General features: G+C 40.2%; 3 protein-coding genes and 2 pseudogenes across 8 annotated transcripts in view; 2 read left to right on the top strand and 3 right to left on the bottom strand.

Moving 5' to 3' along the window:
* Positions 1 to 18,545, top strand: part of LOC137205616 (putative ALMS1-like protein) — a 22,234-nt gene extending 3,689 nt beyond the window's left edge. The window contains exons 2-7 of the mRNA XM_067703895.1: positions 6,729 to 6,932; positions 7,378 to 7,607; positions 8,662 to 8,845; positions 10,999 to 11,062; positions 17,055 to 17,154; positions 18,401 to 18,545. Coding sequence (XP_067559996.1) covers positions 6,729 to 6,932; positions 7,378 to 7,607; positions 8,662 to 8,845; positions 10,999 to 11,062; positions 17,055 to 17,154; positions 18,401 to 18,445 — 827 coding nt within the window. The 3' untranslated portion in view covers positions 18,446 to 18,545. The remainder of the gene's footprint in view (positions 1 to 6,728; positions 6,933 to 7,377; positions 7,608 to 8,661; positions 8,846 to 10,998; positions 11,063 to 17,054; positions 17,155 to 18,400) is intronic.
* Positions 18,546 to 19,700: 1,155 nt separating this feature from the next.
* On the bottom strand, positions 19,701 to 20,307 carry LOC137205800 (putative N-acetyltransferase 8B; annotated as a pseudogene).
* An 8,795-nt stretch (positions 20,308 to 29,102) lies between these two features.
* Positions 29,103 to 35,367, bottom strand: TPRKB (TP53RK binding protein). 5 transcript variants are annotated; one of them, XM_067704668.1, is made up of 6 exons: positions 34,936 to 35,200; positions 33,247 to 33,344; positions 32,883 to 33,042; positions 31,853 to 31,975; positions 30,335 to 30,511; positions 29,103 to 29,430 (listed from the first exon to the last, which is right to left on the bottom strand). In XM_067704668.1, the coding sequence occupies exons 3-6, from the start codon at positions 33,021 to 33,023 to the stop codon at positions 29,344 to 29,346; spliced, it is 528 nt and encodes a 175-aa protein (XP_067560769.1). In that variant the 5' UTR covers positions 33,024 to 33,042; positions 33,247 to 33,344; positions 34,936 to 35,200; the 3' UTR covers positions 29,103 to 29,343. The 5 variants fall into 5 exon arrangements, with proteins under 5 accessions (XP_067560769.1, XP_067560770.1, XP_067560766.1 ...); XM_067704669.1 differs by lacking the exons at positions 33,247 to 33,344; positions 34,936 to 35,200 and adding an exon at positions 35,207 to 35,367 and having other exon boundaries at positions 31,853 to 31,957; XM_067704665.1 differs by lacking the exons at positions 33,247 to 33,344; positions 34,936 to 35,200 and adding an exon at positions 35,207 to 35,366.
* Positions 35,368 to 43,964: 8,597 nt separating this feature from the next.
* On the bottom strand, positions 43,965 to 71,163 carry LOC137206079 (RNA/RNP complex-1-interacting phosphatase-like). 2 transcript variants are annotated; one of them, XM_067704674.1, is made up of 9 exons: positions 70,913 to 71,163; positions 69,443 to 69,518; positions 68,350 to 68,481; positions 65,238 to 65,361; positions 61,780 to 61,840; positions 55,529 to 55,575; positions 54,838 to 54,913; positions 54,427 to 54,615; positions 43,965 to 44,441 (listed from the first exon to the last, which is right to left on the bottom strand). In XM_067704674.1, the coding sequence occupies exons 1-9, from the start codon at positions 71,011 to 71,013 to the stop codon at positions 44,246 to 44,248; spliced, it is 1,002 nt and encodes a 333-aa protein (XP_067560775.1). In that variant the 5' UTR covers positions 71,014 to 71,163; the 3' UTR covers positions 43,965 to 44,245. The 2 variants fall into 2 exon arrangements, with proteins under 2 accessions (XP_067560775.1, XP_067560776.1); XM_067704675.1 differs by having other exon boundaries at positions 54,427 to 54,609.
* LOC137206083 (RING finger protein 11-like) lies at positions 58,117 to 59,376 on the top strand (annotated as a pseudogene).
* Positions 71,164 to 72,089: the final 926 nt, after the last annotated feature.

The raw sequence follows: 72,089 nt of genomic DNA, 5'->3' as shown, positions 1-72,089 counted from the left end.
TGTCTGAGCGAAGAACAGACGCCCTCCAGCGACTTACACGCAGAGGCGGGGCCAGATCCAAAGCTGAGCCCCTGTGAGCTGTGAGAACAAAGAAGAGAAAGGGAAATCTCTCCCAACAGCCTCAGAAGCAGCGGATTAAAGCTCCACAATCAACGTGATGTACCCTCCATCTGTGGAATACATGAATAGACAACGAATCATCCCAAATTGAGGAGGTGGACTTTGAGAGCAAGATTTATGATTTCTTCCCCTTTTCCTCTTTTTGTGAGTGTGTATGTGTATGCTTCTGTGTGAGATTGTGTCTGTATAGCTTTGCTTACACCATTTGTCCTTGGGTTCTATCCATACTTTTTTTTCTTAATAATTATTTTTTATTTTAATAACTTCATTATATTTTATCTTACTTGATTTTATTTTACATTATCTTCTTTCTTTCTTTCTCTTTTCCTTCCCTCGCTCCTTCTTTCTTTCCTCTCTGCCTCCCTCCCTCCCTCTTTTCTTTCTTTCTCTCTTTCTTTCTTTCTTTCATTCTTTCTTTCTTTCTTTCTACTTCTACTAATTCTTTCTTTCCACTTTTTCTCACTTTTATTCTGAGCTATGTGGATGAAAGACTCTTGGTGCTGCAGCCAGGAGTCAGTGCTGTGCCTCTGAGGTGGGAGAGCCAACTTCAGGACACTGGTCCACAAGAGACCCTCCAGCTCCTCATAGTATCAAACGGCAAAAATCTCCCAGACATCTCCATCTCAACACCAGCACCCAGCTTCACTCAATGACCAGCAAGCTACAGTGCTGGACACTCTATGCAAAACAACTAGCAAGACAGAAACACAACATCACCCATTAGCAGAGAGGCTGCCTAAAATCATAATAAGTCCACAAACACCCCAAAACACACCAACAGACATGGACCTGCCCCCCAGAAAGGCAAGATCCAGGCTTATCCACCAGAACACAGGCACTAGTCCCCTCCGCCAGGAAGCCTACACAACCCACTGAACCAACCTTAGCCACTAGGGACAGACACCAAAAACAACGGGAACTACGAACCTGCTGCCTGCAAAAAGGAGACCCAAACACAGTAAGATAAGAAAAATGAGAAGACAGAAAAACACACAGCAGATGAAGGAGCAAGATAAAAACGCACCAGAACTAACAAATGAAGAGGAAATAGGCAGTTTACATGAAAAAGAATTCAGAATAATGATAGTAAAGATGATCCAAAATCTTGGAAATAGAATAAACAAAATGCAAAAAACATTTAACAAGGACCTAGAAGGACTAAAGATGAAACAAACACTGATGAACAACACAATAAATGAAATGAAAAATACTCAAGATGGGATCAATAGCAGAATAACTGAGGCAGAAGAACGGATAAGTGACCTGGAAGATAAAATAGTGGAAATAACTACTGCAGAGCAGAATAAAGAAAAAAGAATGAAAAGAATTGAGGACAGTCTCAGAGACCTCTGGGACAACATTAAATGCACCAACATTCAAATTATAGGGGTTCCAGAAGAAGAAGAGAAAAAGAAAGGGACTGAAAAATATTTGAAGAGATTATAGTTGAAAACTTCCCTAATATGGGAAAGGAAATAGTTAATCAAGTCCAGGAAGCACAGAGAGTCCCATACAGGATAAATCCAAGGAGAAATATGCCATGACACATATTAATCAAACTGTCAAAAATTAAATACAAAGAAAACATATTAAAAGCAGCAAGGGAAAAACAATAAATAACACACAAGGGAATCCCCATAAGGTTAACAGCTGATCTCTCAGCAGAAACTCTGCAAGCCAGAAGGGAGTGGCAAGACATATTTAAAGTGATGAAGGAGAAAAACCTGCAACCATGATTACTCTACCCAGGAAGGATCTCATTCAGATTGGATGGAGAAATTAAAACCTTTACAGACAAGCAAAAGCTGAGAGAGTTCAGCACCACCAAACCAGCTTTACTACAAATACTAAAGGAACTTCTCTAGGCAAGAAACACAAGAGAAGGAAAAGACCTACAATTAGGAACCCAAAACAATTAAGAAAATGGGAATGGGAACATACATATCGATAATTACCTTAAATGTAAATGGACTAAATGCTCCCACCAAAAGACACAGATTGCCTGAATGGATACAAAAACAAGACCCATATATATGCTGTCTACAAGAGAACAATTTCAGACCTAGAGACACATACAGACTGAAAGCGAGGGAATGGAAGAAGATATTCCATGCAAATGGAAACGAAAAGAAAGCTGGAGAAGCAATTCTCGTATCAGACAAAATAGACTTTAAAATAAAGACTATTACAAGAGACAAAGAGGGACACTACATAATGATCAAGGGATCGATCCAAGAAGAAGATATAACAATTGTAAATATTTATGCACCCAACATAGGAGCACCTCAATACATAAGGCAAATACTAACAGCCATAAAAGGGGAAATCAATAGTAACACACTCATAGTAGGGGACTTTAACACCCCATTTTCACCCATGGACAGATCATCCAAAATGAAAATAAATAAGGAAACACAAGCTTTAAATGATACATTAAACAAGATGGACTTAATTGATATTTATAGGACATTCCATCCAAAAACAACAGAATACACATTTTTCTCAAGTGCTCATGGAACATACTCCAGATATATCATATCTTGGGTCAAAAATAAAGCATTGGTAAATTTAAGAAATTTGATATTGTATCAAGTATCTTTTCTGACCACAACACTATGAGACTAGATATCAATTACAGGAAAAGAGCTGTACAAAATACAAACACATGGAGGCTAAACAATACACTACTTAATAACGAAGTGATCACTGAAGAAATCAAAGAGGAAATTAAAAAATACCTAGAAACAAATGACAATGGAGACACGATGACCCAAAATCTATGGGATGCAGGAAAAGCAGTTCTAAGAGGGAAGTTTATCGCAACACAATCGTACCTTAAGAAACAGGAAAACATCTCAAATAAACAACCTAATCTTGCACCTAAAGCAATTAGACAAAGAAGAACAAGAAGAACCCCAAAGTTAGCAGAAGGAAAGAAATCATAAAGATCAGATCAGAAATAAATGAAAAAAAAATGAAGGAGATGGTTGCAAAGATCAATAAAACTAAAAGCTGGTTCTTTGAGAAGATAAACCAAATTGATAAACCATTAGCCAGATTCATCAAGAAAAAAATGGGAGAAGACTCAAATCAATAGAATTAGAAATGAAAAAGGAGAAGTAACAACTGACACTGCAGAAATACAAAAGATCATGAGAGATTACTACAAGCAACTCTAGGCCAATAAAATGGACAACCTGGAAGAAATGGACAAATTCTTAGAAATGCACAACCTGCCAAGACTGAATTAGGAAGAAATAGAAAATATGAACAGACCAATCACAAGCACTGAAAAAATATGAACAGACCAATCACAAGCACTGAAACTGTGATTAAAAATCTTCCAACAAACAAAAGCCCAGAGCCAGATGGCTTCACAGGTGAATTCTATCAAACATTTAGAGAAGAGCTAATACCTATCCTTCCCAAACTCTTCCACAATATAGCAGAGGGAGGAACACTCCCAAACTCATTCTCTGAGGCCACCATCACCTTGATACCAAAACCAGACAAGGATGTCACAAAGAAAGAAAACTACAGGCCAATATCACTAATGAACATAGATGCAAAAACCTCAACAAAATGCTGGCAAACAGAATCCAACAGCTCATTAAAAGGATCATTAAAAGGATCAGCTCATTAAAAGAATCAAATGGGGTTTATTCCAGGAATGCAAGCATTCTTCAATATATGCAAATCAAACAACGTGATACACCATATTAACAAATTGAAGGAGAAAAACCATATGATCATCTCAAGAGATGCAGAGAAAGCTTTTGAAAAAATTCAACACCGATTTATGATAAAAACCCTGCAGAAAGTAGTCATAGAGGGAACTTTCCTCAACATAATAAAGGCCATATGTAACCAAACCCACAGCCAACATCATCCTCAGTGGTGAAAAACTGAAAGCATTTTCATTAAGATCAGAAACGAGACAAGGTTTCCCACTCTCACCACTCTTTTTCAACATAGTTTTGGAAGTTTTAGCCAGAGCAATCAGAGAAGAAAAGGAAATAAAAGGAATCCAACTCAGAAAAGAAGAAGTAAAGCTGTCACTGTTTGCAGATGATATGATACTATACATAGAGAATCCTAAAGATGCTACCAGAAAAATACTAGAGTTAATCAAAGAATTTGGTAAAGTAGCAGGGTACAAAATCAATTCACAGAAATCTCTGGCATTCCTATATACTAATGATGAAAAATCTGAAAGTGAAATCAAGAAAACACTCCCATTTACCATTGCAACAAAAAGAATAAAATATCTAGGAATTAACCTACCTAAGGAGACAAAAGGCCTGTATGCAGAAAATTATAAGACGCTGATGAAAGAAATTAAAGATGATACAAATAGTTGGAGAGATATACCATGTTCTTGGGTTGGAAGAATCAACATTGTGAAAATGACTCTACTACCCAAAGCAATCTACAGATTCAGTACAATCCCTATCAAACTACCACTGGCATTTTTCACAGAACTAGAACAAAAAATTTCACAATTTGTATGGAAACACAAAAGACTCCGAATGGTCAAAGCAATCTTGAGAACAAAAAACAGAGCTGGAGGAATCAGGCTCCCTGACTTCAGACTATACTACAAAGCTACAGTAATCAAGACAGTATGGTACTGGCACAAAAAGAGAAAGATAGAGCAATGGAACAGGATAGAAAGCCCAGACATAAACCCACATACATATGGTCACCTTATCTTTGATAAAGGAGGCAGGAATGTACAGTGGAGAAAGGACAGCCTCTTCAATAAGTGGTGCTTGGAAAACTGGACAGGTACATGTCAAAGTAAGAGATTAGATCACTCCCTAACACCATACACAAAAATAAGCTCAAAATGGATTAAAGACCTAAATGTAAGGCCACAAACTATCAAACTCTTAGAGCAAAACATAGGCAGAACACTCTATGACATAAATCACAGCAAGATCTTTTTTGACCCACTTCCTAGAGAATTGGAAATAAAAGCAAAAATAAACAAATGGGACCTAATGAAACTTCAAAGCTTTTGCACAGCAAAGGAAACCATAAACAAGACCAAAAGACAAACCTCAGAATGGGAGAAAATATTTGCAAATGAAGCAACTGACAAAGGATTAATCTCCAAAATTTATAAGCAGCTCATGCAGCTCAATAACAAAAAAACAAACAATCCAATCCAAAAATGGGCAGAAGACCTAAATAGACATTTCTCCAAAGAGATACACAGACTGCCAACAAACACATGATAGAAAGCTCAAGATCATTAATCATTAGAGAAATGCAAATCAAAACTACAATGAGATATCATCTCACACCAGTCAGAATGACCATCATCAAAAAATCTAGAAACAATAAATGCTGGAGAGGGTGTGGAGAAAAGGGAACACTCTTGCACTGCTGGTGGGAATGTGAATTGGTACAGCCACTACGGAGAACAGTATGGAGGTTCCTTAAAAAACTACAAATAGAACTACCATATGACCCAGCAATACCACTACTGGGCATATACCCTGAGAACACCATAATTCAAAAAGAGTCATGTACCAAAATGTTCATTGCAGCTCTATTTACAGTAGTCCGGAGATGGAAACAACCTAAGTGTCCATCATCGGATGAATGCATAAAGAATATGTGGCACATATATACAATGGAATATTACTCAGCCATAAAAAGAAGCGAAATTGAGCTATTTGTAATGAGGTGGATAGACCTAGAGTCTGTCATACGGAGTGAAGTAAGTCAGACAGAGAAAGACAAATACTGTATGCTAATACATATATATGGAATTTAAGAAAAAAAACGTCATGAAGAACCTAGGGGTAAGACAAGAATAAAGACACAGACCTACTAGAGAATGGACTTGAGGATATGGGGAGGGGGAGGGGTAAGCTGTGACAAAGCGAGAGAGAGGCATGGACATATATACACTACCAAACGTAAGGTAGATAGCTAGTGGGAAGCAGCCGCATAGCACAGGGAGATCAGCTCGGTGCTTTGTGACCGCCTGGGGGGGTGGGATAGGGAGGGTGGGAGGGAGGGAGACGCAAGAGGGAAGAGATATGGGAACATATGTATATGTATAACTGATTCACTTTGTTATAAAGCAGAAACTAACACACCATTGTAAAGCAATTATACTCCAATAAAGATGTAAAAATAAATCATAATATGATTCCAAAACAGTTTATATCACCTTTCATCTCTGCTTGCGTTGTCTTTTGCATTCATTCAGAGCACTATCTTCAACAAATATTTTTACATAACGATACTTGTTAAAAATGTGTCTCAATGATTGTTTTGAATATTTTACCAGATTTATTCATTTATTTATTTATTTTGCCACACTGCGCGGCACGTGGGATCTTCGTTCCCCGACCAGGGATCGAACCTGTGACCCCTGAAGTGGAAGTGTGGAATCCTAACCACAGGACCACCAGGAATTCCCTATTTTACCAGATATAGATATGAAAATTATAGATCTTCTCAATTCGTTTTCTTTGCAGAATAGAAAATAAATGATTAATTTTTTTTAAGTTTTCATTTACTGACTTGAATATACCTGTCAATCGAGTCTCAAGGCTCTTCCCAGAGATAGTTGTGATCGTTTCCCTTAGGTATCTTGGAGATTGTGAATGGTGTCAGAAAACACACTCGAGATGTTGGAATGACTTTCCCAACTCCAAGTTCTAGCGAGGCTACAGTAGAAGAGGACAGTGATGTGACTTCTTGGTCAGAAGAAAAGATAGAAGAGAAAAGGCTCCTTACCAGTTATCCTGGGGAGAGAAAGTTAAGGAAGAATAAGCAGAGCTGCTGGGAAGGTCAGTTTCTAATTCTGCTTTCTTAGTAGAAAAACTAGTGAATTTCAAGTCTTTTGCAAAGCTAAGATTCTTTGTTTCTAAATGATTTAATGTTGACCCTATCTTTCCCCAGCACCACCTTGGCAAATTTTGAAAGTGCAGTCATCTCTCCGTATCTGCAGGGGATTGGTTCCGGGACCACTCATGGATACCAGAATCCATGGATGCTCAAGTCCTTTATATAAGATGGCATAGTACTGCCCCCTGAACCCAAGGATTCTGTGTACATGGATACAGAGGGCTGACTGCATCCAACACTACAATTCCTGAGTCACACCTGCAGTTAAGCAGACTCCAGGGCCTCCTGGTGGCCGCTGACAGCTGAGTCCCTGAGAGCCTATATTATGCACGTCTCTGATGAAAAAAGTGAAAAATCTTCTTTTTTTCTTAAAAATAATTCCTATAGGAGTTTCATGGTTTGTTCCTGTGGAAAATGTGAATTCTGGTCCTAAGAAGGAAAACCTGCCCAAGTTTCATGACGCTTGTGTCTCCTGGTTTGTACCAGTAACCAACACCACACCTTGGAGGGAGCCACTACAGGAAAAGAACTGGCAAGGACAGCACATGGACAGCCACAGTTCACTAGCAGGCCCAGGCAGAGATCCACTGAAGCCATTTGTGAGAGCAACCCTACAGGTACAATGACATTGAGTTAATTTTAGCCATATGTTTAAGAAGGAAGAAGGGGCAAGATACAAAAGAGTTAAACCTGTGACTGGCTTTCTGAAGTATAGTCAACTGATCCTCGTTTCTAGCACCTCCACAGTTCATCTGTTCTCACACTCATTAATCAAAGGCTGCCTTACTGTTAGCCGTTATAAATTGTGCATCACCCTCAGTATCTGGGGCAAGGCACTAGAAGGGAGGATGTTGTGTAGCTGCTCATTGGGTTTGTAGATACATACCAGCACGTGGAGTGCAGTAGAGGCCTGATGTTTGCGTCAGCCTTATATTTGTTCCTGCATTTACATAACTCCTATTTCTGCTTAACACAGGGTTTTAAAGGCACCAGCTCTCTTCTTTATAAATACCTGGGGAGCTAAAGGAAATGTTTTTGTTTTGTTTTTAAATTTCATTTATTTATTTATTTTATTTTTGGCCGCATTGGTTCTTCACTGCTGTGCGCAGGCTTCCTCTAGTTACGGCGAGTGGGGGCTACTCTTCCTTGCTGTACACAGGCTTCTCATTACGGTGGCTTCTCTTGTTGCAGAGCACAGGCTCTAGGCACGCGGGCTTCAGTAGTTGTGGCACAAGGGCTTAGTTGCTCCGCAGCCTGTAGGATCTTCCCGGACCAGGGATCGAACCTGTGTCCCCTGCATTGGCAGGGGGATTCTTAACCACTGCATCACCAGGGAAGTCCAGAAAATGTTTTTTTTTAATGACGTATTTCTTTGAAGGGAAATTAAAAATAGCACAACGGGCCAAGCTTTATCCCATCAACACTGGGGAGAGTTGTCATTGCCACAGTCTTAGTTCTTGGCTTATTCCAAAGGCATTTCTCTGATCCCTCTGATTTTCCTACTGGAGCTTTCCCGCACAGGGAGTTGTTAGATAATTCTTCAACTCTAGATATTTTCTATAAGTTACAAACAGGCTTTCCAAACCTGTTAGGCAGGTACTGTTTTTTCTAGGCCCTTGGAGAAAAGCCTATATCATTAATGTGAGGTTGGGGGCTTTTTCTCCTCCTCAGGAATCACTGCAACTTCACAGACCTGACTTCATCTCCCGCTCTGGGGAACGGATAAAGCGCCTGAAGTTAATAGTCCAGGAGAGGAAGCTGCAGAACATGTTACAGAGTGAACGGGAGGCACTGTTCAACACTGTGCAAGAATGGCAGGGCCACCGGGACGTCATGCACCTGCTCCCTAAGAGAGGTATACTCTTCCTGTTCACTTTCCTATGACTTGGTAGAGAGGGCAAGGTCTGCTTCATGCAAGGCAGCACTGCTCAGTGCCAGGCTAGTTACAGATCAAAAAGTGACCTTTTGCTTGTTGAGACTCAAATCTCCTTAGGTAGCAGAACCTACCCAATTTAGCTCTCAGCATTTTCACAATCCAAATAAGCCCAGTTACTCTTGCTCTGTCATTACACTTTAAAAGTGAGAGTGTGCAGTGAGAATGGTGTTTGGGTTTGTTGTTGTTTTGGGGGCGCCACATGGCTTGTGGAATCTTAGTTCCCTGACCAGGGATTGAACCCGGGCCCTCAGCAGTGAAAGCACAGCGTCCTAACCACTATACCGCCAGGGAATTGCCAAGAATGGTGTTTTTAAAAACCAGCTCTGTCACCATGAGCAAGTTAGTTCCAAACGTATAATGTTTTGAGGGGCTTGGGGCTGATTCCAGGCTTGCCTTCCTCATAGGGTAGCAATAATAATAATAATAAATACTTATATAGCCCTTATGTTTTGTCCAGACATTGTTCTTGTTTAATGCTTCCAGATCCTCTCTGAGGTGACACTATGAATATCCCTATTTCACAGATGAGAAAACTGGGCCAAAGAGAGATTAAGTACCTTGCCCAAGATTTACACACCTGTTAAACTGGGATTTGAACCCTGGTGGGCTGGTGCTAGAGTCTATTCTCTTAACAATTATGCTAGATGTAAGATCTCAATAAAATAATATGTGAAATCCATGAAAACTATAAAGTACTACCTAATGCTTTCATCACAGACTTACCTGTAAACTGGTCAGTGTTTCAATGCACACTGTCTAGTCTGTGCCACAGTGTTGTGTCTTCAGAAGCCTCAGGCTGCTATCATAGTCATCATAGTCTAACCCTGGCCTTGGCCTTGGCCATTACTCACCACCCAGCACTGCCAGCTCAGGGTAGGGGTGCAAAGTCCCAGCAGCTCCCTCTCACAGTTCTTGAGCAACACAGCCTTCCTTATTAAGGCACAATCCCCTGTTACTGATCCCCTAAGTGTCGGGGACCCCTCAATGGGTCCTCTGCCTAGAGTCACAAATGTCAATTGAATAAGACCAGGTTCGACATAGCAGAGCATAGACTTTATTCATTGATCAAGGAATGGAGAAAGGAGAGCTCATGTTCTAAATATACTTTCTCCCTGAAGGGAGCAGAGTAAGGGATTTTAAGGGTTAGGAGGCAGATAGGTCATTAGGACTTGAGGAAAGGGGTGGAGATTTTCAGGGGCAGCCGGGGCCAGCCAGGGCATGCACAGTCTTCCATGGTCCTTTGCACATGGCACAGATTGTGCCTAGCAGAGTACAAATGCCCCCTTTGAGCAGAGATCATAGCATGGTAACGAAGCAAAGGTAACTTTTGGACACTTCCAGGTTTCATCCGCGCACGCTTATTGTTATGGTCAAGTCAGAACTGGTTTGGGGGAGTTCACCACTATATATCTCTCAAAGCATGTGTCTTTCAAAGTACAGCTGCAAAACACCTCTGCCAAATGCCAGGTACTTTTGAAACGAACACAAAGATAAATCAGGGCAAGTGTCCTTCAGCTCTCAGGGGCTGGTATGGAAACAGAGAGATAAATCAAGTCACAGGTCCTTCAGTTTTTAGGGGCTGGTATGGGTGACACCACCACTGCTACTCAGCCATAAAAAAGAATGAAATTTTGCCACTTGCAACAGCATGGATTAACCTGGAGGGTATTATGCTTAGTGAAATAAGTCAGAGAGAGAAAGACAAATACTGTATTACATCACTTATATGTGGAATCTAAAAAATACAACAAACCAGTAAATATAACAAAAAGAAATAGACTCACAGATATTGAGAACAAACTAGTGGTTACCAGTGGGGAAAGGGAAGGGGGGAGGGCCAAGATAGGGGTAGGGGATTCAGAGATAAAATAAATAAGCTACAAGGACATATTGTACAGCATAGGGAGTATAACTAATATTTTACAATAACTATAAATGGAGTATAACCTTTAAAATTGTGAATCACTATGTTGTACACCTGAAACTTATGTAATATTGTAAATCAACTATACCTCAATTAAAAAAAAAAAGACACAGTCCATTAAAAAAAACCCTCTTCTTCTTTTGCTTAGACTTCCTGGCTGCCCAAAAGAAAAGGCCTGTTGGAAAGAAGGAAATGATTCAGCGGTCTAAATGGTATGGCCAAAAGAATAAGTAACTATAAAAGTATAAATCAGGCCACCAAATGGTCAGGAGCTATAGCTTGGCCCCAGAATAAAGGCATTATGCTCTAGGTAAAACATTATGAGAGATAAAAAAAACAACAAACAATACATTATGAGAAAATTAGTTATAAAAATAGTTTCTCACTTATGGCACTAAAAAAGAAATGAAAAATAGGAGATCATGGTATGGATGCCTCATATATAAAAAAGACAAAGAATCGCCACTAATTTGTTTGCCTTAATCAGGCTTGTGTTTGTTAGAAACAAATATAAATAAAAAATATTTTTAAATAAAAGTAAATATCTGGGGCCTTACATCTAGGCAATCCTTTTACTAGGAATTGTATCCAGTACAATGAGAGATAGGGGAATAGTTTCCAAGACACAGTAAATTAGGCTTAAAAAAAATCAAGTTTCAGAAGCATGTGTACACTGCCACCATTTGTATAGTCTTTAATAAAAAAGTATTTGTGCTTACATAGATGCATATACTTGTATATGCATAGACTATCTCTGGAAGGATACCCAAAAAATTGGTAATAGTTGTTGCCTTTGGGACAAGGAACTGAGTGACTGGGGTACAGAGGTTGGAGAAAGACTAATTTTTTACTTTTTTAAATTTTGTGCCTTTGCATTTATTAGCAATTAATTAATTAGAGATATGCATATATTGCTCATGAGACTGCCATAGAATAACTAAGTTAATGGTTGGTTACCTCTTAGGGGATCATTGGAGACTTCCTTTAATAAGAACAGTTTTATAGTTGGCATAGTGCTTGAAAACAATTTATCTTAGGTAATTAAAGCATTCCTCTTGAAGTCTTTTTACTCTCCATTTAGTAAACCATTTCCTTATAGGTATTTCAAAGGGATGCTTTAATCAAGTGGTTCTCAAAGTGTGGTCCATGGGCCTCTGGAAGTTGCTGAGGCCCTTTCAGGGAATTTGCCAGGTCAAAACAAATTTCAAAATACTACTAGGATATTATGTGTCTTTTTAACTGTATTGACATTTGTACAGATGATGCAAAAGTAATGAAGGGAGGACTAAAACTGCTGATGCCTTAGCACTATTTGGGACAGTGGACCAAACTGCTAGTCTAGTTGGCATTTTATTCTTCACAGCCACATGGCAGCAGTGTAATGGAAGTACACATAAAGCACTTCTGCTGCATACCAAGATACGATGATTGGTTCAAGGAAAAGCCTTGGTTTGTGTACTGAGCTGAACTAGCTGCCTTTTTCATGGAACATAGGTTTTACTTGAAAGAATGACTGATAAACTAATTATTCCAAATTTGGTATATGACAGATATTTTCTTGAAAATGAGGAAGTGAATCTGTCACTTCTCCAGGAAAACAGCTGACAGTATTTATTGCCAAAGAGAAAATCTGAGCTTTCAAGCAAAGAATAGAATTCTAGAAAACTTGTGTCTACTAATATGAGATTGACTATCTCCCAGTACTTAGACTTTTCTGATGAGATCAGCAGTGACATAAATAATTGTAATATTTTTCATATTATATAAGTAAATATGTCAACATTTAAACTACCACTTGTCAAGATTTGGTATAGTATCAAGAAAATCAGGGAATTCCCTGGTGGTCCAGTGGTTAAGATGACGCTTTCACTGCTGAGGGCGCAGTTTCAGTCCCTGGTCGGGAAACTAAGATCCTGCATCCCGAAAGCTGAGTGGCCAAAAAAAAAGAAAATCAGCAATTATCTGAAAAGAATATTAAAATACTCTTTTCTTTTCCAATTACATATGTGTGTAAACTGGATTTTTTTAATGTACACTTTAACCAGAACAACATATAACAGCAAACTTAATACAGAAGCAAATATAAGAATTCAGCTGTCTTCTGTTAAACCAGACATTAAAGAGATTTACAAAATATGTATAACATGCCACTCTTCTTATTTTTGTTTTGAAAAGTATATTTATTTTATATGTTAGCATGTAACAGGCTTATTTTTTAATAAATTAAGAAAAAAGTTTTTTATTGAAGTATAGTTGACTTACAATATTAGTTTCAGGCATAAAACATAGTGATTCAATATTTTTATAGGTTATACTCCATTTAAAATTATTACAAATAGTGGCTATGTTTCCGCATGCTATACAATATATCTTTGTTGCTTATTTATTTTATACATAGTTTGTATCTCCTAATCCTATACCCCTATTTTGCCCCTCCCTCCTTCCTTCTCCCCACTAGTAACCAGTGGTTTGTTCTCTGTATTTGTGAGTCTGTTTCTGTTTTGTTATATACATTCATTTGTTTTATTTTCTGGACTCCACACATCAGTGATGTAATACAGTATTTGTCTTTGTCTGACTTGTTTCACTAAGCATAATACCTTCTAGGTCCATCCATGTTGTTGCAAATGGCAGAATTTCATTCTTTTTATGGCTGAGTAGTATTCCATTGTATATACATACCACACCTTTATCCATTCATCTGTTGATGGACACTTAGGTTGTGAAATAAGTATTTTTTAAATTCTTTTTAAATGTTTTAATTTCTAATACAGTAAGTATCAATAGATAAAGTCCACATTCACCAAAATTGCCCTCAATTTTTAGGAGTATAAAAGTGTCAAAAGTCCAAAAACTTTGAGAATTATTGCTTCATTCTGAATGTCACAAAATTTAATTAATGGACATTACATAGTGTTCATTGTGTGGCAGCTAATAACACTCTCACCTCAGCAAGAGGAGTCCTTGCTATATGGGACTATGAAGCTTGCCTGCAAGAAGGTAGGGCATCTTCTGAAAGGTATCTGTGCTTTAAAATATAAGTATAGTTGTAGGGGTGGATTAAGTACCCATCTTCTAGGAAGAGACATGTTTTAAATTGATACATTTTCATTAGAGTACTTCTGTTCCATTTTATTTCTGATATGGCCCCCTTTCAAAGACGCCATCTACTTCCATGTGAGAATCATAGAATTGAATGGGATCTTAAAGGTCATCTAGTCTACCTTTAACTTTTAGGAAACTGTAACCCAGAGAGAGGTTGCCAGGAAGTCAGGGCCAGAGCTGGGGTTAGAGTCCGGCAGCAGGCTCCCCACCCAGTACTCCTGCAACTGTATCATGTGGCGGACTTGGAGCTCTGGAGCTCTGTGTTACTCATCATCTTTTCCCAGCACCTACCTCTACCAAAGATGTTTAAATGTTTCTGATAAGAGAAAAGATTTGGAGAAGAGAGAACCTGACTCTCTTAACTTGAAGCATTTCTTCCAGTGTGTCCTTTAAGAGAAGTGTTTTCACTAACTTATTAATGCGTATATTTGGGTATGCGCCAGGCACTGGACTAGGTACTACAAATGAAAGATAGTTGACTCCAGACCATGAGCAGACAGACAGTCCCAATAGTATGTAGTAATTGCTTTCAAGGATCCATTTACAAAATGCAATTTCTGGCTACTCTGATTAGCCCGACTCCCAGCTTTCCAGCCCTAGAATACAACCTTTACTGGCCCAAGCGGATTTTCTCTTCACATCACATGTTCTCCTTGGGATAACTTGTCTTTTTCCAATGGACTTTGTTATCCCTTCTCTCACCGTGACTTTTTTTCCAGCTTTACTGTGATATAATTGATATTTAACATTGTATAAGCTTAAGCTATGTAATGTGATGATTTGACATACATGTGTATTGCAAAATGTTTACCACAATAAAGTTAGTTAACACATCCTTCACCTCACATAATTACCATTTTATTTTTCTTGTTGTTGTTATAGTGAGAACATTAAAGCTCTACTGTCATAGCAACTTTCAAGTATACAGTGCAGTGTTGTTAACTACAGTCACTGTGCTGCATATTTGCTCCCCAGAACTTATTCATCATAAAACTGGAAGTTTGTACTCTTTGACCAGTATCTCTCCATTCCCCCATCCCTCAGGTCCTGGCAACCACCATTCTGTTCTCTGTTTCTGTGAGTTTGATGCTTTTAGATTCCACATATAAGTGAGATCATACAGTTTTGTCTTTCTCTGTCTGACTTATTTCATTTAGCACATTGCCTTCACGGTCCATATATGTTGTTGCAAATGGCAGGATCTTTTTCTTTTCTTATGGCTATTCCATTATATGTATATATATCACATTTTCCATTATATATATTCCATTATATGTATGTTCCATTATATGTAGATATATATATATCACATTTTCTTTATCCATTCATCCGTCGATGGACACGTACGTTTCCATGCCTTCACTATCGTAAATAGTGCTGCAATGAACATGGGGGTGCAGATATCTTTTTGAGATCATGATTTCATCTCCTTCAGCTATGTACCCACAAGTGGGATTGCTGGATCATACGGCAGTTCTATTTTTAATGTTTTGAGGAACCTCCACACTGTTTTCCATAGTGGCTGCACCAGTTTACATTCCCACCAACGGAGCACAGTCTCACCTCCTCACCAGCATTTGTTATCTCTTATTTTTTTGATAATAGCCATTCTAACAGATGTGATGTGCTATCTCATTGTGGTTTTCATCAACAGTGACTTTTTAAAATATATGTTTGTTCTTCTTTGATCTCTTTCCTGACCTCCACTTTTGTGTTTTCATTTAGTGATTATCCTCACTGTGTCCAAAGTGGAACTGCCCATTTTCCTCTCCCACACTTACTTGGGCCACCCACTCACCCACTGGAAAAGCTGGGGAGCTATTGCCTCCAGCTCCGTGACCCCGCACTGTACGTGCAGTCGGCTAGTGCGTCCTGGAGACTCGCCTTCATGATCGCTCTGGAACCCATTCTCCTCACTGCCTTGATGCGGGCTTAGCCTCCTCTCTTGGAGGACTGCTCTTCTCCCCCTTCTGCTCTTTATCTTCTCTAATCTCTTTTCCACAGAGCCGCTACATCATTATCAATGATTTCTTTTTCAGATTATAGAAAACTTTGGAAAATATAGAAAAAATCAGAAAGAAGAAAATAAATGTCACTCATAATTCTTCCATCTAAACATAACTAACACTAGTCCTGTTTCTATGGGGATTTTGCAGAGACCTGTGTTAACACACTTCTTTCTCCCCAGATTGTTTATCATACTATATATACAGGTTTGTAGCCTGCTTTATTTTGCTTAACATTGTATTGTGAACGTTTTCCCATAGCATAAAAACTATTTGAAACATTTTATGCTTTGTAATAATTTTATTATAGCCCATAATTTGTTTAACTGTTCTTTTGTTGGAGATTTACATTATTTCCAGTTACAGTGTATTTATCAAATGAATGTTTGATCATGTTCCTCCCTACTTAAAATCAGTGGCATCCAGTCCCTGATAGGACAAAGCCCAAGGTTTTCACATGGCTATGAGACCTTCACCCCATCTGCTTCCCTCCTGTTCCCCTACACTATCTCCGTGAAGCCTTGACTCCATTCTTACCAACACTCCCTTCTCCCCACCTCCCCTTTCTGTTCCTAACTATTCTTCAAGACCTACCTCAAGCTTAGTCTCTTCTCTGGTCTTCCTTGACCTCCTTCAATCAGAATAAGTTCTGTTTCTTTTCCTATAACTCTATGTAGCATTTTGTAGATATGATGATATTGTATTTTCTTTTCCATTATTTTTCATGCTTAAAAATATGGTAGTAATACGAAGTCATTATCTTATATTGAAACCATACATTTTTCCATATAGAGTGAAAAGAAGTTCATCTCCACCCCTCATTCCACTTCTTTCCCATAAGTAACCACTATTAGCAGGATTTTATTATGTTTTTATCTGTATCCCTTTTCAGATCATGAGCACTCCAGGCCAGGGTTCTTTGTGTCCAATTGTCTAACAAGAAGCAGGGCACACAACAGGCCCACAGCCTGTCTGAGGGACTGAGTGCCTGGAGAGCAGTAGAGCTTAGGGAGATGTGGGGAGGAGTGATCGTGTGCCTCTGTGGTCAGGTGGCCTCACTGCTTTCTGTCTTTCCATCGGTGCCATTTCTAAGGATTTATGAACAGCTTCCAGAAGTACAGAACAAGAGAGAAGAGGAAAAGTGGAGATTGGAATATAAGCCATACTGGCTGCAAGCCCAGCTATATAAAAAGGTCAGTCAGTCCTAGAGCAGGATTGATGAGATTTATCAGGGGAAAGAGAAATTGAGAAAAACACATCTGACCTGTTTGAATTAACCACATTTGGAGAGTGAACTTAAGCTCATAACGCATTGTACCACTACTAAAATTTAGAAGATAAAAGCACCTGTAACTAGAGTTCAAATCCAAAAATCTAGAAAGGCAAATCTGAAAAAGGCATCTTCCAGGGACTTCCGTGGTAGTCCAGTGGTTAAGACTCAATGCTTCCACTGCAGGGGGCACAGGTTTGATCCCTGGCCAGAGAACTAAGAGCCCACATGCCGCATGGCACGGCCCCCCAAAAAATTGTTTTAATGTTTTAAAATTGTTTAATAAATAAATAAATAAGGCACCTTCCAGGCATACATTTGGAATGAAACCAAATTTCATACTTGGGTGTCAGTTTAGACGCCATGCTGGAAATGCCCATACCTTTCAGAACTAATGAGTTTTCATCCAGAGTCCCAAATGATAGTTTTATGCCCCTTATGGGTGAATCATACACCACTAGAACTTTTTAAATAAATTGGAAAATGTCCAAGTGTAGCATACAAGTTGGCAGTTTGGGTACTCAGAGCCTTGAAGCCACTACCATTTCCTGCCCACAGCCCCAGTAGAATCAGTGGTACTGTAAGTTTTAGAACCTCACAGGCCAGGGGACTTGATACCAATTAATTCCTTGAGAAAGCAGATGGGCCACTATGCCTGAAGGTCCAGATCCTTCAGTGTTCTCATTTCTTTCCCAGCCCCCTCACTTCACCCCCAGAGGACTCTGAAAGTCAGAAACCAAGAGACGAGCTCATACCAGACTGATGTGGGATTGGAGAGCTGCTTCTGGAGCACATACTGCAGCTCAGGCTGGGCTCCCTCAAGTGGGGACGCCCCAGGCACTACATGGCCTGTCTGGTGTGTCAGCATCACAAGGCCAGGCCTCTTATTGTGCTTGTGTGTTTGTGAACTGATGGATGGATTAGTCTATTAGGATTATATTAATATTATATTTCTGTATAGACTATAATAGACTACAGATCATCTTCCCTAAACACTTCAGGAAGTATTTTTTGTATAATTACCATAGTTTCTGTAGCTGGGAAAGAGAAACAAGATTTGGGGAGAACGACACTGGTCTCTTCAGCAACATGTCTGGGGTGAGGAGTGGCTGTCTGCCTCTAGTGGCAAGAGTATCTAACCTCTTTCCTGCCTTTCTTTTCTTCCACAGAAAGTGACCAATCAATTCTTGGGGAGAAAAGTTCCTTGGAACTGACATAAGTATTTTCCTCAGAGCCTTGGTATTATATTTTATCAGCCTGGAGGAGCACAATCCTTACTTTTATGAGTCTGGTTTAATAAAACTTACCTTGTTGTCCATGTGTAATTTAGAAGTAGTAACCTTCTAAAGAGTCTTGGGTAGAATGATGACTAAGATTATTAATGGTTTAGGAGCAATACTTTCTCCACAGTGGCCTTGCCCACAGGGATGTTTGTTACAATGGTATTATCTTAATTCTAGGCAAGAGTAAGTCTCTTTTTGTTTGTGTTTTTATAGAAAATAACTTCTGATTGACTCATAGTAAAGCAAGCAGCAGAGGGTTATTTATTTCCCATCTGTAGAGGTGCAGGGAGCTATGCAGTGTCTCCCTGAGGTGTGTGGGGAACTTCAATCTAAAAGCACCAGTCAAGGAAAAGAAATACAGCATAACACGGTGAGAGCCCTTTTGTTGACTTGGTGTCAGGCAGTGTCTGGTTAGGGTAGCCATCAGTTGGGCCCAGAGACTCTCAGCAGACACAGGTGCCTTGGGTCCAGAGATACCTCCTAGCCTCATTTCAGCTTCCTTCGGGAACATTAGCCTTTAGTAGACACAACTCAAGAGGCAACAGAAGCTTGACTTAAATCATGGCCTGGCCCTGGCCAGTGGGATGTGGGTTGTGCCACTTCTAGGCCTAGTCCATGTCAAATCCCAAACTCTGTCCCTGGCTGCCTTCTTGCCCTTCAGCAGCGACCTTGGGGCCATAGCAGACTGATGGCATCATTGGCCCTGATCCTTCTCACGTGGATTCTTCTCACACTCCTTCTCCACGCCCTTTCCACATGACTTCGCATTTCCTCTCACTGAAGAGGCAGGGCATGACACCTGGAGATCTAAGGGGCGGCCCAGCTGAGCTCAGCCTAAGCTGCTGACCCACAGACTCATGAGCTAAAAAAATGTTTATCATTATTTTGTGGTGGTTTTTTATGCAACATTCTCGTGGCACTAGATAAATGAAACAGTAGCAACCCCAAAAACTGAATGGAGCAGAGCCACCCCACCACCAAGGCCATCGGGTTCCAATGTGAACAAGCAGTAAGCTTTTACTGTGTCGTCGCAGTGAGACTTCAGGGTTTGCTTATTACTGCAGCAGAGCCGATCCCTCCTAACTAATCCACAACGACACAGATCATAGGCCCCCTTCTTGCTCCAGTGCCTGAGAGACCTGAGCAGAGGGGAGACGGTAGATAAATTGAATTGCAGGGACAGCAACTAGCCTATAGCTTGTGGAGAAGAAAAACTAGCCCATCTTCCAGAAGCCGAGGCGCTGGTAAAGGGCCAGGGCAGAGTACTGCAGTGTGCTGGTGCTGTAGCCCTGGTGCCACACAGACTCAGACAGTCCTGACCAGGGCTTTTACTTATCACCTGACCACGGTGCTCCAGGGCCACACGTAGGTGAAGCAGCTGCAACTGCTCATTCCACAGGGTGGCCTTCTGAATGGGCAGCACTCCCACCATGCCCACCACCTGCCCCCCAGACTCAACCACCCAGAAGCAGGAGCCACTCTCACTGAAGTAGGATTTGGTGATGTCAGACATGTCTGTGTGCAAAGACATGACCTCAAACTGGATCCAGGGGTGTTCGGCAAGAAACCTCAGGGCAACAAGGAGGGCGGGGCTGGCCACGAAGTCCAGGACCCAGGAGCGAGAGACCAGGAATAGGGCAAGGGGCCCCCGCAAGCAAGAGCACAAGGGTTCGGGGCAGCTTTAGGATGTTGTGGAAGGTGGTGGGAAGGTGCTCGGTCATCACCTTGGAGAACAAACCCACGACCCATTTGCGATAATTTTCCTGGTATTTGTGGATTTTATAAGGAGCCATGGAAGACTTCTGTGTCTGGATCTCAAAGTTCAAGAGAGAGGTAGGAGTCCCTGTATGACTTCCTGGCAGCCCTGGGGGAGAGAGAAGAAGCCATGTGAGTGGCTTATCCTCCCACCCCCCAGAACCGGGGATGACCCTGCTCAAGGATGTGTCTTTCTGCTTCTACCCAAGAGGAAATAGGCCACAACCACTGGGAGAAGGTGTAGAGTCAGCAGAAAGGTCTGCATTTGGTCCTGCCTCCATGCATGACCTTGGGCATGTTCCATAATCTTCTCCAAGAACCTGCCTTCTGAAGTTGTTTAGAGGATTTAATAAAATAACATATACAAATCTCTGGTTATGAAGTACCCTCCCCTCTCCCTCGTTCCCCTTTCCCTGGCTCTCAGCTTCTCCATACATTGGGGTGGCACCATGCAGCAGCCAAGCATGTGTCCCTCTCCCAGGGACCGTACACTGCAGTAGTCCTGTGTTTCCAAGTACAAGTTTCAACAAAGGCTTCTTCCCACTTGTTTGCAAATTTTCAGGCTGCTGAGGTAGCATAAGAGCCAAACACCAAAAATAGACCAGCCTTGAGAACCAGAGGAGGGTCCAGAGCTCCAGGCCACACCTAAGAACACTGTCCTTCCACCCATAGCCTCTCACCTGCTACCACAAGAGCCTTGAGTGTCCAGGGCAGCCACTGCCCCCAGCCTCCAGCTGGCATCCAGGAGAGACTGCAAGGGCACGCTCCACGTCCAGGCCCTGGATGGTACCTCATTGGCCAGCTCCTGGATATTCGTTCATCATAAATCCCAGGCTCAAGTAGCTGGGCTATGATGGAGCAGGGAGTCCATTCTGCACTCTCTGATCACTGGGGAATCAGCCTGGAGGGGGCACGCAGAGTCTGGAACAGCTCAGGAATCCTTGCCCTTGTGGACGGCCTACACCCCACACCATGGCAGTTCACCCAGCACCTTGGTGCTCCCTGATGTCCACCCTCAGCCCCTCCACACAGCTGCTATGACCCTGGCGAATTTGCCCCTCACCCTGTGCTCTGTCATCACAGACCAGAGTCCAAGTCCCCTGGCTCAGCACACAAGGTGCTTCACAGCTGGATGAGGGCAGCAGGGACCTGGCCATGCAGGGCCTATCATCCAGGTTAGGAAGTTTGGACTCTATTCCAAGAACACCAGGAGGCCATTGCTATGTTTTTAGCTGGGGAGTAACATAACCAGAGGTAGGGGTGGGGTGTGTGGGGTGTGTCTATTACTCTGGCTACATGTGGAAAATGGATTGGAAGAGCCAGGAATGGAAGCATATATCCCCCTGCCCCCAGAGGCTAGCACAGCAGTCCAGGCAAAAGAAGGGCCTCCAGATACAGATATGCAGGCTGCTCGCTGTAAAAGAGCACCTCGCCCAAGAAGGCTAGTGGGAACTAAAGTCCATGAGCCCTGGCACAGAGCTGAGTCTGACCAAAGGAAAAGGCACCTTTTTCTTATTTGCTCAAAGGTGTCGCTGCTCACTGAACTGTGTTCCCAATAGGTTGTGTCTTTGTGAAGGGGGTGCCTTGTTCTATGTTCACAAAGGAGCCATCTAGGCTAGCAGGGGTCCTACGAGAGAAAGCAGTGACTTGGACTGGAGTTGGGCCATGGGTGTGACCTGGCCCACTTGGAGGTGCACTTTGGGGGCAGAAATGGCAGGAGTGGATGATCTAAGGATGAAGAAGTGGTCAGAGATGACAGCCAGATTTCTGGCAAGAGCATCTAGGAAGACGCTGGAGAGAGACCAGACTTGGGGAGACAGATCATGACCACCCCAAAGGTGCCATCCTGGCAGCTGGAATCCAGGGCTGGTGACGGAGACTGCTGAGGCCCAGATCTTTGGCACGCAAAAAGCCCACAAGGGTTTAACTAACATGAAGGGAGGGTGGTGAGCCATGGGTGTGTTACATTGTTTTCAGTACATTTTAATATTTTTTTAAATGTTAAGCAAAACTTGAAGTAAGAATCAAAAGAGAATAGAAGGCTCCAAAATACAGCTGAGTATCCCTAATGAGTCTATCTAATAACAACTAGTCAGAAACCTAATAGTCCAGCTGAGGGGCCAGAGGTCCTTGATCTGTCCCTGCCCTCTCTTTCCTGTATTCTCACCAGCTTCTGTGGCTTCCTCAACACCCAATGGCCTTGGTTTACATTCAAGCTTTTCAACTTTCCTCATAGCCATGAATAATGAGGAGGATTTATTGACATGAAAAATAATTGTCAAAATATAGCACCAACCTATAAAGGTTATAAAACAGTATGTTTTCATTCATTTTTGGAAAAATATAACAAAAGTAACTTATACACACAAGCATGCAGAGAGAAAAGTCTGAATGGTTACACCAAACATTGGCAGCATTTGTCTCTGGATAGAGGAATTATGGGTAATTCTCTGTGGAAGAAATGAAGTCTGGAAGTCTCAGCACATTCCAGACTCTTGGCCCTGCATGCAGATGATGAAACTGAGGCTTGGGAATCTACCTGTCTGCCTCAGCCAACTTCTTTATTTTATTTTAAATTTATTTTATTGAACTATAGTTGATTTACAATGTGTTAATTTCTGCTGTGCAGCAAAGTGATTCAGTTATACATATATGTACATTCTTTTCTAGATTTTTTTCTACTATGGTTTATCATAGAATACTGTATATAGTTCCCTGTGCTATACATTAGGACCTTGTTGTTTATCCATCCTATATATAACAGTTTGCATCTGCCCATCCCAAACTCCCAATCCATCCCTTCTCCACACCCCCTCCCCCTTAGCAACCACAAGTCTGTTCTCTATGTCTGTGAGTCTGTTTCTGTTTCGTAGATGAGTTCATTTGTGTCATATTTTAGATTCCACATATAAGTGATATCATATGGTGTTTGTCCTTCTCTTTCTGACTTCACTTAGCATGATAATCTCTAGGTCCATCCATGTTGCTGCAAATGTGCCTCAGCCAACTCTTTTTTTAAAAATATTTATTTATTTTTGGCTGCATCGGGTCTTAGTTGCAGCACGTGGGATCTTTGGTTGTAGCACACCGGCTTCTCTCCAGTTGTGGTGCACAGGCTCAGTAGTTGTGGCGCAGACTTAGTTGCCCCACGGCATGTGGGATCTTAGTTCCCTGACCAGGGATCGAACCCTTGTCCCCTGCATTGGAAGGTGGATTCTTAACCACTGGACCACCAGGGAAGTTCCCTCAGCCAACTCTTAAGAGTCTAAAGAGACCCAGCTAAGATTGTGAACTCCTAAAGGTAAGGCGGGTGTGTTATTTTATTCTATTATTTTAATTAACCATTTAAATGTGTACAATTCAGTGGCATTTAGTACATTCACAATGTTGTGTAACTACCACCTCTATCTAGTTCCAAAGCATTTTCTTTACTCCAAAAGGAGACCTGTTAGTCAGTAGGTAGTCACTCCCTATTTCCACCGCTCCCGAGCCCCTGGAAACCACTAACCTGCTTTCTGTCTCTATGGATTTACCTATTCTTGATGTTTCATTTAAATGGAAACACGTAATATGTGAACTTTGACGTTCAGCCTCTTTCACTTTTGTTCTCAAAGTTGACCCATGTCCTAGCATGTATCAGTTCTTCACTGCTTTTCACGGCTGAATAATGTTGCATGGTATGGACAGACCACATCTGTTCATCCAGTCATCCACTGATGGACACTTGAATTGTTTCCGCCTTTTGGCTATTGTGAATAGTGCTGCTATGAACATTCTGCACAAGTGGTTGTTTCAACGACTGTTTTCAATTCCTTTGGTATATACCTAGGAGTGGAATTGCCGGGTCATATGGTAAGTCTATTTTAACATTTTGAGGAGCTGCCAAACTGTTGTCCAGAGTTTTCCTTTCCCACCAGCAGTGAGTCTTATTTGGTTTTACTATCTGCCTCGGCACTATGCAGGTACATACAGGGAAGGAGAGACAGCTGTTATTCACTGAGATATTAGATGCCTGGCACTGTGAGAAAGCACTTTTCCTACGCTGTACTATTTGATATTGGCAGCAACCTAAGAGCTAAGGTTGATACTGTTTCCATTTTACAAATGGGAAACCGAAGCCCACAAGCCTGAGACATCCAACCCACAACCCCATAGAAAATGGCAGGATGGGACCCAAGCCTTGGCAGCTCTGACTTGAAGGCCTGAACATTTTGCTTTTTCAGTACCACATGCTGACCCCATCAGGCAGCTATCTGACAAGTGAATTATTAAGTGGTGTAAAGCACTGTATTCCAGGAGAACCAGCTCTGTCTGCTGGGATGCAAGAGTCACCTACAAGCCTCATTACGCCCCTATCACCAGCGGTCAGACCATACTTGACCAAATTCCAATACGTGACTAAGGCTCTGTTCTTTCTTCAAGATCCAGTTTAGTGCTACCTTCTCCATCAAGACTTCTGACCCCTCCCAAGCAGATGGATCTTGTATCTGCTCCCTCTTTGAAGCTTTTGCACTTCTCATTAAGCACTTATATCACTGTTAATTTGTTACTTGCTTAACAAGTAACTGTTAACTTATTACAGTTAAACAGTTACAAGTAACTGGATAAATTATTTTATTTTTATATTGCCTATAGGAGCCTGATTATAATAGGTAATTATATTTTTGAAATCACTGTTATTCCCAGAGTTGTGGGACCTGAGAGCAGCATGTCAATGAAATCCCATGCTTGCATTTATGAAGAACACTTGCCTAATAGACCAGCTCAGTCCAGAAATGGGCCAATGAAATGGAAGGTAGACAAGACTCATAGTGTCTTCGAAGCCTCAGAAAGAGAAGGAAAATGACCTGGAAAGAACATCATCTCCCCTGATCTCTCATTGGGGCTCCCAATAACCTAGCCTCAGGTCAATGCCCTGGTCTCCCACTGAGAACTCATAACTTAGACGAATGAGAGGAAATAACAGCAAATTATTTCAAGGGGAAAGAAAGTGGACTAATAGGTCCTTGGCAGGAGTTCAGAAATCCTAGAACAATGATTCAGCTCTACAGAAATGTTTCTAATCTAACCTAACCTTTTAACAAATTTAGCAAAAGGGAGATGCTATCAGCACTCAAATTAGGATAACTCGAGCTGATTTTACAGATATAGATCACCAGAGGGCCAAATTATGAAGGTGTGGATGGGTAGAGGGGAACCAGACGTGTTATTGCTCAGAGGCCTGAAGTGAGGCGGAGGGAGAGGTGACAGGAGCCTGACCCAGGAGTTGAGTAGCACAGACCGCCCTGAGAGGTTCAGGGCCAAAGCCAGCCTAGGGGTCCTTGCAGGGAGAGGCCAGGAGAATAAATACCCTGGCCTCGTTCTCCTGCTAGCCTCCCCCCTTCACACACACTGGCCAAACCCAAGTAGAAGCCATGGGGAAGGGAGGACCTCTTGCTGGGTACATGGTAAGTCAGCCTCCAGGGCAGAGAGAAGAGTGGAGAAAGATGAAGGGTGACCTGGAGGGAACAATGGGAGACTACTGGCACAGAGGATATGAAAACAAGAACAGGCAAATTTGATGAATACAAACTTTGCTCATTGCACCCAATCAACCTAGAGATCTGTGCTTTACTCAATATTGTAACATGGAGTACAGATGGCATGTCAGTCAGCAAAACAAAGCCAGGAGCAGAGAAGCAGCTGCAAACCCAGCTCAGGTTCCAGGGCAGAGGAATTGACTACTGTAGTTTGCAGACAAGTGGAAAGGTCATCAAGGGGAAAAGCAGAATGAGAATGGCAAAAGAGAATGGCCTGAAATAACCTGTGAGCCATGAGGCTCCTTCTAAAAAGAAGGTGCAGGGCTTGGGAGCAGTTCTTGTAGTTCTTCTGAGTGTGTGGTGGGGAGGGGAATAGGGGATTAAAGACGATTTCACTGTAGTTACAGCCTTAGTTGTTCCCAAGACTGGGGAGATGGGGAGCAACAATGATTGCCTGGGTAACAGAGCCCCCTTCCCTCACCTTATCCCAGAAACAGCTGGCTTTTTACTTTAACATGTAACGCTTGACTAGGGAGCCAGATAAGGGTGTCCTACCAAACTGCATCCCTTTTCTGCCAGCACCAAAGTCCCTATAATTACAGCTTGCTTTTGCTGGGGAGCCTTTAGGCTCTGAAGCAAACTGGTTAATTTAGGAACAAAGAACGTTGTTCCTAAATTGCATCAATTATTTTAGAGAAAAAGCTTACGTTACCTTCTTTCCCAGGAAATGGCATTACTTTTTCTTTTTTCTTCGTCAGCCAAAGGCTCACAAAGAGTTGAAAACATTATAGTTACAGAAATAACTATTTATAACACTTTCAAAACACTCTTCATAACAAACTAATAAACAGTTCAACTTCACCAGTAGTCTGACAACTCAAAATGGTGAAAGTGTTGAAAGGTTAAAAGGCATTGTTGGCGAGTCTGCTGAGACTGGCACACTTGTGCCAATTACAAGTGCAAAATTGCACCTTTCTGGTATTAAAAAATTTATATCCTCTTCCCTAATAACTCCACTTCAGGGAAGCTATCCTAAAGAAAGAGATGTGTACAGAGATTTATTTGCAAAAGCGAAGTGAAAAATTGAAAGCAATGTCATTGTATAAAAATAGAATTACATATGTGATGTTTCACATGGATAAAAACATGTTTGAGAGTGATGGCACGGGAAGAAGCAGTGTGATGGAGTCATTAGGAGCATAGAATCAGGGGTCACTCAGATCTGAGTTTTAATTTTGACCACAAGCACTTTGAGCTTTACAGCAGCTTTGACTCCCTAAGCTTCAGGGGAAAAGATGCCTTCATAATGGAGAGGTCCGGCAGAGGGTGGGGACCACCTTAATGAAGTGACCAAACTGTTATCACCAATGATGAGGCCAACTGACATGATGTGCCTCCCAACAATACACAACTGGAAGGACACGAAATCTATCTACTATCATTCCCCCAAATTTTTAAACTGACTCGAATCATGAACAAACTCATTCTGAAATTCTGAAACACGTCTAGGGTACTCGTCAAAGAATGTCAACATCACTTAAAAAAAAAAAAAAGAAAGAAAGATTGTTCTATGGGACTTCCCTGGCGTCCAGTGGTTAAGACTTTTCCTTCCAATGCAAGGGGTGCAGATCTGATCCCTGGTCGGGGAGCTAAGATCCCACATGCCTTGTGGCCAAAAAACCAAAACATAAAACACAAGCAATACTGTAACAAATTCAATAAAGACCTTAAAAATGGTCCACATCGGGACTTCCCTGGCGGCACAGTGGTTAAGACTCTGTGCTCCCAATGCAGGGGGCCCACGTTTGATCCCTGGTCAGGGAACTAGATCCCACAGGCATGCTGCAACTAAGGAGCCTGAGTGCCACAATTAAGGAGCCCACCAGCTGCAACTAAGACCCGGCACGACCAAATTAAATAAATATTTAAAAAAATAAAAATACTTATGAATAAATATTTATAAAAAATGGTCCACATCAAAAAAAATCTTTAAAAAAAAGATTGTTTTAGATTAAAGGAGACTAAGAGACATAACAACTAAACACAATGTAGGGTGAAGTGCCATGAGGTCTGCAATTTACTTTCAAATATTTCAGAAAAGCAAACAAATGTAGCAAAATGTTAACAAATAGTGAAATCACATGAAAGTCACATGGATGTTCATTGTATTATTTTCAGTTGTTCTGTAGGTTTGAAACCTTTTGAAATAGAGTTCAGAGACTAAATTTGCTTCCTTGAAGGTGGTAAAATCTCTTAGGGTTGTAGAGAGGACTATGTGAGGCAGTGCATATAAAGAGCTTAGCGCAGCACCTGCAAGAAACGCTAACGATGTGCTTTGGTACCTTATTATTTATGACCACAATGGAAATACATGTTTGTCCCCTAAGGATTTCTACCTCTCCATTCTCTATCATGGTGCAGGATCGCACTCCCCCACCCCTTTTGATGTTGGCACGGCCACGTGACTGGACAGTGAAACATGAGATAAGCGATATCTGTCACTTCCACATGGGAGCTTTAAGAGCCACCATGTAACTCACAGCGTAACTTCCAGCTGCACAGTGACCCACAGAGCACATGCTGACATAAAGCCTTTGGCTGACTGGATTCCTGAGTCACTGCAATGAGTCTTCCTACTGATTCACAGTGGCTATGTGGAGTGAGCAAGACAATCTTTTGTCGTATGAAACCAATGAGCTTTAGGGACCCTAAATTACAGCCCAATCTAACCTAGGAGTCCAGAAACTACTGCCCTCTGGTCAAATCTTGCCCATCACTTATTTTTGTAAATAAAGTTTTACTGGGATACAGCTGTGTGTATCATTTATATACTGTCTGTGGATGCTTCAGCGCTACAACAGCAAGAGCTGAGTAGGTGCAACAGACACCACATGGCCTGTAGAACCGGAAATACGTACTACCTTGTCCTTAACAGAAAAGTTTGCTGACCCCTAACCTACTCTATCTTGACTGACACAATCATATTTTAAGACAAAATAGAAAAAAAAACCAAAAAACCAAAGCATTTATAAAACATGACTTTTAGCTGTAAAACCTCGGGCAAGTTATTTATTACTTCTACAACCTTTTAGTTGCCTTTGTGTAAAATGGGAGTATTAACAGTATCTACCTCATATGATGCTGTGATAATTAAATGAATTCTTGCATGTAAAAACTTGGAACCAGGAGGCTTGGAACAGCAATGCTGGAGTAGCCAGAAGGAAGTGCAGGAATATGAGCTGAGGGATATAAAGTCATGAAAACAAGAACTCAGTACATTGTAGACACCCAATAAATGTTAGCAATTATTCCACTTACATAAAAATAAAATATATTTGAACAGAAACAGAAGACTAGAAGGCAGTAACAAATAACAGTAACCATGGTTATCTTTTAAAATATTAAGAGATAGGATCAGGAATGGTTTTATTTTTTTTCCTTTGTTACCATTCTGTGCTTTAAATTTTTCTACAACAAACATAATAGATTTTATAATCTGGAAAAAATAATGAATGGTTTTTATAATTGCTGAAAATTTTTAATATTTCTGTCATTTCACAAAACATCTTTTGTTGACATCCTACAAATGATACCATCCAATAACGTCCCAATTCTTTCTTCTTGTGAAGATAGTTTATATATCTGTAAAAATAAAAGACAGATTATGACATGCTGACATATTCATGTACTACTAATTTTCATTACACGAGCATGTATATGTGAATTAACTTATTACTCAATTATTGGGATAATGGTGTAAAATCACAATGTGTTTAAAGTTTGGAAAATAGATGACAATTCATCACTTACATCAAAAGTTTCAATTGCAGTTATGGTGATAACTCTCTAAACATAGAAATACATTTGTACCAGTTTTAAAAGCATACATCTAGACATTAACTTCATACTACATTGTGTAAGATATAGATATTTAAATGTACTGTGTAACATATAGATATTTAAAATTATCTATTCTTTTAAAAAGAATGCATTGGGCTTCCCTGGTGGCACAGTGGTTAAGAATCCGCCTGCCAATGCAGGAGACACGGGTTTGAGCCCTGGCCCGGGAAGATCCCACATGCTGCTAAGCAAATAAGCCCGTGAGCCACAACTACTAAAGCCTGTGCTCTAGAGCCCACGAGCCACAACTACTGAGCCCGTGTGCCACAACTACTGAAGCCCGCGTGCCTAGAGCCCGTGCTTGGCAACAAGAGAAGCCACCATAATGAGAAGCCTGCGCACTGCAACGAAGAATAGCCCCCGCTTGCCGCAACTAGAGAAAGCCCGTGCGCAGCAATGAAGACCCAACGTAGCCACAAATAAATAAATAAAATTATATATAAAGAATGCATCAACTAAGTTTTTAATTATGTTACATAACCCTGCATTTCCAATTCTTTGCATCTATAATTATTTTTCAAGTAACTTTTAATTATATTAACCTTTCTTAAAAGTTAAAAATATATATAGAAGCATTGGCGTTCAGCAAACCAACAGTATTATTCCACATCTATCATGCTCTTTCTAAAAATATAGGCTTACAAACCTTTTTGACTTCCGTAATATTTGTTATTTCAGGGAGATTTTTGAGAGAAACTTGATGACCTTCTACCTGAGATATTAGGTATTCTTGATTTATTTGTTTTTCTCCCTCTTCAACATAAGCAATCAGAACTGAAGTGTCATTTGCCGAGATACCAAACTTTTTCAAGGCCTCTGAAATCTAAGGGGGAAAAAAAGACAATAAAACCAGTAGTTTCAACATCTGAAATCTCTCCCCATTTGTGCTCTTTCCTGGTCAGATTCTTATTTTTCATATCCTAATGGTTTTCTCTGTCTACAGTTTTTCAACAATCCCTTCCTAATATCTACCAGCTCTGCCTCTTGAGTACTCCCTGCTCAAAGCTGCACTTCATTCCCATAGAGTCAAGCCTGGACTTGGCATGGCGCACAAACACCCACTCCCCCTGGACCTAAGTGACCCTCTAGCCATGCACTCCTGCCCTCTAGCCAGTCGGGACTGTTTGGGGCTCCCGTCATTTCATACTTTTTTGCCTGGGCTCACACTTTGCCCTCTGCCTGGAGTGCCCTCATCTTTCAAGGTCCAGTTCAAATGTCACTCCCCTTGCACTTTCCTCTTTACAGAATGAATTGCTTCTTTGTTCCCACAGATTTGCATTATTATTCCCATTATATCAATTATCTTAGGGCATTTGGACTTTGTCTTGTTCATCTGCCTTCCTCAGAAACATATTTGTTTCTTCTGCCCCTACAGCTGGAACAGACACAAGCTCAACAGATGTTTATGAATTGTACAGTCTCCTGAGTTATTTCAGTGATCTCAAAGAAACAATAGTAACCCAGTAATTTTCCCCCAGGTACTGCGGAATTCTATCACCACACATTTTATAAACTTTTCAAACATCTGTATTTGAAACTATGCCATGGGTTTCCTAACTTTTCTCTTGATGTCAGCACTTGATTGTGTTGTTAATAGTAGTAGTAATACTAAAACTTTGTCAGCAAAATTACATTTTTTTTCAAATGTGCCCCAGGTAGAATATTTTAAACTCAATAACTTTGATTACTATCAGTATCTCAAACCACAAACTCTTCCTATGCACTGGGTGTGTGAGCATGTGTTAAAGGGCTGTTCTAGGTCCCAGGCAGACTTCTGGTGTATGGAAAAGACATGGGTTCTATCCTCAAAGAGTTTATGGGGAGAACGAAAGATAAACATGATAACACACAAATATCCATGCCTAATTTTTATCATTAGATTTAAATCACTTAGAGTGATCTTCCTGACTCTATATGGTCAGGAAGGACAAATAAAACTATCCTCATTTAATTTAGCTAAACTTTAGTTTACTCATATGTGAAGTGACTCCAAAGCTTATTTGTCTAGTAAGAGGCAATACTAAACCTTAACTCTCTGTCCAGCATTCTTTCTTCACTATTATTTTTGTTTGTTACTAACAACAGGCTCCAACCCAACAATAAGTACAAAGGCTACCATGACAAGGTCAAAAGATATAAAGTAAGTAAATTCCATATTAATTACATTGTTATTTGGGGAAAGATTGAAAATAATTTCAGTAGATAGAGTTCTTGTCTTCATTTTTCCCAGTTTGTAGAGGTGAACTGCTTTGTTTGCTGCCACAAGTATCTGAAATGGATCGACAATCTATCAAAGAGAACAAAAAGAATTACATACAGAGAATCTGGAGTACTCTGAAGACATATGCCCTATATCATGGTAACTCCAGTGTCAGGCTGTTTTACTTCATCACAATTCCTACGGACTACATTTTCAAAATTTTCAAAATCTCAAGGGCCTACGGTGTTTAGAAAATCACAGAATTTTACAGCTGCAAGCAACTTAGGTAAATAGTAAAAAGTTTTAAAACAACACTTATTGAGGGCTATTATTATGGGAAAGGCCATATTCTCAACATTTTACCTTCATTTTCTATACTTCTCAAAACGACCCTATGATATCTGTATCATTATTCACATGCAATAGATGAGGAAACCAAGGCAAAGGATGAGTTGGAATTCCAGTTCTGTCACTTACCACCGAGGGAACCTGGGCAAATTCCTTAGTGTTTTATCTGTAGAAGCAGATAATCACCATACTTACTTCACAGGGTTGTTATGAAGATTAAGTGAGTTAGCGGTATATGTAAAGAACTTAGAACAATGCCAGGAACCAAATTAGCACTATATAAAGGTTGGCTACCACTTGCTCAAAGTCATAATAAATGGCATATCTGGGATTTAAGTCCTGCTGATTCTACCACTATGCAATGTCTCCTTTACAGAGATTTTCTAGTTCAGAAGAGAAGATGGAGATCCAGGCATCTGCCATCACATCAGAGCTAGACCACCTTTCACATCTCCAAGGGCAGGCCCTGGCACTTCGGCTTCTAGTCACTGTTAAATTCAAGGCTGGCCAAATCTGATTCCACTCTACAGCTTGGACAAGAACTTTTTACCTGAAGATAACAATTTTAGGCTAACCTATAACGTCATGAAAAATCATCATATTCTTAAACTCCCCATGTAGTTCACTCATTCCCACGAGTACTTACCACTGTAGGATTTATTAATGAGCCATCAATGGCACCTTCCATGGCCTTTTTTCTCAAGTCTCCAGCATTTTTTACATCTTTAAATAACAGAAGGGTCACCCTGTATTCGGGAAATAGGTCCAGCTGATGTGTTAATTGCATTTCATCGATAAGCAAGATTCTATTGCACAAGACCAAAAGACCAAAAGTTAACAACTGTAAGTCACTAACAAACAAATATCCTTACTAACAATTAAATATATTAAAGTAACTTGAATAATGAGATGTAGAACTGTTAAACTAGAAAAATCCACCCCAAAACATTTGGCATTCTCATGAGACACTGTCTTCCTAACCCTGCTGAGCTGTTTCTAGCTTCCTTTACCATTCCTGGGAAAGGATCAAGGTTGACACCTGGCCCCCTGGCTGTGCAGATAAGGCAGGCTCTGATGCATGGAAGAAGGGCAGCTTCCCAACAGACAACTAGGAGCAGAAAACCAAAAATTGTTTAGACCACAGGTTACTTATAGCATTAAGGAAACCTCACTCTAACTTGGTCTTTTTAGCTTTCTGATCTCACCATTTGTTTATATTTTAGCAGAACCTAGACACAAATATAAAGAAAATAATCTTATAGAAGAAAGTATGACACAACTCAAAGATATTCATTTCACACATGGGAATTTAGCCACGAGGGTACAATTCTTAAATAATAATACTGACCCTTTATAGACGTAAATTTAACAAGGACATAAAATACAAATAACTGGAAAGACATAATCTATCTTTGAAATGGAAAAACTAAGCACTGCAAAAATCTGATCTTTAAAACAATTTCAATTACAGTCCCAATGAGATATTTGGGTGAGGCAATTTTATAGGTTCATTTTATCCTTTCACCTAGGTTCCATTGCTAGCATTTTTCTTAAGGAATAAATTGGCAATCTGAAGATTTATGTAATAAGATGTCCTTCTCATCATCCTAAGAGTAAAAAGTTGAAAACCTACCTGACTAGTAACAGGGGATTGGTTTTTACTAAACAACCACTAAAAACTAGTCTTGAAGAGTAGTTAAGGATGTGTAAATATAGCAATAAATAACATTAAGTACTTCACATCTGATTGGAAAACAAAACACAAAATGTGACACAAATTGTGGGGTTTTTTAAAAGGTACACAAAAAGAAAAAATATTGAAAGAAAAATACAACAAAAAGTTATCCTTGACTTGCTGGAATTACATCTGATCTTTTCTGTTACAATCAGGAAAGAATAAAATTTGTGAATAACGTCCTAGCACACAGCAGTTCAACCTTTATTATCATGATAACGTCCAATGGAAAAAAAATAGATACAGACAGAATGTATACCCAATTATATAAAAAGATGCACTCAGAAAGCAAAAACATAAAGGAAGCACACCAAAGTACGGCCATCTTGGATAGCAGAATTGCAGGTAATTTTTATTGTTTTCTATAAAAAATATTTTTGTGTATATGTTCTGAATTTTCTGCAGTGTGCACACAAAATATAATGAGTACATATAACTAGGGAGGAAAAATTTTTTGTGGTTTTTGTTTTTACACTAGGGGAAAAAGGCCCCCTAGCAAACGTCAAATTGGTTTGTTTTGTTTTATATAATTCACTCAGGTCAGAAACTTCGAATCATCGTTGGATACTAACCTCTCACTCAAATCCCATATCTAATCCAAAAGTCTTGTCAATTTTTAATTATCATCTCGACAGCTCCAATTTTCTCCTATACCCACTGCCACCACCGTAGGCCACCATCTCTCATCTACATCTGTGACCTCCTAGAAGTGGTCGCCTCACCATTCCTGCCCTCCTACCATCCAACCTCCACCCACGGGCGTTCCAAACTCTATGATCTGAACCCTTCCTCCCTCTTCGGCTTCCTAGCGCACCCCTCCCCTGATCGCGCTCATTCCGCCACCGCCGCACTTGACTTCTCAGCTTCAATTCACCAAGATCCCGACCCCACGCGCCCTCTAGGACAGGCAGTTCCCCTGATGCAATCCTCCCTCCCTTCAACTCGCCGGTAAGAGCCCATTTACCAGCACGCCCAGAACCCAGGACTAGCTCCCTATTCTACGAGCTCCTCTGTCACAACTTTGATGAGTCGCGGCCTTATCAGGATGATGTATCGTCAGCTGATACATCAGGGAGAGACTACGCAGATCATTGCCGGGCTGCATCCTAGGGCCGGGCCTCGGGAGGCGCTCGATAAACGAGGAAGCCGAGGATCACACCCGTTTTCTAGAAAATGGGTGCCGGGACTGCGTCTTCCGTTCCCGCCCGGCCAGCTCTTGCTCGGCGAGGACTCACCGTCGCGTCCCTGTTCGTCTCGTAAGATCTTCCCCACGGAAACAATGCCCTGAACTTCCGGAAGATCGCCCTCAGCTGCGCCCCTTCTCCGCCCTCCCGGCACACCCTTCTTCCCCGGCTTGAATCGCATCAGCGGACGCGAAGGAGAGCCGGGGCTCCGTCCACCACTTCCGGCGAGGGAGGAGGCGAGACTCCTCCGGCAGGGCCGGAAGCTGGGGGATCTGTGGGCTCCGCCCGGTCCTTAAGCACCTTGACTTTGGACGAGACGTCCTCAGTTTCTTCCTGTGCAAAGAAAAGTATTGGCTTCAATGAGCTCTACGTACGTCTCCGCTGCTCGAGATTCAACAGTTCTTTTTCGAGGCAGGCGGGATTTAGTTTGCTTCTTGTTCTGGGTACGCTCACTGGGGAAGGATCTCCTGGAGCCGAACGCAGTCGGCGACCTACCTGAGGTACTTCAGAGAGAGGTGACAGTACGTTAATGGAGTCAACCTCTTCATCCAGCAGGCTCACAGATTTGACTTGTCATCCTTAAGTGTATCAGCCTCTAAAAGAGGAGGTAATCCGCTGAACAGGCTGTAGAGAATTATTTTCCATGTTTTTTATGCTTGGGGCTCATGTTGGTCAATACTTTTCTTTAAACAAAAAGACAGGTAAATAACAAATAGGGTGGATATATGCTATGGAGAAAAAACCAGAGGAAATGAGGTAATGTCAGGCCGTGGGTATTACTATTTTAAATAGGATGGTTAAGAAAGATCTCACCAAAAAGGGCCATTTGAACAGTGACTGGAGGAGGTCTGGAAGTTCTGTGTGTATTTGAAGAGCAGCATTCCAGGCAACAAAGAGTGTTCAAAGGCTGAGACAGATACGGCCTTAGCCTATTTAAGAAAGAGCAAAGAACCTTGTGGCTTGAGCACAGTGGGAATGTATATGAAAAAAAAATTGTTCTGACAGAAGACTGGAATCCAGATTATGTGAAGAACTCCAACTCAAAAATTATGAGCCAACCTAATTAAGAATAGGAGACATTTTTGAACACACTTCACAAAAGATATATGAAAGGCCAATGAAAACTTGAAAAAATGCTCAACATCATTATTCATCAGGGAAATACAAATTAAAAACATAATGAGATACTATTACATACCCGTAAGATGACTAAAATTTAAAAGACCTTAAAATTTTTAAATACCAAGTGTTGTCAGACATGCAGAACTAGAACCCTCACATGTTGCTAGTCCGAGTATAAAATAGTATAACCACTTTGGAGAAGAGTTTGGCAGCTTCTTAAAAAATTAAATGTGTTCTTACCATACCCAGCAGTTTCACTCCTTGGTATTTACCCAGAAGTGAAAATGTGTCCACACAAAGGCTTGAACGTGAATGTTCATAGTAACTTGACTCATAATAGCCCCAAACTGGAAACAACCCAGTGCCCAACAACACATCAATGGATAAACAAATTGTGGTAAATTAATGTCATGAAATACTATTCAGTAATAAAAGAAATGAACATACTTGCAACAATACTTGCAACATGGATGAATCTAAAAACATGCTCAGCAAAAAAGCAAGAAACTAAAATTATGTTACTGTATGATTCCATTTCTATAACTATAGGAATTGCAAATTTATTCTAGAGTGAATGAAAGCAAATTAGTGGTTGCTAGGAATGGGCAAGTGGGAGACACTGAAAAGAACCCCCAAGGGAACCTTTGCATTCACATGAAGCCAATGTTCTGTATCTTTTTTTTTTTTTTGCGGTATGTGGGCCTCTCACTGTTGTGGCCTCTCCCGTTGCGGAGCACAGGCTCCGGACGCACAGGCTCAGCGGTCATGGCTCACGGGCCCAGCCACTCCACGGCATGTGGGATCTTTCCGGACCGGGGCACGAACCCATGTCCCCTGCATCGGCAGGCGGACTCCCAACCACTGCGCCACCAGGGAAACCCCAATGTTCTATATCTTGATGTGGTGTTAGTTAAAAGGGAGTATGAATTTGTCAAAATTCATTAAATTACGTACTTTTAAAGAGTACATTTTATAAAATTATGCCCCAGTAAAGTCAATTAAAAAATAGACATAGAAAAAAAAAGTTGTCCCAGTTCAGTGACTTGTCTGTGACCACCAAAAGCTGGAAATGACCCAAATGTTCATCAAGTGAATGGACAAACTGTATATCCATACAATGGAATACAACTTGGCAGTAAAAAGGAAATCAACTATTGCTACATAAAATAACATGGATAAATCTCAAAATAGTCATGCTGAAAGAAAAAAGCCAGACATAAAAATAGTGTATACTGTATGACTCCATTTATATAAAACTAATTTATAGTGACAAAGCAAATCACCAGTGGCTTGGGTAGGGGGCCTGGGGTGGAAAAGGAGAATTACAAAGGGGCACTAGGAATCTTTGGGGTAATATCAATAGATGTGTTCTATCTTAATTGTGGTAATGGTCTCATGGATGTATACATGTCAAATTTATCAACCTGTTCACTTTAACAGTTGTACAGTGTATCATATGTCAATTATATTTCTAAAGCTGTTTTAAAAATCACAACACTACATCTGTATTAGAATAGCTCAAAGAAATGAAAAAACTGACAATATAAGTGCTGGTAAGAATGTGAGCAACTGGAACCATTCCTGTGTCATGTGAAAATAACCCCCCAAATGAAACTGTATTTCTTGATAAACTGTTACTTGATGTCTCTGTATTCCTAAAAGGTATAAATATTTGTAGGATCTCAATGTCAAGTCAGTGGAAGAGCTCTGGTACTTCTTGGTCTCATATGTGTGGTTGAAAAATTAATAGCTATGACTGCCAGATTTATTAACAAATAATAAATTTATGAATTTTATTATTTTAAAATTTTATTTATTTACTTTTGGCTGCATTGGGTCTTTATTGCTGTGCACAGGCTTTCTCTAGTTGTGGCTTGCAGATGCTACTTTTTGTTGCAGTGTACGTGTTTCTCATTGCACTGGATTCTCTTGTTGTAAAGCACGGGCTTTAGGTGCACGGGCTTCAGTAGTTGTGACTCACAGGCTCTAGAGTGCAGGCTCAGTAGTTGTGGCGTACGGGCTTAGTTGCTCCATGACACGTGGGATCTTCCTGAACCAGGGCTCGAACCTGTGTCCCCTGCATTGGCAGGTGGATTCTTAACCACTGTGCCACCAGGGAAGTCCCTACATTTATGAATTTTAAATGTGTTACATTTGTCTTGCTGAGGTCCTCTAGAAAGCAGAACCTGAGGCAAGGATTAAAATGCTGGTATTTTATTTGGGGTATGTAGGAACAGAGTTGTGAGGGTGAGGAACAGGCTTCACAATGAGACAAAAAGCCACACAGTTGTTTGGTATATGTGTTCACTCAGCAGGCTGGACTTTCTTTGGGAGGCTTGAAAGGAAAAACCATTCCTGAGAGTAATCCACAGAAGGGAGAAAGAAGCGGCAATTTGCCTGCCAGGCTTCCTCCTGTCTTACACGTCTCATTAATCAAGCCTCCTTCCATGGGAGCCAACTCCTCTACACTTCTGTTCATCATCTCACCCTTCTCTGGCAGCTCAGAAAGCCAGAGTTGTGGCCTGATATGTAGCATTTCCTCCAACTCTAACATGGAGGGATGGCTGAGAATGGAGAGGGCTTGGTATGGAGGCCCAGAGTTTAACTTGGGCTCTAGTCAGCTTAGAGAGTGTTAATTAGGTTTGCTGGCAAAGGCAAGACCAGGGAGTGTGGTCCAGGTGGCAGATGGCATCTTCAGGGAGGAGGAGGAGGCTGAGGGAATCTGAGACCATTCTTAGAACCTGTGTTTCACATAACAGGAGATATAAATGAAATAAATGCTAAATAGTGATACAAGGTACCTTGTAGAAAAAGAGCATAATTCAGTAGGGGGGTAGGGCTGGGAGAGAAGGCTTTACTGAGGAGAGGGGGCTTCAAGAATGATTTGTTCACAGAGGCTGTAGGAGAGCCATTATAGCCAAGGGAACAACCTGAAAGACAAAGATACCGTGGCATAAACATGTACAATGTTGTGGTCAAGAAACGGCTGGCACACTGAAGAATGGAGTGGAACACAGCAGAGGCTTTGAAAAGTCAGCTGGGAGGCAGATCACACAGGGCTCTGACAAGGAGTTGGAAATGGATTCTGAAGGCCGTAAGCCATCAAAGGTTTCCAAGAGGGGAATAACATTAATGAGCTTGTTTTAGGACATAATTCTGGGGCAGTTGTTAGAATTACATTAGAAAGGTGGCTCAGACAGGATCTAGATAGGGCCTACCTCCATAGCAGGAGTGTTTGTAGTTGATTTTGTGGGTCCAAATCATGACTTAGGGCACTGAATGGCCTACACTCCTGGGACATGAGGCATAAAAATCAAGCTTACCAGACTAAGGTTAAACCCAAAACCAACTTAAGTGGCAAAGTCTCATTACACTGGCTAGATTGAACTCATGCCTGTATCTCTACTCTTTACTTAAACCCTACCAAGAAGGTAAGACTCCTAAAGATTAAGAACTCACAAGAGGATGGGAGGGATGATGAATGGTAGACAGAGAGAGAGAGAGCAATAAAAATTTCAAATATATTAACTCTCAGAATGGAGAAAAATAAAACCTAATTGTGTGCAGCAAGGGGAAGCTAAACAAAAGTCAAGGTGACTGACCACCTTATTACAAGTCTACCATACACTTCCATCAGCTCTGAGTGCCTCAATCGTAAGTACTAAATGACAGGCAAAGATCACCAGATATTTCAAGATCACATCTAACAGGAGAGAAAGGCATCAACAAACAGGAAAAAACAAAAAACAAAAACAGCTGACACAGGGAACAGAAGAAACTTAAAAATTGATAACTTTAGAGACAGAAAAGATAATGCATTCATTTAAAAAATAAAAGAATGAAGTGCCTGGGAAAAAAAACACTCAGAAAAGAAGAGCTAGCTCTTGGAGATTAAAAACATATAGCAGGGGGCTTCCCTGGTGGCGCCGTGGTTAAGAATCCGCCTGCCAATGCAGGAGACACAGGTTCGAGCTCTGGTCCGGGAAGATCCCACATACCGTGGAGCAACTAAGCCCATGCTGAGTCTGCACTCTAGAGCCCACGAGCCACAACTACTGAGCCTGCGAGCCACAACTACTACTGAGCCCATGCGCCACAACTACTGAAGCCCGCGCGCCCTAGAGCCTGTGCTCGGCAACAAGAGAAGCCACCACAATGAGAAGCCCGCATGCCGCAACGCAGAGGAGCCCCCGCTCCCTGCAACTAGAGAAAGCCCATGTGCAGCAACAAAGACCCAGTGCAGCCAAAAATAAATAAATAAATTTATTTTAAAAAAAACATATAGTAGAAAAAATATGTATATAATATGTAGCAGAAAACCTAAACAATCAACAGAAGGGTGGACATAAAGCTGATAAAATTCTTGTGATTTAAAAAAAAAAAGAAGGAAAGATTAAAAATGGAAAAAATATATATATATAATTAACTTAGAGGTACATTTCAGAAAATCCAATAGTCAACTAATAGAAGTTTCCCAAAAAGAAAATAGAGAAGATAAAGTGAAAAGAAAATTTCCCAGAACTGATGCACATAGCCTGCCAGACTGGAAGACCTCACTTAGTATCTAGCATTATGAATTTAAAAAATACCCACACTAAGTCCTATCATGAACTTTCAGGACACCTGAAACAAAGATCCTAAAGCTTGCAGAAAGAAAAATTACAGGTCACAAATAAAAGTTCTGGAATCAGAATAGCACAAGGCTTCAAACAGCAACAATGAACTATGGAAAACAATGAATAAATGCATTTTAAAGTGCTTACCTACAATTGTACATTCTATCAAACTATCAGTGCAGTGGAAGAATAAAATAAACCCATTTCAGACATGCAAAAGCCTCAAAAAATTTACATCCCATTAATCCTTGGGAAACCATGGAAGGATATGCTCCACCAAACAGGGAAGTAAACCATGAACGCAGCAGCTGTGGATCCAGGAAACAGAAGAGGGGTATAAGAAAGGACCAGGGTGAAGGCAAAGAGAAATCTCAGGGCAAGAGCTATGCCCCAGGTGTAGAGAACAACCAACGTGCCTGTCATGTGTTGAGCTGTGCTCCCGCAAAAGTCATATGTTGAAGTTGTCCTAACCACCTGGACTTCAGAATGTGACTGTACTTGGAGATGGCGTCTTTAAAGAGGTAAGTTTAAATGAGGTCATTAGGGTGGGCACTAATCCAATATGACTGGTATCCTTATAAGAAAAGGAAATCTGGACGTAGACACAGAGGGAAGACCATGTGAAGACCAAGGGAGAAGATGGCCATTTACAAGTCAAGGAGAGAGGCCTCAGAAGAAACCAGCCCTGCCAACAGCTTGACCTTGGACTTCTGGCCTCCAGAAGTGAGAAAATAAACATCTGTTGTTTAAGCCACCCAGTCCGTGGTACTTTTTTATGGCAGCCCTGGCAAACTAAAAACAGTGCCCAACCTAGAACAGGTCAAGAACAAGTCCAATCAATCCAGGAAAGATTTCAAACAAAAAAGAATCTGATGTGTTTACCCTATCCACACTGAGAAATGTTACAGTGGTGTTAGAGATCTGGAGGATGAATTAGTGATAGGTTCATAGGAAAAGACACAAACAAAAATGAAGGGGACAAAATGGTGTAAGAATGGAAACATACTCGTACACGATGGTTCAGAGGTGAATGATACTTACCTAGCAAATAACATAAACTTAGAATATTGATTTAACCAAAAGTTGGGAAATAACTATCCTGAAAAGATGAGGGGAACAGAAGTGTGTATGTGGACAGATGATGTGAAAGAGCTAAGTTCTCATCTTCCACAGTAGGAAGTCAATAGATAGTATCAGAAACTGAAAAATCAAGACGTGGTAATATACTATGCCTAGTATTTAAATATGGAGGCAAATATTAGAAAATAATGCTAAAATACTTTAAGTGGTTGCCTTTGGGTAGAAAATAATGCAAAAATACTTAAAGTGATTGCCCTTGGGGAGTGACAATCAGGGGATAGGGCAGGGGTGCTGATGGGAAGACTACTCTTTTTCATAGAAATCTCGGTAGAACTATTTGAATTTTAAACTATTGGGTTGGCCAAAAAGTTCGTTTGGGTTTTCCGTAACATCCTGCAGAAAAACCCAAACGAACTTTTTGGCCAACCCAATACTTACCTGTGTTTTTTTAATAAAAATAAAAAATTTAAAAGCTTAAACAGACCACTAAAGACCTTTAAAAAAGGTTGCTCGTCCCTTTACCCAGAGGACTTTCAGTGGTGTGATGTGAGAAGCCGGAAACACAGTGTGTTGAAGAATAAATGAGACACGAGATAGCAAAAGGAGACTGGTTTTCAATAAGCTGTGTTGATAAATGAAATGGGATGGGGACAGAGAGGACAACACGATCAAAGAAGTTTTTCAAAGGTGGCAGTGCTTAAGATGACACTTCTGCTGGCAATGCCCTCCTCAGAAACTGCTTGCCAAGGAACTCCTTAAAACTATTAGATTAGCTGGACTCTGGTGGTTCTTTTTTTTGCCTCACCAGTTGTCTTGCTGCGCCAGTATCTTTCCAAGGGAGAGTTCACGATGTATGCGAAGGAACAAATTCCACAGAGCAGCCTTCTGGCAAGAAGAACTCTTGTATCTCTGTTAAATGTGGCTGGCAGAAAAAAACTTTCTGAGCCACCGCCTAGATGAAAGGTAGCAACCTGACTGAGCTCATCAGACACAGACCAGGGAGTAGCTGAGTTAGAGAACTTCATTAGGGTCAGGTTCCACATGATGTTCATTTATAACACAGAACAGAGAAAACAACTATCATATGCAATATCAGACTTCCCATGATACAACACTTCAAAATCAGAGACTTAAAAAACGAAGCCAATTTGCCCAAGTATTCATCAAATATTTACCAAGGCTTATGATGTCATGACAGTTAGACCCTTTCTTGAGCAAACAAAGGTTTCTGGCTTCCTCTGCAACTAAAAATAATTAACACCTCCCACATGATCCAGCTGTGTGTTCCAGAGGTAAACTAGCAGAAGGGGCAACTTAGAAAAAGTCAAGGTCAAGGCACCATTCCACTGTGAGAGGCAAGTGGAGAAAGACTGCAGCAGGTTACGTTCAACAAAGAAGCAACAACACAAGGAGCTATGCAAGTCTCCCCAGATATTCCAGGCTTTAAATGTCACACCCTATTCTGTTCATCAAGCAACATTTATAGTCTATAAAAGTTTTCAAGTTTTCTGAGTAGCTCCACACAGTTGATAACAATTACCCTGTCAGGTAAATTACCCAGCATTTAGCATTTACGCTTATCAGTTTGTCTCTCCTGCTCAATTGACAATCAATCCCTAAAAGTTTATCCAGTGTTAGATGGCGTATCTGACAATTCAGTGAAAGGAAATTGGTCAAATCCAACAATAGACTGCCAAAAGAAAGAAATGTCTAATCACAAAAATACTACAACTAATTACAGATAGTGATTAGGTTCTAAAGAGATTATCTCCTAGGTAGATTTTAATAGAAATCTTGAACAGTTTGGGGCCGGGGTGGTGGGGGGGAGATACCCTGATGATTGGGTAATAACAGAACATGACAAAAACACTATAAATTTTCTGCACACACACACATACATACACACACACATACACACACACACACACACTAACATTACAAGTCTAGTCAGAAGGAAATACACCAGAAAAGGAAGATAGAATTTTTAAAAATAATTTACAAGGGATGTTCTTTATTACTTTTACCAGTTCTAAAATATCATCCTCCTTTAAAAAAATTTAAGACTGGAATGACAGATTATTTCCTTCACTGTTGTAAATACTGCAAATTTATCAGCGGAGCTAAGTATCAATATAATTTTTCCTTAAGCTTGAACACATAAGGGAGCACTAAAATAGATTGTAAACCTCATTTGACCTGATTTTATAAAAAGTCACTCTGGCTGTCTTCGGTCCTGTTCTGTCTCCAGGTAGATTTCCAGGGTAGGCTTGTGTCACTTGGTCCATCTATAATAGGTCGGATAGGGTAGTCTGTAGTAACTGCCAGGATACCACCTTCTGTTCTGCGCTGCTTGACTGCCATTTGGCTTTACATTCCAAGAGTACCTCCTGTGTAAACAGTCCTCTCCGTGGGGACCAGGAGGAGGAATATGGCCTCTCTGGTAAATGTTCTGATTCTGTGAAAATTTTCTTAAACAAAAGTAATACACCATTATTAGTTTAATAAATATATATAATAAGCTTTATAAAATTATACATAGATACTCTGGTTCTACTGTTTTCTACCTGCGTGATTTTAGCAGATAAAATTGCTTAATCTTTGGATTTCGTAGTTCTTTATAAAATAGAGCTAATAATACCTTCCATCTTCATGGATTGTTTTGAAGGTAAATTAAGATGATATACTTCAATTACCCACCACAATGCCTTGGCACACTGTAGGTTCCCAGAAGCCTTTCCATCTTTCCCTATAAATGCCCATACTATTCTAATCAGATACATTCTCTCCAAGTGTGGCAGGGTTGACATGAAACAGAATAAGCTATTTATTTTTGAAACCAGGAACCTACTTTCACTTCATAAGTAAATACATATATAAATTAATTATAAAATGTAGAAATTCTAACCTTGGCACATGCAGCAAATTTGGAAAATTAAAATTTAATTGTTTCAAAAGCAACATCAGTAAATCTAATACAATCATACAAAAGAAAATTTGGAAATCTGAGAAAAGCAAACACCCCCAAAAACCCCTCAATCCCACTTAATCTAAGTAAACTGGTTAATATTTACTTTTGGTCTTTTTCCCTTTAGCATCTTTTTTTGACTGCTGAATCATAACCTATTATTTTCACTTATCATAAGTAAGCTATCACTTTCAATGGTTTTATAAAATATCATAGTATGGATATAATAATTTACTTAGCTATTCTTCATCATTAGAAATGCAAGCTGCTACCAATTTTTCCACTACTGTAAATAATGCTGGGATTAACATCCCAGAACATATACAACTGTATCCTAAGCATCTAGTCCAGAGTCTGATACATAGTAGGGAGTTTGAGAAATGTGCTGAATGATTAAATGCACGTAGATTTTTCCATATTTTTAAGTATTTCTGTAACCTCATGGTGGAATTACCAGGTATGAACATTTTTATGGCTATTACAGTTATGTTTCAAAAGGGCTATACCATTTTTTAGTGCCCTGGCAATACAAGCAACCTTTTTGAAATGTTTACATCTGCTAAAAATGCCAAAATATCTTTTTGAAAACTGGAAGTTTACAATGTGCTAAAGTACTTTATTAACTCATGTAATAATCAATCCCAAGGTATATGTTATTAAAATTTATTTATAATATTATTAAAATTTCCATCTAACTGATAATAAAATAGGAATTTAGAGATCTTACTCAAGAGCATATACAGGGGGGCTTCTGGGAAGATGGCGGAAGAGTAAGACGCGGAGATCACCTTCCTCCCCACAGATACACCAGAAATACATCTACACATGGAACAACTCCTGAAGAACACCTACTGAACGCTGGCAGAAGACCTCAGACCTCCCAAAAGGCAAGAAACCCCCCACATACCTGGGTAGGGCAAAAGAAAAAAGAATAAACAGAGACAAAAGGATAGGGATGGGACCTGCACCGGTGGGAGGGAGCTGTGAAAGAGGAAAGGTTTCCACACCCGAGGAAGTCCCTTCGTGGGTGGAGACTGCGTGTGGCGGAGGGGGGAGCTTCGGAGCCACGGAGGAGAGCACAGCAACAGGGGTGTGGAAGGCAAAGCGGGGAGATTCCCGCACAGAGGATCAGGGCCGACCGGCACTCACCAGCCGAAGAGGCTTGTCTGCTCACCCGCCGGGGCAGGCGGGGCTGAGAGTTGAGGCTCGGGCTTCGGTCAGAGCGAGGGGAGAGGACTGGGGTTGGCAGCGTGAACACAGCCTGCAGGGGGTTAGTGCACCACGGCTAGCTGGGAGGGAGTCCGGGTAAAAGTCTGGAGCTGCCGAAGAGGCAAGAGACTTTTTCTTCCCTCTTTGTTTCCTGGTGCACGAGGAGAGGGGATTAAGAGCGCTGCTTAAAGGAGCTCCAGAGATGGGCGCAAGCCGAGGCTAAAAGCGCGGGCCCCAGAGACTGGCATGAGACGCTAAGGCTGCTGCTGCCGCCACCAAGAAGCCTGTGTGCGAGCACAGGTCACTATCCACACCCCACTTCCAGGGAGACTGTACAGCCCGCCACTGCCAGGGTCCTGGGATCCAGCGACAACCCCCCCCCCCCCCCCCCGGGAGAACGCACGGCACGCCTCAGGCTGGTGCAACGTCACGCTGGCCTCTGCCGCCGCAGGCTAGCCCCGCACTCCGTGCCCCTCCCTCCCCCCAGCCTGAGTGAGCCAGAGCCCCCGATTCAGCGGCTCCTTTAACCCCATCCTGTCTGAGCGAAGAACAGACGCCCTACGGCGACCTACACACAGAGGCAGGGCCAAATCCAAAGCTGAGCCCTTGCCAGCTGTGAGAACAAAGAAGAGAAAGGGAAATCTCTCCCAGCAGCCTCAGAAGCAGCAGATTAAAGCTCCACAATCAACCTGATGGACCCTGCATCTGTGGAATACACGAATAGACAACGAATCATCCCAAATTGAGGAGGTGGACTTTGAGAGCAAGATTTATGATTTTTTCCCCTTTTCCTCTTTTTGTGAGTGTGTAGGAGTATGCTTCTGTGAGAAATTTTGTCTGTATAGCTTTGCTTCCACCATTTGTCCTAGGGTTCTATCTGTCCGTTATTTTTTCTTTTCTTCTCTTAATTATTTTTTTATTTTTATAACTTTATTATATTTTATCTTACTTTATTTTATTGTACTTTATCTTCTTTCTTTCTTTTCTTCTTTCCTTCCCTCCTCCCTCCCTCCCTTCTTTCTTTCTACTTTTTCTCCCTTTTATTCTGAGCTGTGTGGGTGAAAGGCTCTTGGTGCTCCAGCCAGGAGTCAGTGCTGTGCCTCTGAGGTGGGAGAGCCAACTTCAGGACACTAGTCCACAAGAGACCTCCCAGCTCCACATAATATCAAACGGCGAAAATCTCCCAAATATCTCCATCTCAACACCAGCACCCAGCTTCACTCAACAACCAACAAGGTACAGTGCTAGACATCCTATGCCAAACAACTAGCAAGACAGGAACACAACCCCACCCATTAGCAGAAAGGCTGCCTAAAATCATAGTAAGTCCACAGACACCCCAAAACACACCACCAGACGTGGACCTGCCCACCAGAAAGACAAGATCCAGCCTCATCCACCAGAACACAGGCACTAGTCCCATCCATCAGGAAGCCTACACAACCCACTGAATCAACCTTAGCCACTGGGGACAGACACAAAAAACAATGGGAACTACGAACCTGCAGCCTGCAAAAAGGAGACCCCAAACACAGCAAGATAAGCAAAATGAGAAGACAGAAAAACACAGCAGATGAAGGAGCAAGATAAAAACACACCAGACCTAACAAATGAAGAGGAAATAGGCAATCTACCTGAAAAAGAATTCAGAATAATGATAGTAAAGATGATCCAAAATCTTGGAAATAGAACAGACAAAATGCAAGAAACATTTAACAAGGACCTAGAAGAACTAAAGAGGAAACAAACAATGATGAGCAACAAAATAAATGAAATGAAAAATACTCTACATGGGATCAATAGCAGAATAACTGAGGCAGAAGAACGGATAAGTGACCTGGAAGATAAAACAGTGGAAATAACTACTGCAGAGCAGAATAAAGAAAAAAGAATGAAAAGAATTGAGGACAGTCTCAGAGACTTCTGGGAAAACATTAAATGCACCAACATTCGAATTATAGGGGTTCCAGAAGAAGAAGAGAAAAAGAAAGGGACTGAGAAAATATTTGAAGAGATTATAGTTGAAAATTTCCCTAATATGGGAAAGGAAATAGTTAATCAAGTCCAGGAAGCACAGAGAGTCCCATACAGGATAAATCCAAGGAGAAATACGCCAAGACACATATTAATCAAACTGTCAAAAATTAAATACAAAGAAAACATATTAAAAGCAGCAAGGGAAAAACAACAAATAACACACAAGCAAATCCCCATAAGGTTAACAGCTGATCTTTCAGCAGAAACTCTGCAAGCCAGAAGGGACTGGCAGGACATATTGAAAGTGATGAAGGAGAAGAACCTGCAACCAAGATTACTCTACCCAGCAAGGATCTCATTCAGATTGGATGGAGAAATTAAAAGCTTTACAGACAAGCAAAAGCTGAGAGAGTTCAGCACCACCAAACCAGCTTTACAACAACTACTAAATGAACTTCTCTAGGCAAGAAACACAAGAGAAGGAAAAGACCTACAATAACAAACCCAAAACAATTAAGAAAATGGGAATAGGAACATACATATCGATAATTACCTTAAATGTAAATGGACTAAATGCTCCCACCAAAAGACACAGATTGCCTGAATGGATAACAAAAACAAGACCCATATATTTGCTGGGTACAAGAGGTGCACTTCAGACCTAGAGACACATACAGACTGAAAGTAAGGGGATGGAAAAAGATATTCCATGCAAATGGAAACCAAAAGAAAGCTGGAGTAGCAATTCTCATATCAGACAAAATAGACTTTAAAATAAAGACTATTACAAGAGACAAAGAAGAACACTACATAATGATCAAGAGATCGATCCAAGAAGAACATATAACAATTGTAAATATTTACGCACCCAACATAGGATCACCTCAATACATAAGGCAAATACTAACAGCCATAAAAGGGGAAATCGACAGTAACACATTCATAGTAGGAGACTTTAATACCCCACTTTCAACAATGGACAGATCATCCAAAATGAAAATAAATAAGGAAACAAGCTTTAAATGATACATTAAACAAGATGGACTTAATTGATATTCATAGGACATTCCATCCAAAAACAACAGAATACACATTTTTCTCAAGTGCTCATGGACCATTCTACAGGATAGATCATATCTTGGGTCAAAAATCAAGCCTTGGTAAATTTAAGAAAATTGAAATTGAATCAAGTATCTTTTTCGACCACAACGCTATGAGACTAGATATCAATTACAGGAAAAGATCTGTACAAAATACAAACACATGGAGGCTAAACAATACACTACTTAATAACAAGGTGATCACTGAAGAAATCAAAGAGGAAATTAAAAAATACCTAGAAACAAATGTCAATGGAGACACGATGACCCAAAATCTATGGGATGCAGCAAAAGCAGTTCTAAGAGAGAAGTTTATAGCAATGCAATCCTACCTTAAGAAACAGGAAACATCTCGAATAAACAACCTAACCTTGCACCTAAAGCAATTAGACAAAGAAGAACAAGAAGAACCCCAAAGTTAGCAGAAGGAAAGAAATCATGAAGATCAGATCAGAAATAAATGAAAAAGAAATGAAGGAAACGACTGCAAAGTTCAATAAAACTAAAAGCTGGTTCTTTGAGAAGATAAACCAAATTGATAAACCATTAGCCAGACTCATCAAGAAAAAAAGGGAGAAGACTCAAATCAATAGAATTAGAAATGAAAAAGGAGAAGTAACAACTGACACTGCAGAAATACAAAAGATCATGAGAGATTACTACAAGCAACTCTATGCCAATAAAATGGACAACCTGGAAGAAATGGACAAATTCTTAGAAATGCACAACCTGACAAGACTGAATCAGGAAGAAATAGAAAATATGAACAGACCAATCACAAGCACTGAAATTGAAACTGTGATTAAAAATCTTCCAACAAACAAAAGCCCAGGACCAGATGGCTTCACAGGCGAATTCTATCAAACATTTAGAGAAGAGCTAACACCTATCCTTCTCAAACTCTTCCAAAATATAGCAGAGGGAGGAACACTCCCAAATTCCTTCTACGAGGCCACCATCACCTTGATACCAAAACCAGACAAGGATGTCACAAAGAAAGAAAACTACAGGCCAATATCACTGATGAACATAGATGCAAAAATCCTCAACAAAATACTAGCAAACAGAATCCAACAGCACATTAAAAGGATCATACACCATGATCAAGTGGGGTTTATTCCAGGAATGCAAGGATTCTTCAATATATGCAAATCTATCAATGTGATAAACCATATTAACAAGTTGAAGGAGAAAAACCATATGATCATCTTAATAGATCCAGAGAAAGCTTTTGACAAAATTCAACACCCATTTATGATAAAAACCCTGCAGAAAGTAGGCATAGAGGGAACTTTCCTCAACATAATAAAGGCCATATATGACAAGCCCACAGCCAACATCATCCTCAATGGTGAAAAACTGAAAGCATTTCCACTAAGATCAGGAACAAGACAAGGTTGCCCACTCTCACCACTCTTATTCAACATAGTTTTGGAAGTTTTAGCCACAGCAGTCAGAGAAGAAAAGGAAATAAAAGGAATCCAAATTGGAAAAGAAGTAAAGCTGTCACTGTTTGCAGATGACATGATACTATACATAGAGAATCCTAAAGATGCTACCAGAAAACTACTAGAGCTAATCAAAATTTGGTGAAGTAGCAGGATACAAAATTAATGCACAGAAATCTCTGGCATTCCTATACACTAATGATGAAAAATCTGAAAGTGAAATCAAGAAAACACTCCCATTTACCACTGCAACAAAAAGAATAAAATATTTAAGAATAAACCTACCTAAGGAGACAAAAGACCTGTATGCAGAAAATTATAAAACACTGATGAAAGAAATTAAAGATGATACAAATAGATGGAGACATACACCATGTTCTTGGATTGGAAGAATCAACGTTGTGAAAATAACTCTACTACCCAAAGCAATCTACAGATTTAATGCAATCCCTATCAAACTACCCTGGCATTTTCACAGAACTAGAACAAAAAATTTCACAATTTGTATGGAAACACAAAAGACCGCGAATAGCCAAAGCAATCTTGAGAATGAAAAACGGAGCTGGAGGAATCAGGCTCCCTGACTTCAGACTATACGACAAAGCTACAGTAATCAAGACAGTATGGTACTGGCACAAAAACAGAAAGATAGATCAATGGAACAGGATAGAAAGCCCAGAGATAAACGCACGCACATATGGTCACCTTATCTTTGATAAAGGAGGCAGGAATGTACAGTGGAGAAAGGACAGCCGCTTCAATAAGTGGTGCTGGGAAAACTGGACAGGTACAATTAAAAGAATGAGATTAGGGCTTCCCTGGTGGCGCAGTGGTTGAGAATCTGCCTGCCGATGCGGGGGACATGGGTTCGTGCCCCAGTCTGGGAAGATCCCACATGCCGCGGAGCGGCTAGGCCTGTGAGCCATGGCCGCTGAGCCTGCGCGTCTGGAGCCTGTGCTCCGCAACAGGAGAGGCCACAACAGTGAGAGGCCCGTGTACCCCCCCAACAAAAAAAAAAAAGTATGAGATTAGATCAAATCCCTAACACCATACACAAAAATAAGCTCAAAATGGATTAAAGACCTAAATGTAAGGCCAGAAACTATCAAACTCTTAGAGGAAAACATAGGCAGAACACTCTGTGACATAAATCACAGCAAGATCCTTTCTGACCCACCTCCTATAGAAATGGAAATAAAAACAAAAATTTAAAAATGGGAACTAATGTAACTTCAAAGCTTCTGCACAGCAAAGGAAACCATAAACAAGACCAAAAGACAACCCTCAGAATGGGAGAAAATATTTGCAAATGAAGCAATTGACAAAGGATTAATCCCCAAAATTTATAAGCAGCTCATGCAGCTCAATAACAAAAAAACAAACAACCCAATCCAAAAATGGATAGAAGACCTAAATAGACATTTCTCCAAAGAAGATATACAGACTGCCACCAAACACATGAAAGAATGCTCAACTTCATTAATCATTAGAGAAATGCAAATCAAAACTACAATGAGATATCATCTCACACCAGTCAGAATGGCCATCATCAAAAAATCTAGAAACAATAAATGCTGGAGAGGGTGTGGAGAAAAGGGAACCCTCTTGCACTGTTGGTGGGAATGTGAATTGATACAGCTACTGTGGAGAACAGTATGGAGGTTCCTTAAAAAACTACAAATAGCGGCTTCCCTGGTGGCGCAGTGGTTGAGAGCCCGCCTGCCGATGCAGGGGACACGGGTTCATGTCCCAGTCGGGGAAGATCCCACATGCCGTGGAGCGGCTGGGCCTATGAGCCATGGCCGCTGAGCCTGCACGTCCGGAGCCTGTGCTCTGCAACGGGAGAGGCCATAACAGTGAGAGGCCCTTGTATCACAAAAATAAAAAATAAAAAAATAAAAAATAAAAAACTACAAATAGAACTACCATATGATCCTGCAATCCCACTACTGGGCATATACCCTGAGAAAACCATAATTCAAAAAGAGTCATGTACCAAAATGTTCATTGCAGCTCTATTTGCAATAGCCCGGAGATGGAAACAACCTATGTGTCCATCATCAGATGAATGGATAAAGAAGATGTGGCACATATATACAATGGAATATTACTCAGCCATAAAAAGAAACGAAATTGAGCTATTTGTAATGAGGTGGATAGACCTAGAGTCTGTCATACAGAGTGAAGTAAGTCAGAAAGAGAAAGACAAATACCGTATGCTAACACATATATATGGAATTGAAGAGAAAAAAATGTCATGAAAAACCTAGAGGTAAGACAGGAATAAAGACACAGACCTACTAGAGAATGGACTTGAGGATATGGGGAGGGGGAGGGGTAAGCTGTGACAAAGTGAGAGAGAGGCATGGACATATATACACTACCAAACGTAAGGTAGATAGCTTGTGGGAAGCAGCTGCATAGCACAGGGAGATCAAGCTCAGTGCTTTGTGACTGCCTGGAGGGGTGGGGTAGGGAGGGTGGGAGGGAGGGAGACGTAAGAGGGAAGAGATATGGGAACATATGTATATGTATAACTGATTCACTTTGTTATAAAGCAGAAACTAATACACCATTGTAAAGCAATTGTAGTCCAATAAAGATGTAACAAAAAAGAAAAAAAAAAAAGACCAAAAGACAACCCTTAGAATGGGAGAAAATATTTGCAAATGAAGCAACTGACAAAGGATTAATCTCCAAACTTTATAAGCAGCTCATGCAGCGCAATAAGAAAAAAACAACCCAATCCAAAATTGGGTAGAAGACCTAAATAGACATTTCTCCAAAGAAGATATACAGACTGCCAACAAACACATGAAAGAATGCTCAACATCACTAATCATTAGAGAAATGCAAATCAAAACTACAATGAGATATCATCTCACACTGGTCAGAATGGCCATCATCAAAAAATCTAGAAACAATTAAATGCTGGAGAGGGTGTGGAGAAAAGGGAACACTCTTGCACTGCTGGTGGGAGTGTGAATTGGTACAGCCACTATGGAGAACAGTATGGAGGTTCCTTAAAAAACTACAAAGAGAACTACCCTATGACCCAGCAATCCCACTACTGGGCATATACCCTGAGAAAACCATAATTCAAAAAGAGTCGTGTACCAGAATGTTCATTGCAGCAATTATACTCCAATAAAGATGTTAAAAAAAAAAAAGATCACATACAGGGTGAACAGCAGAGCCAGGATGCAAACCCAAGTCCAGCCTGACAATCAATACACTGGACTACCTTGTCAAAAACTTGCTAAATTAATAGCAAAATAGCAAAAAGTATTGTTTAATTGTACTGAGGTTTTTCCTGTTTCCCATGTAAAAGTATGTTTGTGATTTATATGTTCAACCCCTTTGCAAGTTTCTCTACTGGAATTTTACCATTTTCCCTATAATTTGTATTTACTCTTTAAATAAAGCAACCTTCTTTATTCTGAAAACTATACCACTATTACTGCAGCCTAAGAATGTAAGATCCTTTCTGACACTCACATCAAATTATTGGCTTAAACTAAGTTTAAGAATCAATGAAAATTTCTAAGTCCTCTTCCCAACTGCCTCTGAAAAATCACCTATTCCCCCTCCTGTACTTGATTTTCCGTCCTAAATGCAAAATATGGAACAAACAATACCTCCTGGTTGACACTGATCAGCAAGAAAACACCAGTTCTTCACATTATAATGTGTTTGCACTAATTTATAATATTAATTTCTATTTCAATTCTAGAAAAAGGGAAAGCAGAGATACCTTTCTGATTGCTGCGAATCTTGGGTCTGGGTACGGAAATGCCGAGATGTTGGGTAACCTGGGGTCTGATGTAGGTTATACTTCAGTCCTTGGTTAACAGACTTATTAGCTGTGTGAACTGGTTCCATCATACGCGCTGAGTCTTCAAAACCACTTGTTCTGGATACACTGGAATCCCGATTCCTCAAACAGAATGTTTCCACAAAATATTACTGGTCTGCAAATTCAGTAGCCAATTTAGTGACTATATTTTGGCCCGTGAAAATAACAATTCCATCCTCCCCCCATTCCTATTTGTTTAGGCTTCCTCGAGCAAGTAAACAAGCTATAAGAAGAAGGGATATGTGCAGCTTAAATTATATAAAAATAGATCTTCCTAACCACAAATATCACATATAAAATGCAACTTACTTTCTGATGGGACCATTCCGAAGGTCTTCAATGTAGTTTTGTCTTTCTAAGCAATGTCCACGGCTCCTATTGAATACTGAGGAACGGATGAATTGTTAGAGATAACTGTACAAAAAGCAAATCTTTCCCAGAGAAAGCAGATTAAAGATGAAATCCAGGGACTTCCCTGGTGGCACAGTGGTTAAGAATCAACCTGCCAATGCAGTGGACAGGGGTTCGAGCCCTGGTCTGGGAAGATCCCACATGCCACGGAGCAACTAAGCCCATGCACCACAACTACTGAAGCCCACGTGCCACAACTACTGAAGCCTGTGTGCCTAGAGCCCATACTCCTCAACGAGAAGCCACTGCAATGAGAGGCCCGCGTACCGCAACAAAGAGTAGCCCCCGCTCGCTGCAACTAGAGAAAGCCCGCACAGCAACGAAGACCCAATGCAGCCAAAAATAAATAAATTAATTAAATAAATTAAAAAAAGAAAAAAAATGCTGAAATCCACTGACTAATTATTCAGGCTGTTATATCTCGCTATTTCCAGATACATCCCTTTCAAAACTTTTGGTAAACGCTTATCTTATGTCTGAACAAATGAATTACAAACTTTTCTCTTTTTCCAAAACTTAAGAAATTCCCCTACACTTCTACCTTCAAATTTTGTAAAAACGGAAAAGTAGTGACAACCCTTATACTTACATTCAATTGCATCATCTGGCCACATGCCTTCTACATCAATCAAATATCTACAAAACAACAAAATTCGAGTCATTTGTAAATAAAAAGAAAAGAAAATCAAGGTTTTGCAAAAAAGGTCCAATTTCGCTTTACAAATATAGATATAAAAATCCTAAGAAAGTATCAGCACATCTAATCAATAATTATTAAAGAATGATATATACCATGATTACAAAAAGGCTTTATTCCAAGGATGCAAGGATAACACAACTTTAGAAAATTTATTAATATAATTATTTACATTAATACAATAATTTAATTAATAAATGAAAGAGAATAAAATACATGACCAAACTGGCAGATGTTAAAAAGTTATCTGATAACATACAACACTCAGTTTTGTTTTTTTTTTTAACACTCAGTTTTGATCAAAATGCTTTGTACACTCAAAACAGGAGACTTAATATGACAGAGTATTCATCAAGAACCAACAAATAACAAAAGACAAATTAGGATAAATATTAACATCATATCTAAAAAACCCTATCTAACCAACCATAGGAGCCAGAAACTTAGGCATCACCATCACTGACAGCTATTTCTCCCTCGCCCTCATCCTCAACCCACCACCAGTGCTAACAATGATACTGCCTACATACCTCTAGAATCTGTCCACATCTTTCCACCAAAATGACCACCATACCCTGGTCCAAGCCACCATTATGCCCAATTTCTACAAAAGTCTCCTAACTTGTTTCCTCGCTTCCACTTTCTCCCTGCGGTGTATTCTCCACTCTGTAGCAAAATGATAGGTTGAAAATGCAATTAGGTATGTTCCACACACTCACATTCAACAAAAAAAGTTCAATGGTTTTCTATTAAAGTCTGAAACCTTAAACATAAGCCTGCACAATCGAGCTCCTGCCCACACTTGTAGCTCCATTATAATCACATGCTCCCCCAACAGCCCCACCTTCCTGGCCAGTTCCTCCAACACACCATATGCTTTCCTCTTATAGGGTCTTTTGCTATTCCTTATGCTCAGAAATCTCTCTCCAACGTCCCTATCTGCTTAATACCTACTCATCCTTCAGATATCAGCTGAAACATCCCTAAATAAACCTTCTCTAATCTCCATGATGAGATCAAATCCTCCCTAAAATATGCTCTCATGGTACCATGTTCCTCTCCTTGGCACTTGTCAGAGTTGTAATTCTACATGCAGAGTATGATTCTTGAATATCTATTCCCTCTCTGGACTGTTAGAATTCACAAAGGGCAGGTCAAGTCTCTTTACTCACAAAATGTCACAAGTCTTTTTGCTAGCACCCAGCACAGTGCTTAAACATAACACATGCTCAATAAGTATTTCCTGCATGAACAACCATAAATTGGTACAGTGTAGCAACAACCACAAAAAGCATAAGGGCACCAACTCTTTGATGCAGAAGTCCCATTCTGAGTGAAGTTAACTGAGACAAAGCATATATATTCAAAGGTGTTCACACAGCAAGGTTCATTACTTTGATGTTTTATAATATCAAAAACTTCGGACTTTTATATGTTCATCAGTAAGCAAAGGAAAAATGCAGCCTTAAAAAAAAAATAAACAAATGGGACCTAATGAAACTTAAAAGCTTTTGCACAGCAAAGTATAAACAAGATGAAAAGACAACCCTCAGAATGGGAGAAAATATTTGCAAACGAATCAACAGACAAAGGATTAATCTCCAAAATATATAAATAGGTCATGCAGCTCATTATTAAAAAAACAAACAACCCAATCAAAAAATGGGCAGAAGACCTAAATAGACATTTCTCCAAAGAAGACATACAGATGGCCACAGGGCACATGAAAAGCTGCTCAACATCACTAATTATTAAAGAAATGCAAATCAAAACTACAATGAGGTATCACCTTACACCGGTTAGATGGGCATCATCAGAAAATCTACAAACAACAGATGCGGGAGAGGGTGTGAGGAAAGGGAACCCTCTTGCACTGCTGGTGGGAATGTAAACTGATACAGCCACTATGGAGAACAGTATGGAGGTTCCTTAAAAAGTAAAAATAGAATTACCATGACTCAGCAATCCCACTGCTGGGCATATACCCAGAGAAAACCATAATTCAAAAAGACGTATGCACCCCAATGTTCAATGCAGCACTATTCACAATAGCTAGGTCATGGAAGCAACCTAAATGCCCATCGACAGATGAAAGGACAAAGGTCCGTGGACGGACCTAGAGACTGTCATACAGAGTGAACTAAGTCAGAAAGAGAAAAACAAATATTGTATATTAATGCCTATATGTGGAATCTAGAAAAATGGTACAGATGAACCGGTTTGCAAGGCAGAAATAGAGACACAGATGTAGAGAACAAACGTATAGACACCAAGGTGGGAAAGCGAGGCAGGGCGGGGGTCGGTGGTGGTGAGATGAACTGGGAGATTGGGATTGACATATATACACTAATATGTATAAAACAGATAACTAATAAGAACCTGCTGTATAAAAAATAAATTTTTAAAAGTCAAAAATAAATAAAAATAATAAATAAATAAATTAATTAATTATTTTAAAAAAGAATGAGGTTGGAAGACTGTCAAAACAGCACACAGATCACACACTCAAGCCCCGGAAGATGGGGAAATGCCTTAAGTCCCCCACTTCGGATGACATCTCCCTGCCTCACAAGTCTCAGTCCGACTGGGCTAGCTTCGGCAAGGGGACGGAGCTGGATCAGGAGCCGCTGCTGTCGTATCTGGATCAAGTTCCAGTTTTGGTCTATCATCCAACACCTAGCCAGACTCGCCTAGCAACTCAGCTGAGAGGAACAAAATAGGAAAGAATAGGCCTCATACAGCATCAGCCTAAAGGAGTTTATGACCCTGGAAGAAATGGATCAGAAAAAAAGCCTCTCTCTAGTTCCCTGGTGGTGCACTGGCTAAAGACCCCGCTCTCCCAATGCAGGGGGCCCGGGTTCGTTCCCTGGTCATGGAACTAGATCCCACACGCATGCCGCAACGAAGAGTTTGCATGCCACAACTAAGAAGCCCACTGCCTGCAACTAAGACCCGGTGCAACCAAATAAATAAATAAAATAAAATAAAATAAATATTAGAAAAAAGATCCGGGAGTGTGTGATCTGTGTGATGGACTTTGTTTATGACAACCCAATTTGATTTCTGCTGTGTATGCAGATCACCTGGGCTGTACAGATGACTGGCTGACGAGATCCTTCACGGGCCCCTCCTGCATGGAGACAGTTGATGCAGCACTGCTTTTGTCCTACGAGACTAACTGAGCCAGTGTCTCTCACCTGACTTCAAGTGAACCATCATTTTTGGTGGTTTTGATCTTTTCTCGTTGAGCCCAAAGATCCAGGGATTAGGAATTAAGATAATGCATGAAAGTTTCCTAAAAATTCCTAAACGGCTGCAGATGTTGGGGAAAAGTACGTGATATTTTAGAAATTTATGGGGAAAAGTAGGATGCTATTTTTATGTAAAGCCTTCACCCAGTGTTTAAAAATATAATTGTATTTAGATCTTATTATTGCTCTAGTACATAGGAATTGTATAGTGTTACAGCAGCTATATATGTTTAAATTGTGTCGAAGATTAGGATACAGATAGTGGTTGTTTTTCCTAAGTGAGATAACTTTCTTCTTCCCCCTACCCAAATTCTTTTCTGAAGTTGCTGGCATTTGGGTCAAGGTTTTATTAAAAGCTACATTTTATAACATTGGCACAAAAAAAGTAGTTTTAAGCTTGTTTGCACAGTTCTTTTTTTTTTTAGAATAAACATAGAGCATTTATTTTTTATTTTATAGGAACTCCACAAGTAAAGGTCCCATTGTTCTTTTGCTGTGATTGTTGTTACTACTGATGTTGCTGTTTTCTGTCTTTGCTGGTTCTTTCTAATCTACCATTTGTCGTTATTGGCATATAATCATCTCATGGTCACAAGATGGCTGCGGTAAAACCAAGTATCATATTCTCACAAAACAAGGAGGAAGCAGAAAAAGAGTCCAAATGGTCATTTTCCTAATGCATATTTATCTTTCTTCAGAGAAAAATATCATTCTCATAAGCACAGTAACAGCCTTCCCCTAATTACTCATTTGCCAAAACAGACTGATATGACCATTCATAAGACAATTCATGGCAAAGAGGCATATAATAATGACTGTCTTAGGCTAACAAGGATTTATCCACTAAAGCTGAATGCTTCACTCCTCTAAAAAATCATAAAGTTCTATGAGCAAGGAAGAACTACTAAGTGACTGTTAAGTAAACCATCAGAATTGTTTGTCCAAGACCATATGATTCATTTTTTCCATTGGAAATGGAATTCATTGCCTTAGGTCTTTTTAAATAGTGTACTATTACTGTTGGGGCTGGCTCTGTGCTTGAAAACCAGTTTATTTATAACCTGTTACAAGTGCTATATTTGTTTGCAGTTAAGAAATGCAGAGTGATCTCCTAGCTTGTAAGCAAACTGAGATTCATTGTCCCTCTTCTATAAAAAAATGAGTTAATGTGTCCAGAAACTAACTCTAGTAAAGTGGGGTTTAACATTACCCTTTCTTATGTGTTTCATCTGATTATTTTGGTTGTTAACATGGTGATAATTAAAAGTTAAGGTAAATTTTAAATATTAAGAATTCTGATTTATTGAGCTTGAGTTATGCCAACATGCTTATGTAAAAATGAAAGTGGCACCATGGTTAAACTGACAAACGTTTCTCAGTTGTAACAATTTTGATTTATTCTTTCCTGTGACCTCCTTCCCTGTTGTCTTCAACCACAGCAAAAGGATACTGCATGTCTTCTTATTGTAGTGCTGAGGTTACTGAAGTTATATAAAACACATCTGTCTGTTTCTTGGAAGGAAAGTCCTGCTAGTTGACTGACAATTGTAAGCAGGGAGAATTAAGATAAATGTGTTTCATGTTTTGCACACAAATGCAGAATTTGTATAATCATGACTTCACAGTTGTGATCTCAAAAAAGAAGGAATTTCTCCTTTATACTTTTCTTGCAATTAATGTAAGAACACTCTGAATCTCTAAGCTTCTGAAGTGTTAGAAGTACAGATGGGCTACTAAACATGTAGTTGTAATGTTTTACCCATTTAGCATGTGTTTATTTTTCCTTATGTACTCAAAGGTGACATATTTGTTCAGCTCAGTGATATTATAGCTAAAAAAATCATTCATTAGTAAAAGGAGAAGCAATCTCAACCTAACAAATCAGAAGTGTTTCTTATTATTTTATACTGAGTTGAATATTTGACTCAACACTTTTCTACATACAAAACACAAGTCTCTTGAAGGGTTCTTCATAAGTGCATTATAGAAGAATTTAGTATGTCATAAGCACTTAAAGATTTCACATTCAACTGTAGTAGTATCCATGTTGGTTAATTTTCTTACAAGCCCCATGATGAGTTTGAGAAAAATTGAAAGAATTAGAGTATCAGGTTCTATTAAATTGTTACATGTATCTTGCTTAAGTTTTTGTTCATTAATTTATATCCAACTACATAAAGCAAATTTGGGAAAAAACATATTAATAAATAAATAAGAATGAGGTCTCCAAATATTTTCATAGGAAGATGTCCACCATATATTAAATTATAAACCAGAATGTCTAAATACTATACCATTAAATCACATGTACTGTCAGTTCTGTATATCCAACCGTTCCATATCCTGCAGATATGGGAGGCCGACTATACTACACCATTTTACATACAGGACTTGAGCATCCGAGGATTTTGGTATCTATGGGGAGCCCTAAAACCAATCCCCTGCAGATACCAAGGGACCATTGTATATGCTTATATCTGCATTTTTTACGTCTGAAAAAATATGTGCTAAATTATTACTGGTGGTAACCTCTGAGTAGGGGGCAAAATTGCCTTAAACTTCATACATTTCTCTGACTGCATTTTTTTTTTTTTTTTTTTTGCAGTACGCAGGCCTTTCACTGTTGTGGCCTCTCCCGTTGCGGAGCACAGGCTCCAGACGCGCAGGCTCAGCGGCCACGGCTCACGGGCCCAGCCGCTCCGCGGCATGTAGGGATCTTCCCAGACTGGGGCACGAACCCGCGTCCCCTGCATCAGCAGGTGGACTCTCAACCACTGCGCCACCAGGGAAGCCCTTCTGACTGCATTTTTTGCATTCAGCTTACATTAGCTTACATTACTATTGCAAACAGAACAATTTAAACATGGTCTGCCTCTTGGGGTTGCAACTCACCTGCAGATGAGGTAGCCAGTCCTGTTTAAACCATGGGTACAGTGGACACCAATAAGTCTGTCTATAAAACAGGGAATATGGAATTAAGTAAGTGAAGTAGATACACTACAAAAAAGTTATACAATTTTTCTGAAGAGTAGCATTTATTAATTACCACAACACTACCACTATCCTGAAAAGGAAAAACTCTGAAGAAAGGAGTGTTTTTGAAGGAATGTACTATGAAGAATTAACTACTATAAAGGCAAAATTCATTGTCTCTGGGAAATTTTGCATAGCCTCCAATCAGATGCAATAGTGTGGACTGGAGAATGCCCATCAGGAACTGATTTGACTATAGAAAAAGGGGGTGGAAAAAAAAAAACAGGCTATCAGAAGAAGAGAATTTGTTTTTCAGTGAAACAAATGGAATGCCTTCACTTTTAATGCTCAATATTAAAAAGTACAAACGGTTTCTGAAGGGCTCTTGGGGTCCCAAAGCACTTCCATTCCTTCTCTCATTCACTGCTCCTCACACGCCACGGGTCTATGTGCCTGTGGAGACCTTGGTTAAGTAGCACCGTTCTTATTTCACAATGAAAAAGTAAGGCTTGAGACGTAAGCCCAAGCTGCACAGCAGGCCAACAGAAAAAAGACTAGAATCGAGTCTCAGATTTTTCCAACTACGCCACAGTGTTTCGTGGTCCAGCACTTAAAAAAAATTATAAGAGAAAGTAAATAAAAAACAACAACACGTAGCTGATCTCTGCAAAAGGTATGTCTGTGACTAGGTGGTGTCTGGCATTTGTCATCTCCTGCCTGGATTACTACCGCCCTGCAATTCTAGCAATCTCTTTTATTTCAACTGATCCTCCACATGGAAGATGTTATCTTTCTAAAATATAAACTTGGCTGGATTGCTCTGTTGCTTAAAAATCTTCACTTAGCACAGAATAAAGCCCAAGTTTTTAGCATAGCATTGAGAACTCTTTATAAACAAATATCAGTGTGTCTCTCCAACTGAATTATAAGTTCAAACTATGACTTACAAGGACCTACATCATCCACCTCCCTCCTTTGCCCCGCCAGTCTCCCCTGATCTCATTCTCTACTGCCCTGCCCTCACTCACTTACCCCTGTCCAGCCACACTGGCCTCCTTACTATTCCTCAAACATGCCAAGCACAGTCGTGCCTCAGGGACTTTGCACCTACTATTCCTTCTGCTTCAGAACACACCCTCCCACCCCATCTCCACTCTCCCAGAACACACCCTCCCACCCCATCTCCACTCTCCCAGAACACACTCTCCCACCCCATCTCCACTCTCCCAGATAGCCAATGGCTTGTTTCTCACTTCAAGGCTCTGCTTAATCGACATCTTAATAGAGGGGACTTCCCTGATCACCTACCACATTCCCTCACCTCTTCATCTTCTTTTGTTATTCTCCAAAGCATTTACCGCCACTTGACACTCCATGTATTTACTTATTTATTTATCTCTCTCCCCCACTAGAATGGAAAGTACGTAAGGGCAAGAACTTTGTTCTGTTCCTACTTCCTAGAACAGTTCCTTCAACTTAGAAGGTGTTATACAAATATTTGCTGAAAATCAATGTATGACTTCTTTGCCCTTTCACACTACCCTCTAGTCACACCAGAGGCTGCCCCTCCAGAGCACAAGTTCAAGCCCTGTGCCTTCTGTACCTGTCCCCAATACCTGGGCTGTCCTTTCCTCATTCCGGCAAAATCCTCTTCCCCCAAGCCCAGCTCAAACGCTGTCTCCTCAGTCAGGCCTTCCTCAATTTCTCCTCTATATTGCTGCTGCACTTGATTCTTCTATTATAATTAACCCACTTATACTCACTACATGTTTATCTTCCTAGATAACTGTAAGTTGCTACTGAACAAAGACTTCTACTCACCTCTGTATCCCCGTGCCCTAACAACAAACCTATGAGGCTCTCGGTGTTCACTGAAACAATTTATTTTCTGAGTCTCTACAAATTCTAGGGAGTGCATAGTATAGTCTCCTCCTCATTATCAGTGAGCCTGGCACCTGTGGGAGGGCCTTACAGCAGAGGAAAGTCACCAATGGATCATAACTAAGGTCCTGAGACTGCAATGGCAGACAGCATGGCGAAGTTGGCCCACTGCATGCAGAAGACCCTCAGAGGAGTCAGCATATGCAATGGACTACACTTGGTATAACACGTGAACAATCAAGGTTTACAAACGTGTTCTCATGCACTTGTAAGGATCTTCTAGCCGACGCGGAACAGACAGGACACACACAAAGGAGGCTGGAGGAAGGGAGTAGGCCAGCAGCTGCGCCCTAACATCTTAAGAGGTAACATTTCTGTGACTACAGTTTAAACAAATCAGATAATTTGCCTCCTTTCTAGACACCCTGGTTATCACAGGCAAGGCCAAGCCTCTCAAGTTTTAAAGCTAAAGTATAGGAAAGATCTGTGAATAGGGCTGAAGATATTTAAGAGCTAGTACCTGCATTAAGCAACCAGGTTACAGAATGAAAATTTATCTTGAAATTCCAGTCTCGCCCTCCTCTCTCACCTCCTATCCCCTATCTTCCCACCTCCATCTCTATTCCTTCTCCCCTACTCCCTGTTTTATGTATATATGTGCATCATTTTATATATACACGGAATATTTACTGTCTGTTATATTTATTTAATAAAGTGCACACTCCTCAGGCTAAAAAATTTAGAAAGAGGACAAAATGAACACTTTCACATGGGCGTCAGTGGTGTTCCAAAGACAAAAGATTCCTCAGTCTTAAAACATGGCAAACACCACGTTCCTTCTGATAGTTAGATGCTAGAAAAAGGCAAGTGGATCCTTAAAATTCACACGCTATTAAGACCTACTATCAACAGAGTAGATCTTAAAGCAGAAACAAGAAAACACCAGCCTTTTAAGTTCTTCCTGTCTGAAGATAAGAATAAGAGGTGGTAGTGTTCTTCCTCACTTGCACCCGAAGTGTAAAAGCGGCAAAAATATCTTCAACACATATATGATGAGGAAGCCCCTCTTCTGGTCCACTCTGTTTTGTTTTGCTTCTAGGGATCTGTCTCACTCCAAAACTTCGCTTTTGGTTTTCTTTTTTATATACGCTAAGAACCTGAGAGTCTTAACCTTTTCTTCCACCTCTCAACCAATAAATAGGACAAAAGAACATTTTTTTAATGTATTTTTCCATTCAAAGTTTTAAAAAACAGATAAGTAAGCTAGTTCAGTTGATATTTCTCACAAAAATCACTTTCCAAACTAAACTAAATTGTGACCATAAACAGGAAAAGCACCGTACTCTATTAGCACCATCTGACATTTCCACCTTAATGTTACCAAACACAACTTGACACTAATGTCAGAACTATTAAAAATGTTAAAAATCCCCAACCCCACTCAAAATGCATACCAAAGTTCAGGGAAAGGAAAAAAAAACAAAACAACAACTCACCATTATCTTTATTTTCCTTCAAAAACCCATTAACAGCACACTGGAATTTAAAAATAGTGTCATCATCTGGCACCTGATGCCCAATTGTACAAATTTTTAAATAAGGAACAGTTTCTGGAAAGTCCTATAAGGCAAAACCATGAAAATATGTATTACTTCCTTTGTAGGGAAAGAATAAAAAATTAATTAGAGAAGGCAGAATATAAACCAGGAGAGTACATTAAACTTAGTATGTCAGTCATTCTGATAAGAGCCATTTTTTCCAAAGCTGCTTTAACCAGTAATTATCACTTGGTTTTCATTAAAACTGCAGAACGGACAGTTACCAGGCATGCAAAAGGAAAAGCAAATCTATGTGAATGAATGTACATGTAACTCAAAATGATATCAACAGTTCTACCTACATTTATGTTCTATCTTACATTTCAAGGGCATAAAGCGGCTGTGATTTAAGTAGAGTAGTAGAATACAGTCAGAAGAACTTGGATTCGAATTAAGAAACAGAGCAAATTTCAGGCATTGTTGAGAACTGGTATTCTTGGGGTGGGAGAAAGTAGACTATCAATAGAAGACAGAAAAGGATAAGTGAAAATTCTGTAGTTCTGAAAATAAATGGAAAGTAGCAGTATGAACCTATGATATATTTTATATTAAAAACAAACATACGTAATTCCTAGCTCTGAGCACTGAAAAAGTCTAGAAAGAACTGATGTCATTTCAAAAGGACTCAGGAGTCACTGAGAAGCTCCAACTGGCCAAAGATAGGGCCTCAGTTAGAATAATAACTGTAACGGAGTCCACGGTGATAGGAATAAATAAAATTTTACAGAACTGGTCACCACTGGAGGATATTTGTGAATCAACTCATTATTTTGAAACCTGTTAAATAAAAGAAGAGAATCATGCCTCTACAACTGGGCAACCAAACAGCTGATGAGGGGAATCTTCTCCTTGTACAAATATACCCAGCTAATAAGTGAAAAAAAGAACAACAGAATTCACCATTCTTTGAAGCCTCAACTGAATTAATGGATGTAGGTATGAATCATCAGTGACTGCTAATACCACAGAAAGACACAATTATATATGTCTCCATGGAAGAACACATCATCACCTATGAAACTGTCTTGCCAAAACAAAACATGCAAGCTTCATTCAGACCAACTACCAAGTTACAGGAAATAAAGGGACTGAAGAATATGTTACCAACACATGGAATGTAATCATCAACATCTAGATGGGACAAATTACCTGGTTTCTTTAAAAACAAAATTCAAGGAGGAAAAAAAAAGTGAGAGAGACATGGAAGGAGAACCTATAGATTAAACAAGACTTCAGAGACCTAACCATCCACGGCAAAGTGTGGACCTTATTTGGATCTAATTCAAAATTCTTATAAACAATTTTTTATGACGTTTAGGAGACAACTGCAAATTTGAGCACTCCCTGGGTATTTAATATTAAAAAATGATATTAAGGAATAAAAGTCCTATATTTTAAATGCACGTACCAAAAACGTACAGGTGTAATTACATGCTGTCTCGGAGCTGCTTCAAGATAATATGGAATGGGGTGAAACAGGTGGGGGTATAGATAAAACATGACAGCCATCAGTTGGTAAATAAGAAAGCTGGATGAGTTCATAGGTATACAAGGAACACTCACAGTATTTTTATACTTTTGTATATGCTTAAAATTTGTGATAATTGTTTAAAAACAAGACGACACTGTAGAAAACAGTCTGGCACTTTCTCAAAGGTTAAGCGTAGAGCTACCGTATGATCCAACAACTCTGCTACTACCTACGCTGCACATCTAACAGAACTGAAAGCAGGGATTTGAACAAATATCTGTACACCAATGATCATAGCAGCATGATTCACAATACCTACAAGGTGGAAAACAACCAAGTGTCAATCAACCGTTGAATAACAAACTATGGTCTATATACACACAATGGGATTTTCTAAGCCAAAAGAGAAACGGCATTTCGTTACGTGCTATAACATGGATAAACCTTGAAAACATGATGTTTAGTGCAATAAGCCAGACACAGAAGGACAAATACTGCAGATTCCACTTACACGAGGTACCTAGAATAGGCCAATTCACAGAGACAGAAAATGGAATAGAGGTTACCAAGGGTTGGTGGGAGGGAAAATGGGGTTGTTACTGTTTGATGGTTACAGAGTTTTTGTTGAGGATGATGAAAAAGTTTTGGTTATAGACAGCGGTGATGGTTACACAACACTGTGACTGCACTTAATGCCACTGAACTGCATATTTATAAATGGTTAAAACAGATACTATTTCTCTATATTTTACCACAATAAAAATAAAGAGGAATAACTGAGTTGAAATTTCAATTCTTCCTTTTCCGAGAGTCAGTTTCATCGTCTGTAAAATTAGTAATTGTAGTTGTCTATCCTCTGAGCTTAGTGCAGAGTAAGCACTCAGCAGGAGATATCAGTACTACTTCCACTTCAACAGCAAAGGATTGTTGTGAAGATTAACTAAGTCAATGCATGTGAAAGAACTTTCTAAATGGCAAACTGATACAAATATTAACAAACATTAGGTGTTACTGTCTCCCAAGGCCATGGAACAGGTCAGAAGAAGGATAATTCTTTTGCACTGGAATGTCCTACATGGGTCAAGAGAATATATGGGTTCTGTACTATATCAGAAGGTATTAGGAAAAGAAAGCATAAAACTTAGAGAACAATTGTCTTTTACCGTGATGCTTAAACGTGCTCAGGCAACTGCTTAAAATAAGTGCTAAAGACATAATGGACATACCTTTCTTTCCTTTTAGACTACTACTATTTTTACCAAAAGTTTACTTCATTTTCAAAATATAGAACATGGAAGCTTATAGAATTTCTTAAGCATATCTAGAGCCTACTGCCAAATACTACAGTTCAATTCATATCTTTAATCTCATTTTGAAACAGCAATTACAAATGTGTATTTAAGGAAACCACTAGCTTCCCTTTTTGAACCCATGAAAGAAGGCCAGGATTCACCTTAGCATAAGATGATAACTACTGAATTACTATCAATTATTACAGTATCAGAAAGAAGGTCATTTTCAATTACGGGTTCCATTTACCTCTGGCTTATAATAGCGGCGAGTATATGTTAAGTCAATTATCAGCCCAAGTTCTTCATTCTGTTCTTGGATTTTGTTAAAAAGATCCAAGGGGGAAAAACATTCTTCTGGAGCAAGATTCTTTTCAAAACTCTGTCAGAAAGAATAAAATAAGAAAGAACATGTGTTTAAAATCCTTTATTATATTATCCATTTATTCAAACCCTGTGATGCTAACATATGAGATTAAAAGTAATGTCTCCTCCTCTGGAATTTACAAGCGATATTACAATCCTTTCTTCCAGAGAGATTAGAAGGAAAAAAATAAGTTCACTTCTATATATTTATTTCTAGGTTTGTTTATTTCATGTTGGTCTCCTAACCAGACTGTAAACTCCCAGAAGGCAGGGACCACATCAATTTTGCCTACCACTGTACTGTCAGCTCCAAGCAGAGTGCCAGAAATAAATACTTCTTGAATATCTACATATAGGAAGGATGGCTTTCACTGCTAAATATTCTTTCATGTATTTGGCTTATACATGTACCCTGTTCCATTGATCTCTTTGGTTATTCAAGTGTCAGCAACACACACTTTTTGTTAAATTAGTAGACTAGTTTTAGAGCAGTTTGAGATTCACAGCAAAACTGAGCAGAGTACACAGTTCCCACTTATATCCGCTCTCCTTCATCCCACACAGCCTTCCCCATTATCAACATTCCATATCAGTGTGCTTCAATTGTTAGTATTCATGAACCAACACTGAAACATCATTATCAATCAAAGTCCATAGTTTACTGCATTCATGGTACAAGTAAGTGACTATTTCTTTATTTCTAGTATAGTCATCCCCAAACATTTACATACTGAGATACCTATTACTTTCTTAGAAATTACTTTATTCTTTATTTATAGTTAGGGCATTACATTGTTTTTTTAATTAAGTACAAAAGTAGGTTGTATTTATCTATGAATTCCATTCTGGATAGTAAAGGAGGTATTAAAAAGTATTCGCTAAAAAATAGGGAAAATGGAGTACGACGGGGTTGAGAGCTAGGGATCTATATGGTGAATTCAGATTTCTGGAAGCATACGGTATTAACTTTTGCTTACCTTTTTTAAAGGAACTTTGAAAGCAATGAAACGAGTCCCAGGCATCCGCTGTCCAACTGGGAGATAGTCTTTCCACCTGTTAATATATTTTTTGTTAGGCAAATTTTATGTTAGGCTGTCTCCCTGCATAGGATGGATGTGCCTTGAAAATGGAAATCATATCCCTGTAGGGTAGGTCCCTGTTCTTTCTGCTTTGCATTTTGCTGCTCCACTTATTCAACCCCACCTAGTAATAACCTATACTTCCCTTGTTCCTGTTGTCCCATCTTGAAAACAGATAAAAGGTAACAAAACAATGCAAAGGTCTCAACAAATAAGGGATATCTAAAACCAGAGATGACCAGAACTTCTGTATCACTAATAAAACCTAGCCCGATGTTGGATACTAAGGTATCATTAATACATGCGTGTTGACTGAAATAGTTTAAACTCAATTTTTTCACTTCACAGTTTATTTTTAGTCCTCATACAAAACCTGATAATAAAATTCCTTAATGCTAGGAATCACAGTGAAAAATAATATCTGAACTGACTTCTGTAAGATGAGTTAGAACTAAGGTTAATTCAGTGTATCTGAAGCATTGAAAGTGAGGGCAAAAGTGGCACAAGATGGGGCCAGAGAAGCAGAGGATTCTAGACCACGCAGAGTCTTAAAGGCCAACAGTTTGTTTTCTCTTCTCAAAACAATGTTTCTGAGCGATGTTTATGAGCAATGTTCCAACTTGCTTTTAAGGTTTCTTGTATGAAGAATGGATTGGAAGATATATGGACACTAGTTAGGACCTCCTTGCAACAGACAGGCAAGTTCAGTATTAGGATGTTGAGGAAGAGCTGACAGATTCAAAAGAAATTCAGGAGATAAACTGAAGCGGGCTTAATGGGGTATGAGATTGAGGAAAGGAAGGTCTTAGGGAATTAAAGGGTTTACTGCACACATGAGCATCAAAATTAATCATTTGAACGTACAGAGGTAGATCTCTCAAGTAACACCGGTTAGGAAGCAACAGTACGCCCTTTATAATTCCTAGAGACAAAACAAATCAACAGTTTCAACGGAAAATTCGGCGGTACCGGTGCGTTTTTTCACTCAAACTTAGTTCCAGTTCCTCTTACTCACATTTTCTGTGCCTAAACAACACAGCTTGAGGAACTGAAGGGGATTCCATCCTGGTAATTAAGGAGGGTCCCCAACACTGACAGTCCCATCTTAAAAAGCAGTCCCCCTGCATTTTACCCGAGGAGCAATGGCCAGAGCCTCCCTTTTAAAACGATGGGGAGAAATCAGAACATCACACACTGTCCCTTTCAGCTACTGTGAACTGAGCCGCGAGACGACCAGTACCCCCCCTAGCACAGCGCGGACGGGGCAGCGCGCGGGGGCCACTGTGACAGGCGACAGCACAAGAGACGAAGCCCAGGCCCAGGGGCTCTGAGCTCCACCGGCAACGCCCAGGGGCCAAGGTGTATTACCTTTCCGGGATGTGGTTTCCGCCCTTCTTCTTGGCCGACGAACGTCCAGAATATCCGCGACCCTGACCCCAGCGCCCGCGGGCATGATGCCACTGGCTCATGTGACCCCCAATATGCCGCCCACCCAACGCCAAGAGTGCCAAAGTCGCCAACCCGGCGGCCCCGGTGCCAGCACAAGGCCACGAACCACAGGCACCTAGGCGTTACCTCACGCAGCTCGCGGACCTCTTTCTACTGCGCATGCGCCACCGCTCGTCGAGATGACGTCATCACGCCGGCCGACTGAGGCGCTTGATTAGTAAAGAGGATTCTGATGGCTGCAATTCCCGCTTTAGCCGGAGGGTGGTAGCAGAGGTCCATTAGTTCTTGTGTGAACCCTTCCGAATTCCAATAATAGGGGACATGGAAAGCTGTCCAACTCTCCCAGTTTCTTGTGTGGTTGTTTCAGATATTTAAGTGCTTACATTCACACTTTTTGTATCTTGTCTGTATTTGTACGTAACGGATATCCTGTATTTTATATAAGAGCAGCATACTATACATAGTCTACAATCTGTCTTGGATAGTGATTTTCCCAGTCAATTTTTGCATACATCCATTCTATTCTCTTTAATAGCTGCATAACATTACATAATTTATATGACCAGTCCAATATTGATGGACTTTTAGTTGTTTTCAGTTTGGGGTTTTGTTTTTTGTTTTTGTCCTCTGTTACAGGTAGGCTGCAATGTGAACATCTTTATACATGTATACAGCTATATATGAATTTCTAGACATAGAATTTCTGCAATGAAAGAGATGCAAACTTAAAAAATTGAAAGATTTTTAATCAATCTAATCTGCCTAATCAACCTTGCAAAAATATTCTATCAGGGTGGACCAACTGAGATAACAGTTACGAAAGGGTTTTCCAATGTTTAAAATTCTCTTCCCACTTCAGAAATAATTACAATAAAATGTTACTCACTGGTGACAAAAAAAAAAATTCTATCAACTTATACTCCACTCACAGTGAAACATTTATTGGGTTTCTATTATGAGCCTGGTATCATGCTGGAGGTTGACAGTATGGATTTACATTTTAGACAATACCAAAAAATGCCTGAGAGAGATAAGAGTGGAGCTCAAGTATAACATTTCCTCACATTATCAGGCATAGGGATCTGTACCTGTTAGA

This window comes from Pseudorca crassidens, chromosome 14 (genome assembly GCF_039906515.1).
Source record: "Pseudorca crassidens isolate mPseCra1 chromosome 14, mPseCra1.hap1, whole genome shotgun sequence".
Taxonomy (NCBI): domain Eukaryota; kingdom Metazoa; phylum Chordata; class Mammalia; order Artiodactyla; family Delphinidae; genus Pseudorca; species Pseudorca crassidens.
The sequence above is the reverse complement of the archived record's forward strand: the minus strand, read 5'-3'. Positions and strand labels throughout refer to the sequence as shown.

Excerpts from the sequence above, each read along its gene's own strand:
- LOC137206079 (XM_067704674.1), bottom strand. The coding sequence starts at position 71,013 with ATGAGCCAGTGGCATCATGCCCGCGGGCGCTGGGGTCAGGGTCGCGGA. Across the intron at positions 69,519-70,912 it reads GGAAACCACATCCCGGAAAG|GTGGAAAGACTATCTCCCAG; the intron begins GTAATACACCTT and ends ATATATTAACAG. Across the intron at positions 65,362-68,349 it reads GCCGCTATTATAAGCCAGAG|GACTTTCCAGAAACTGTTCC; the intron begins GTAAATGGAACC and ends TTTGCCTTATAG.
- TPRKB (XM_067704665.1), bottom strand. The coding sequence starts at position 33,023 with ATGCAATTAACACATCAGCTGGACCTATTTCCCGAATACAGGGTGACC. Across the intron at positions 30,512-31,852 it reads ATCTTTCCCCAAATAACAAT|ATTTCAGAGGCCTTGAAAAA; the intron begins GTAATTAATATG and ends TTTCCCCCTTAG. Across the intron at positions 29,431-30,334 it reads ATATTACGGAAGTCAAAAAG|ATATATAAACTATCTTCACA; the intron begins GTTTGTAAGCCT and ends TTATTTTTACAG.